The sequence below is a fragment of the Gopherus evgoodei genome, chromosome 1 (assembly GCF_007399415.2).
Source record: "Gopherus evgoodei ecotype Sinaloan lineage chromosome 1, rGopEvg1_v1.p, whole genome shotgun sequence".
NCBI classification, from domain to species: domain Eukaryota; kingdom Metazoa; phylum Chordata; order Testudines; family Testudinidae; genus Gopherus; species Gopherus evgoodei.
In genome coordinates, this window is record NC_044322.1 from 240213940 (window position 1) to 240274887 (window position 60948).

Below are 60948 nucleotides of genomic sequence, written 5' to 3' on the forward strand. Positions count from 1 at the left end.
TTCCGTCCACCATGGTATGAAACTTTACCACGCCATTCCTGGAGCACGTAATCGGGTATCATTGCGTGACAAAGCCTAGCTGCGTATGGTCCCAGGGATTGCTGGCATTCAAGAAGCATAATTTCTTTCTCTCTGTCTGTAATCCTCAGGAGTATGATGTCGTTCATGGTCACCTGGTAAAAATTAATGTATTTTATTAAGGGGACAGAGATGACCATTCCTACGGTGATGCTTTCGTGCGGCTTAAAAGAAATCCTTTCCTCGCAGGTAGCCATGCGGGGGGAAGGGAAAAAGCTGCCCATTCCTATGGGGAGGTGTCTTTAATGGCGCTGAGCTTTTTAGCATTTGGCCAGCAGGAATTTTCCCTGCTAATTGCTAATAGCCACGCGGGGGCGGGAGGGTGCGGGGGGAAGGGAGAGGGTGATCTGCCATTTTAGATGTAGGCCTTACCATGACCGCCTGCAAGCTGAATTGTAATCCCCGGACCTGTGTCTGTGTTGATCTGTTACACCACAGCCGCAGGCACTAAATACTAAAAGAATCCAAAGGCGACCTTGCAGTGAAGTGACATGTGCTACGTACGGTGAATAGTGTAGTTCACTGTGAAAGAGTATAACCATTGTTCTGTGAAATGTATCTCTTATGATCCTTCTATCACTCTTTTCCCCCACTCATGCAGCTGCAAGTTTTTCAAGCCTCCCTACTCCAGCCCGAAGGCTAGCTCAGATAAGGAGGAGGAAGAAGAGGACACGGGATGAAATGTTCACAGAAATCATGGCAGTAACCCGCAATGAAAGAGCTCATCTGGAGGAGTGGAAGGACGTGGTAGCAAACTACAGGAAAGATGCCAGTGAACATGAGGACAGGAGGGACGCTCGAGATGAGATGTGGCGGCAGGAAGATCAGAGGGGTAGGTAGCAAGATCAGCGGTGGCGGGATGCAATGCTGCAGCTGCTGAGCGGTCAAACTGACATCCTCCAAAGTGTGGTGGAAGAGCTGCAGGGTCACAGAGTGCCACTCCAGCCCATGTTTAATCTCCCTCAATACTCACCATGTTCTGTATCTTCCACACCCAGACGTGTAAGAACGTGCGGGGGAAGGCTTTCTGCACCCGCCCACTCCACCCCTGTGGACAGTCCAACCAAAAGGCTGTCATTACATTGAAATGTTCTTAATGGCCTTTTTCTTCCCTCCTATCCTCCTCCCAAACCACTCCTGGGGTACCTTGTTATTTCTCTTACTCTTCTTGTAATTACATGCTTTTCAAAGCAAGTGGGAGGGTGGGTTGGTTACAGGGAAAGACTTTTATTTCCATAAGCAAGCTGTAATGGGGGGGGGAGTAGGTTGCTTACAGCAGGAGTCAAAACAGGGGGGAGGTTCATAAAGGGGAAACAAACACAGCAGTCACATGGTACCCTGGCCCATGATGAAACTCATTTTCAAGGCTTCTCTGATGCTCACTGCTTCCTCGTGTGCTCTTCTAATCACCCTGGTGTCTGGCTGCGCGTAATCAGCGGCCAGGTGATTTGCCTCAGCCTCCCACCCCACCATAAAGGCCTCCCCTTTACTCTCACAGAGATTGTGGGGCACACAGCAAGCAGCAATAACAAAGGGGACAGTGGTTTGGCTGAGGTCTGAGCGAGTAAGTAAAGTTCTCCAGCGCCCTTTTAGATGGCCAAATGCACATTCTACCACCATTCTGCACTTGCTCAGCCTGTAGTTAAACAGCTCCTGACCACTGTCCAGCCTGCCTGCGTATGGCTTCATGAACCATAGCATCAAGGGGTAGGCTGGGTCCCCCAGGATAACTACAGGCATTTCAACATCCCCAACTGTTATTTTCTGGTCTGGGAAGTAAGTCCCTTGCTGCAGCTGTTTAAACAGAGTAGTGTTCCTGAAGACGCGAGCATCATGAACCCTTCCTGGCCATCCCACGTGGATGTTGGTGAAACGTCCCTTGTGATCCACCAGTGCTTGCAGCACCATTGAAAAGTAGCCCTTGCGGTTTATGTACTGGGTGCCCTGGTGCTCCGGTGCCAAGATAGGGGTATGGGTTCCATCTATGGCCCTCACACAGTTAGGGAATCCCATTGCAGCAAAGCCATCCACTATGACCTGCACGTTTCCCAGAGTCACAACCTTTCAGAGCAGCACCTTAATGATTGCTTTGGCTACTTGCAACACAGCAGCCCCCACAGTAGATTTTCCCACTCCAAATTGATTCCCGACTGACCGGTAGCTGTCTGGCATTGCAAGCTTCCAGAGGGCTATTGCCACTCGCTTCTCCACTGTGAGGGCTGCTCTCATCCTGGTATTATGGCGTTTCAGGACAGAGGAAAGCAAGTCACAAAGTTCAAAGAAAGTGCGCTTACGCATGCGAAAGTTCCGCAGCCACTGTGAATCGTCCCACACCTGCAAAACTATGCGGTCCCACCAGTCTGTGCTTGTTTCCCCCGGCCCAAAATCGGCGAGCAATGGGTAGAACCTCCCCCATTACCAGCGGAGCTCCAAAGCGTGGGGGCCCGTGGTTAGGGAGAAATCAGTCTCCAGGTCCTCATCACTCTTGTCGCTGCACTGCCGTAGCTGCCTCCTCCTCTCCTGCATTTGTAGTTCATGGTTCACCATAGACAGCATGAGAATGCGTGAGCTGTTTACAATGTCCACGATCACGCTACTGATCAGAGCAGGGTCCATGCTTGCTGTGCTATGGCGTTTGCTCTCAGTTCACCCAGTAAAAAAGGCACGAAATAGCTGTCTGCTGCTTTCAGGAAGGGAGGGGGTGAGGCTGTACCCAGAACCACCCACGACAGTGATTTTTGCCCCATCAGGCACTGGAGTAGTAACCCATAATTCCAAGGGTCAGGGAAGACTGCAGGAACTATGGGATAGGTACTCACAGTGCAACGCTCCGGAAATCAATGGTAGCTTGGGACCATGGACGCACACCACTGAAGTAATGTGCCCTAGTGTGGACGTGTAAAATCAATTTTATAAAACCTGTTTTATAAAATCGATTTTAATAATTTCGATTTTATTCTGTAGTGTGGACGTGGCCTGACTTTCAAATTTTAGTTCCTTGTCACTTTACAAGAAAACCTGCCTCCTTAACATTTAAAGGAAGTTCAGGGAAAGCCATGACCCCACTAATTAGACATCTTTTCTATAAATATAAAATATTAAGCATGCTCATTCTTGAATGTATGTTTTTGCTAATATTGCTTTAATCATTAAGCCATCTACATTTTCAGTCATCTTTATTCATAAAATAAATTTACTGTACAATACACATTCCCAGCCATATGTTCACTTCAAACATCTGCACTACAAAAATAGTGGGTATGTGATGGAAAGAAGTCACTCCACACAATGTGAAATGTATTTAAAACCCTAAAATTGAGTTTGTCTTAGGGATGGATAGGGAGAAATATCAACACATGTAGGTGAAGACTAGGAATAAAATTAAAATCATGTTTTGTATTTACAAAGATAAGCACTAATCAAGCATTGTTTCATTATAGAGCAACCTTAAGGAATTGCCATAGACTAACAGCTTCCTCTTTTATACAAGCTAGGAAATTACATTTTTAAAAACATAAAATATGTTCAAGATAAAATTTAAGATGGCTTTTGACACCAGTCAGTAATGGATAAAGGGGAACTCTTTTTTACAGCTCTCAAATGGAAATAAAATCTTTTGAATGCTGAAACGAGGCATTCTATAACATGCAGTTTAAGTTCCTAAACCAAAAGATAGGATGCTGATTGTGTAGTCACTGTCAAGAAACAGAGCTAGTGATCTTTTCACTAATTTTTATAAAAACTCATTTTGTAAAAAGCAAGATTCCTTGAAAAGTTTGGAGAATTTGATCCACAGTTAGGAGTTCTCATCATTACAATGCCTTTTATCACTTCCATAGGAGCAGTTCAGTCATTTCAATGACTAACTGGCATATTTACAATCTTCACCAAGCAAGTCCATACAAATTAAGTCAAATATTAAAAATTTTTAATCACTTCACTTCAAGGGAGGGGAAGTTACTATGTGAATTAGTAGCATCACTATACCAATGGTTCAATCATTAACTTTATAAACCCAAGTTTTTCCACAGGCTAATAATTCACTCTTAGACATTTATATCGTGATACATTTTAGCCTACAAGGGGTCAAGAGTTTTGGGTTTTTTTAATTTGAAAAAAAGATTAGTTTACATTTTCACTATTTAATCTGATTTATCAAATGAAGCTTGAGTAGCAGATTAATAGGATTCAAACAACTTTTGCTATGTGAAAGTTTGAGCTGCCAAAATATTCAGATTTGGCTAGTGCTTGTGTATATAACAATTTTTGGTGAAGGCTTTTACTATACGTATTTCAAGGTTCACTTTCAAATTATGAAATTTTTTACATGCCAGAAAAAATATGCAAAGGAAGCCACACACCAACTGAGAGTTTTTACCTCCTTTTCTTATTCAGGGAAGCAATTTGTCAAATTTATACTCAAAGGACAAAAGCCATGCAAAAGTTATTTCCTCAGCTTTTCACTTCACACCTACGTACTGCAACACATGTAGCCCCTCTAATCTGATTCCAACAGTTTAACTGGGAAGTGCCCACTTTTCATTTCTGCATTTGCCTCAGGACTTAAAGAACTGGACCTATTTTGCTCAGTGAACCATGTTAAAAGCACAACTCAGTCTATAAAGGGAGTTGAAGCAAACTAAAAACATTTTTATATCTCATGAAAGTGAGGGATTAATAGCACTATTAGAGCCTGCTACAGTCCCAGCTTCCTCAAATGGTTCTTTCGATATACCTTATTTTAGCTACTTCAGTTTGGGTGTTTCCCAACTGCAGCTTCCCAAGTTGTGATGAACAAAAATCTAGTTACAGACCAACCTAGTCTTCTACAATTTTGAAACAAAAGTCTGAACCTTTCCCTCTCTCTAAAGGTGATTGGCTACACAAAGAACTGAGCAAGATGCGAGCAGCTCTTTTAATGTTACTGAAACAATTTAAAAATAGATTCAGTATCTGCAAAATACTTTAACAGAAGTATTTAGAACTGCTCATATGTATGAGCAGAACATACTGTAGATACCTACAGAAAGTACCTTATAATATTAAATATTGTTTACAAGTTGGTTTACTGCTGAGTGCTGATAAAAGATTAACAGCATTAGGAATAACAAGACTTGTCATTTTAAATAGCTATTTCCTAATTGCCATACCAAATGCAAGTGATGATCATATTTTGAAGCGGGATTCTTCAGGTTTGTGTTTCCACTGACTTCAACCAGGAATTGGATTAGGCCCTTAGTATTACCAATTCCTATTGTGAAAGGTAGTTTTGACTATAAAATTTGTTAAAAGAAAAACAGCAATATGGATAGTACTTAGGGTCTACTTGTTACTTTAACTACTCTTGGCCAAGGAGACTGATTTCAAGTGTCATGTTATTTAGGCAGGTGTCCTTTTTATGATCAGTAGCTTATACACATTTTCTATATGTGACTGTTTAGCTTGTCATTTGTTTTGAATGGATTAATACAAAATCTCCAAATTCCACAACTGTATGGAGAAGCAATTTCCTACAAGTGTTAGGTCTATGGCAATCAACTAATCTGGTGCTAAAAACCTTGATATACTGTACACTGTATAAAGCATTAACCTGAAGTCTGATTTAAGATACAGGAGCTTTCTGGTGCCCTATTCAGTAACAAATGCTTGACAAGTGAACCCTGATACCCTAAGCTGTTAAATGTGCAACAAAATTTGCAGACTTCACGGAATCTTCAGCTCTTCCTCAGGCTCAGATCACTGCTTGTTACTAATGCTGATAGAGATGTACTCTCCGATGCATCTTCTTTCTTGAGATTCAGGAATGATTCTCTGGTGATCTGAAGGATTTCCCTCAGGCCTTTGTTTTCTTGCTAAAACATGCCAAAATAAAAAAGACATTTAAAATAATTCCAGGTGGAAATCAGGACAAAGAAAATGAAAATAAGATTATTTGGGATGGAAGAGAAGAAAGTAGTCTTACATTAACCTGTGATTTGAGAGTGAGGGAGTATTTAGGAGTTCTATTTTTTGTTTTACTGAACAGGTATCTTCAGTATCAAGAAAAGCGTTCAAAGGAAGAAGATAAGCATTGTTTAAAAAATAAGTTAAATTTAAGCTAAGTTTTCCCCCCCCTCATCCTCAATGGGAAAACCCTTATTTAAAACATTTCTCTGTGGCAAAGCATTGTGCAAGCAAACCAGAAAGCTGCACTGCCTACCCCAAACATTCAAAAAGTGACCCCAAAAATATTTTTTATGACAAAGACATGCATGTGGGTTGGAGACTATTTGCCCTCTGGTTTCTGAACCTTCAGGATACACTCCTGTCACATTTTGAAAGATTCTGTCTACAACCATGAGGGCTAAAAATTTAATTGTTCAAAAATGAAAGCTGAAACTCTCAATCATTTCTCTAGCAGCTGGAACTTTACATAAAACATCCTAGTGCAGGACTCATGAAAAAAATTGCAAGAGTTGGAAACAGAGCAAAACTGACTAGTCTTATTGTCCAAATAGAGTATAATGCAAACAGGAGCATAAAAATAAATTAGATCAAGCTAATTCAATAATATATTACATTTTGTTAATTTTGTCATGAGATGAGATTGTTTTAGGTGGCACTAATATGATGGGAACAACAGGATCAGAAAATTTACATAGAACAGAAGTGGAGACTGAAAACCAAGAATGCAAAGCATCCTTTGCCATGTGGGGTTAAAATGGCAGTAGGTGTAGAGAAGATTACGCTTTCTTCTTCAAAATTACTGGCTTTGCAGACTTCATGATTAGAGGTGATGAATGTTGAAAATAGTTATTTGAATGGTTCATACAGATCCTTAATTAAGCTGAACAGCATAGCATTCTGTAAAGGGCACAAAGAAGGACTACTGGTAAGGTTCTCTCTAGTCTGGACACAGATGCAATATTCTCTGCAACAAAGGAGACAGCTTCAAAGTCAAGGTAGACAACTGGAGCCAAGGAAAATATTTGGACAAGCGTCTCTCAGAATCTAGTGAGTGCCCAGAACTGATGTGAGAGGAACCCAGGCCTTTATGCTCTAGATCCTGTAGGGTGCGTTAAGCTTCTGGAGCCTGAGTGGAGTTGAGCCACTGCCTCAATCTCAGGGCACCTCTCTTCTAACTGGCACTCCTTCTGAGTGTGAACCCACTATCCAGCCACCTACGCCTTTTTGGCTCAGCACTGACTCCCCTGCACTTAAACCCACCCCTTTCTCAGAATGCCACCCAAAAGGTGTGATGCCTTCAGTTTACAGTGCAGTAGTTGTAATGCATACACACTTAGACTGTACAAAGTGTAAACTTTAACATGGAGTGGGCAATAATTTTCACAGGAGGGCCACTCCACTAATTTTGGTAAGCCATCACAGGCCGCACATTTCTACTATATTTATGGAGGGAGCGTGGGTGCAGGAGGCGGTTCTGACCTGGGACAGGGGGATGGAGTGCAGGAGAGGGTGCGAGGTGCAGGCTCTGGCCGGGAGGCGCTTACCCCAGGTGGCTCCTGGCCAGTGGTGCAGTTGGACTCAGGCAGGCTGCCCACATGCCATGGCCCCATGCCGCTCCGGGCTGCTGCTGGCACATTTCTGTGCGCTGCCCGTGCTCGCAAGCACCAGCCCTGCAGCTCCCATTGGCTGGTTTCCAGCCAATGAGAGCTGTGAGGTCAGTGATGGGGGGAGGGCAGCACACGGAGATACGCCAGCAGCAGCCAGCCACTTTCGGGAGCGGTATGGGGCCACAGCAGGCATGCAGCCTGCCTGAGCTCCCCACTGCACCGCGGGACTTTTAGCGGCCCAGACTCAGATCATGAGGGGCAGAGGAGGCCAGACAGAAATGTTCGTCATGGCAGGCTGGAAAGAAATGTTAGACGGGCTGGATCTGGCCCACAGGCTGTATTTTGCCCACCCCTGGTCTAACACCTTTATGCTCTTTCATACTTAATCCTGTAAAGCACAGGAGAAAACAGACCATGGAAAACAACAAAACATCTTAACCACAATCTCTTTCACTAGCTCACCTTTCTGTTGGAAATGGTTGAAGAATAATCTGGATTCTGCAAGGTAGGCAGGGTATCCCCTGCCTCATGCATGGTGTCACAAGGGAAGTGAGCTCTCCCTCATAGACTGCAGAAAACAGCCCTCACGCAGAGACCAGCCTGTGCTCTTTTAAAACCTTCACCATCTGTCAGGTGACACTCATGCCAGCTTCCCCGTATGAGAACCAAGTCACTTCCCACCTGCTAAAGCTGTTCTTCAGGGCAGGGACCAGTCTCTAGAGTGACTAGATTCCAGTGATTGGATACTTGAGACAATTACCCTCTATTGTTGTTTTGCCACCAGCCTTTGGCATTTGCAACCCTACATGGAGGCAGACAGACCACAAAGAAAGCAAAAGGCTGCAATTTCAAAATGGAGAGTTTGCAGCCTGACACAAATATAGGCTTCATAATCGTACACAATTCATAAACTGAACAGGCATATTCCCAATTTATCATGCCAGGATAGCAACAAAGAATTTTCACAGTGGTCAAGTAGCGCAACTAGAAGAATAAATAGAGAAAAGAAAGGGGGGGGGGAAAGGGGGCCAGGAAAAGGAAATGTTGTATTCAAGGCTAATTCCAGTGATATAAAAGCTGAGCATGGTCCCAATGCACTCAATTAAGCCTAGGCATAATATGTAGATAGTATGTAGCCCAGTTCTCATATAAACACTTATTTCAGCAACTCTGCACTTCAATTACTTGCTTCTGTCACCATAACTAAAAGCAGATAGAGAGAGGAGATGGGCCAAGCAAAATAAATATGTTTAATGCCAAAAACGAGGTGTAGATTAAAAAAAAAAAGATATATAATAGGTGGTCAAATAAAGAGAGAGCTTTAAGTTTGAGCAAACCCTTGGAATGTTGAGCAAGAGAGCATTTCAAAGGTACAAAGTTCCTCTGCTTTAAAAGTACATGTTAGATTGTAATTTTATTTCAAAATGTGATAACACTTGCCTCAGTGCATTTAGCAGCGGAGGTGGGAAGAGAAACCTTGTTGCTGTCATAGCTTCTTTGATGTAATACTTACTTCAAGCTGAAAAATACGCTCCTGCTCTTTGCAACCCTGCTGCTCATCAATTTCAATGGCTCTTCTCATTACTGCTGCCATTTCTGTAATTTGGTCCACATGCACTTGTAGCTCCTAAATCATCAGTGAAATAAAAAGCTTTACCAATAGATTTTCTTTCCTGCATTAATAAAAGTGAGCATTAACTGCATTTTAAACTACTGTGCCACCTATCAGAAGTTTGAATTCTACAATAATTTAGATCTAGCAGTAAAAAAAAAAAGCCCCACAATGTTCCAACATTAACTAATATTACTGAGACGTAAATTTATCCAGTAAACTTAAAAGAAGAAAGTCATCTTAGCAAAAGGCTTCTTCAGTCTCATGCCTGTGGAAGTTTGGATCAAGCTTGTTACAGTATCACCGAAACTGACCACATAATCCCTACAGAGGTAATAATAATTTCTGTGCTCTTGTTCATCCCTAACAGTCCTTGCAGTACATCTACTACTTCCATCTCTGTTTGTGGGATGGTCCAGATAACTTCTAGTTTTTGTGAGGTGTCCTTCATCTATGTTTGCACTTTAATCAATCTTTGTTATCTTGCCTGCCACTAAAGGACAAATCTGTTCTTTGGTCAAAATTTTCTATTTTACACCTCACCTGGAAGATTAGTCCCCCATTGTCATCTCCCCCCACCATGCTGAGGAATTGATTCTACACCCAACCAGAGGAAAGCATGTCACCCATATCGCCTACACCATTTTCTGCACCTATTGATTTTGATGTATTCCATTTAAACTCTGCTTTGCTTAGTATATCTGATGACATCAAAATAGTATGGCTACACTAAAATAATTCAAGAGCATCTGAAAGCCAAATATTAAACAAACAACAAAGCTCAAATGATTCCCCAAAACAAAGGAATTCCTTGTATATCCCAGGAGGGTTTATATTAAAATAAAGTTGAAATCAAAAGCGTAACTATTAAAAAAGTTGAAATAACGTTTAGGCTTTAATAAGTAAGTTACAAAGTTAATTCCATCTTTAGCTTGCCCCATTGTGCCTATGTATTGCAGAGGCTTGAAAAAGCCCATGATCTTGCTAAATATGCCTGATCTTCAGGACATCTGCTACAAGAGATATGGAATTTTCTTTTTTGTTTTGGATCACAATAATAATATTCTTCTATTATTTACTATTTTCCAAAAGGTAAAAGTAAAACTAAATAAGATCTGGGGGAAAAAAAAACACCCAATTTTAAAATGTACATTCTGATTTGCTGCCACCTGCATTCTCTCCAGACCATAATTAAGTGCTTCATGGACATGTTGAGATGCACTGACAAGGAGGAGTCCTTCAGGGTTGTTACAAGGACACATTTCAATCACTAGTTTAGAGTCATTACAATATTAACATGGATGTAAACTTTAATTTTAAAGTACTACAAAAAAAGTTAAAAGGTGTGCAGTAACCAGTGTTCGAGTTGCAATAGCTCTGTTGTTTGAAGCATTTGGTTGTTTTAAAAGTTACCATATGGCACAGCAAGGATCAAGTGCCTGCAAAGTAATTTTTTTTTTTAAATAGTCAAACCAGTTTTTAGGAAGTTTAAGATTAAACTGTTCATAGCAGGAAACAGAGCATACTTCTACACCATATTTAGACCAGTTTTCACTACTTAACACCATACAGATTTTTTTTTGGTATATATGATATTTGAAAATATTTATTCCAGTTTCTGTTTGAAAAAAAATTCAATTGCAGAAAGCAATGTGGAAAACTTCAGTAGACAAGTGCCAACAGTTGCTACTTGGTAGAACAGTGTTCACTGGTAAAGCAAGATTAATTCCTTGGACACAAAATTTGGAGTAATTATATTCTTAATGCCCATAAGAGATGGATGCTCTTAGACTGCACTTCAAGGTTATCCACCATTACTGATTATACAGACTTAGTAAGAAGTACAAATGGTGAAATTCCAGGCATCTAGACACACTGAAGTCTCCCAAACAGACATACTAAATGGGACTGAATTGGACCAAAAAGATCAAGAGGGCCCTGAAATGTCTCTGCTAAAATAATACTTTCCACAAACAAAATACTCTTGGGATAAATCAGAGGGAGATGTATAGTTTCCTTGCTTAGGATTTAAACTGTTACTGAAACAAATGCAATTTCTTTTAATGCTTCATCTTCATACATTTCTAGACACAAAAACTCACTTTATAGTATCTACATTTTTTTAGCTCCTAATGTTTGAAATTCTCTCTTCCACAGAGGGAGTTTTTCCGATTTTTAACCCAAAAGGTTAACTGGAAACTCCAAGTAGACGTGAACTGAGGGAATATCCCACTGTTTTATTCTCAGCATTTATCTGAAGTTACTTCTGGTACCTAGCAACATTTATTATTCTATTACTTGTATGTAAAAATCTATTTCAACAGCTCTTCTAATGAAATAGTTTTCTGTAACAATTGCAGTACTTGCCATTAATTAAGAGTTTATTGTGCCATCTTACAAAAAGGTACAATTTAAATACATGTATTAATTACTTTAAAAAGATGAATTGAACATTGTCATCTTCTGGGAAAGCCTCAGTGAAGAACCAAAATAACATGTGTCAGCCTTAACTAGGAGCTGAATAGCCTCATATATACATATATATCCTACTGATGGCAGGTTAGAAAAACATTGGCTTTTAATAACCCTTTACTCTTCTAGCTTTCCAGGATAATCATGCAGCTCACCCAATATGGACAACTTCCAGATCCACTCAGACATCCTACAATGCACTGGTTACTCCATAGCATCTCTGATTAGTGCTGAAACAGGAAGCCTGCCTGAAGGGGTGGGAGAAGAGAAGAAATGTAAGCCTGGTTATTCAATATTCAGAAGGTTCTCCCAAGAATTTTTTCAAAACTAGTTTAATACCTTCAGAAAAGCGGTTGAATATTGAATAAAACAAGGCTTACCTTATTGACCCAGCACTGATCACAGAAGCCATTAAAAGTCACAAGTGCATGCTGGAACACTGAGCTGATCTAAATTATTACTGGAGACTATGATAGCCAAGAGTCCAATATGGCACAGCTGCCTCTCCCTCCCCATCCCCCAAGTCTACAAGAGGAAAAAGAGAATTATGGAAATGTAGTAATGAAATGCTATTTGATAAATGCCTAAACACACATCACAAGCATCTAGTAAGATTGATCTGTTAGTCTGAACAGGCTTCCTGTCCATGTTTAAGTAGGCTATGCTATAAAACTTGGGAATTGCTAATGCACTTTTTAAATACAAAATGACATTTGCTCAATTATCTTATTATATTGACACATGACTACAAATTAGAATTTATTTTTTTTTAAACGTATTACCTTGGAATGTTGCTCTTTTAACTTTGTTATTATACCGGGATCATCCTTTTTACTGGCCATGAGCAGCCTAAACATCTGCTCTCTGTATTTGCTCATTATGAGTTCCAAAGCAGACTGATGTTCTTCGAGAGATGTACGTAGTTCTACAACAACAATTAAAAATTGCTTCAAGACATGCATGCAAAAATACTTCATAGGAGAAAACTAATACAAGCTCTTAGACACCACCAAACAAAGTCTGCATAGCGCTTGTGCTGAGAAGATCTCCCACAGCCAGAACCTATCGAGTCCCTTTATGCTGCTCCAGCCCTTTTAACTGGAGTCAAGTGGCCAGAGAAAAGAGTTAGGATCTTACTCCTAGTGCTCCACTTAAAACACCCAGTGCAGAGTCCATCAGGAAGCTACTTAGGTTACTGTTTTGATCTTTAACTCTGCAGAGTTTGTCTGACTTTAAACGTGAGAAAAATGTTGTTTTGTTTTGAGATACAATATTTTGTGATTCTTCAGTATATAGCACCAGCAGTTAATTTTCACAAAGCTAAGCTTTTCTGCACCAAAGGCTCAAAGCAATTAATCATTACAAAATTAATAAAGGGAGTGGAATTGTACTTAGTAAACAGGGCTGATCTTTGAGTTTCTAGTGCCCTACAAACAGGTAGATAACTTCCTACATGAGACAAGAGAATGGTGAATATGAATCTGTAAGTGCCCCCTTGCTTAGAGTACCCCAAAACCATCAAGTCAGAAGACATTTCATTAGACTATTTTTTTTAAAATAAGTAGTAGAAGCCTCCCCTGTACATAAATAAGTTATTTTCTTAACAGTAAGACATCACACACACACACACACACACACACACACACACACACACACACACACACACACACACACACACAGATATATTCTGTATAACACCAGTGAATAATAGTCAAGTCACAGGATAAATAAGAGCTATAAGACCTATAGAAAATTGCCAGCAAAACTACATTTTAAAAATCTCAAAGGAGATTTTTTTTTTTGTTCACCATTGTAATAAAGAAGCCAAATCTCCAAATGTCTACACAACCAGTGTATGAGACTGTTTATAATAGAACAGCAGTTCTCAAACTGTGGGTCGGAACCCCAAAGTGGGTCCCGACCCCATTTTAATGGGGTCACCAGGGCTGGCTTAGACTTGCTGGGACCCGGGACTGAAGCCAAAGCCAGAGGGCTTTAGCCAGGGTGGTGGGGCTCCGGTTACAGGCCCCCTGCCCAGGGTTGAATCCCTCGGGCTTCAGCTTTGGTCCTCTTGCCTGAAGCAGTGGGGCTCGGGCTTCGGTCCACCTCCTCGGGTCATGTAGTAATTTTTGTTGTCGGAAGGGGGTCGTGGTGCAATGAAGTTTGAGAACCCCTGTACTAGAAGAATTTAAGATTAGAAGAGAAATTTCTTAGGATATGATCCTACATCCATTGAAGTCAATGACAAAACTCTCACTGATTTCAGTGGAGCAGGATCAGATCCTTAAAGAAGAAAATATTAAACTTCACCTTTATTTTCCTGTTGCAGTTCTCTGATCTGCCTGTTTTCCTGCTGGATACCCATTACTAATGTAGATCGAGGCCGATGTCTTGCAACTTCATTAAGTTCTTGAATTTCTTCTTGGTACTAGTAGAATTAAACAGATTTAAAAACAAAAATTTCTTGTGTAAATGAAGGCAAGCTGGTGTATTAGTCCTGACTGACTAGTTTCAAAGTTGGAATCTGACCAATATTAAATAGCCCTTGTGATACACTGCTTATTATTAATTAACAAACATTTAAAGACCATTAACAAAAGCTAATTTTTAATAATCTTATGTCTGAAGGTTCTGCTGAGATGCAACATTTACTTCACAACTTTAAAAAGATAATACATTTATTAGTTTTTCTACTTTACTGAAATTGTTAATATGACAGGATGAGTCTCTCAAACGTAGATACCACAGAGCCTTTATCACCACCGACCCACCCACAGAATCTAGTAATATCCATTGGTTAAGATAACAGCAGAGAGGAAATGATTACCCACTCAAAATAAGCTGAACAGGATACTTTGTCACAGAAGAAAATCTAAAGATGAGATGAGAATACTTATGCAAGATAAAACAAGGAGATTGTTCTTCTGCAAGTCTCTATACAAAAATGTATTAGCTGAGATGTGTAAAATTAAGCAAAAATATTAAGCTACATTTAACTACTTCACAGAAGAGCAGCACATGGACATTGAAAGTGCCAAAATAAATCGTAAAACCCAATCCTACAGACACAGGACCATGCTTAACTTTAAGCATGTATATGTTTGCAGGTGGGGTCATAGTAACCGACAAGTAATTTGTTTGTAGAATCATAATTACTAGAAACAAGAGACCTATTCGATCACAGATTTCATCTCAGTCCCCATGAGATCACCAAAGGAGGTCCTGGATATTAAACAGATAATGCACTATACTATAGGAGTTGACAATATTTAACCAGTTTTAAAACAGCCATGTTTCAAGTGTTTTCAAAATGTCTTTTTAAGTGAGTAAGCAAAATGGGAAAACAAACCTGCTTCATTGCTTCCACCTGCTTGTTGAGAGCTGTAGTCTGTTCAATAAGAGTTTCTGCTGCGTTGTCATGTTCTCTAAGTCGCTCTACTAGTGCTTTAGCATCAGCTAGGGCTTTCTCAATTGTGCAACTCATTTCTAAAAAAATAAATTTAATTATTTCCAAGACAAGGACAATTTATCATGCAGCTGTATCACCACCAAGTCATACCTCAAACACAATCAAATGTGTTTTCTTTAACTCAGAAGCAGTCAGATACAGTCTTTCCCTCATCCCTAAATAAGGAATAACATCCTCACATTGCAGGAACTATTTTCTCCTGGGGAACAAGGAAACTCTGCATCCCTCATGGAACCCTGAGGCCCCCCCATTTCCTTCACCCACCTTTAATCCCCCAAATTCACCACAGCCAAGAGCTGAAATGAAACTTTTGCAATTACAAAAATTATGTTACATTTAACTGAAATTCAAGACACCTAATTCAGGGTTTGTCAAACAGAGGTTGCCGCTTGTGTAGGGAAAGTCCCCGGCGGGCCAGGCCGGTTCATTTACCTGCCCCATCCGCAGGTCTGGCCAATCACGGCTCCCAGTGGCCGTGGATTGCTGGTCCAAGCCCATGGGAGCTGCTGGAAGCAGCACGGGCCGAGGGATGTACTGGCCGCCACTTCCAGCAGCCCCCCATTGACCCAGAGCAGCGATCTGCAGCCACTGGGAGCCGCAATCAGCCAGACCTGCAGATGGGGCAGGTAAACGAACCGGCCCGGCCCACCAGGGGCTTTCCCTACACAAGCCGCGACCCCTGTTTGAGAAAACCTGACCTAATTAAAGGCCATCAAAAATACAGGGATAGCACTTTTCCCCTTTATTTACACTTCAACCAGATTACTGCAGCTAATTTCCTGGCAATCTTAATAATGGAACACTATGTTCAAAGGATATCCAGAGAGTTCTGTTTCTGAGACTTAAATTTATCCCATAAAATTCAGTAATACAAGGCAGAGATGGAACCATAGGTTGTTTGCTATTCTGAAAGCAGAATAGCTGGAATTTAATATGGAACGAGAAGGAAAACTAGAGCAAAGAAAAGAGGGGCAGATGTGTTCAGAGCTGGCACCTTCATTTTGGATTATTGTTCTGTCTCGTTCCTCCAGAAGGTATTACAGCAGTCAATATGAGACATGAAGACTGACTTCTTGCAAAGAAGGATAAGCAGGAAGGATAGAATTCTGGAGGACTTGAAGAGACAATGGTGTGACTTGCAATAGCCTTTTTGGGAAGTGTATATGAAAAGAAGAAAATAAAAAATTATTTCTAAATTTGGTTACTGAAGATCTTGTGGTGTTGAAGCTTAAAAGTTGTGTCATTCTCCCCCTCATATATTTTAAAGGTCCCAGTGATGTATTTGAGAGGGGAGAAATCTAGAACTGATGCTGAAAGGCTAGGAATAAAGGTACATTTTTACCAATCTTGAGTGTAGAGGTGACCACTAACCAGGCAAGAGGAAATCACCCAGGGAAAAATTTGGAGGCCCAGAATAGATGATATTTATCTATGTCTAAAAGTGGCTCCAGCTACCACTGCATACTTTCTTCACATCAAAATATGGACTTTTTAACTGAACTAAGTAACACATCAGTTTAGGACACAAAATGAACATATGGAAATCAATTAAAACTTTGTGATCCATCATTATTGCCATCGTGACCAGTCCCTCACTATGGCTAAGGTAGCAAAACTGCATATATTCAAATCTGAAAAACATTGGCGTTATGAGATTTTATACCTTTAGTCTTGGTACTCAGATTATATTTGGTTTCTTATTTGGAGATTTTGATGTAAAGTCTCTTCAGTCATTTTTCAGTTCAGAGTATGGAGGAAAACCCACACACTTTTTCCATTAAAAAAACCTGCTCATGCTTTTAAGCAGTAAAAAAAGCTACAGTAAAAAGACAGCAAGAGTTTAAAACTTGGCATAATACACCTCAACCTCGACATAACGCTGTCCTTGGGAGGCAAAAAGTTTTACCACGTTACAGGTGAAACCGTGTTATACTGAACTTGCTTTGATCCACCAGAGTGCGCAGCCCCACCCCCTCTGAGCACTGCTTTACCGCGTTATATCCAAATTCGTGTTATATCGGGCAGCGTTATATCGAGGTAGTGGTGTAGTAGCCCTCAATGAAGAGTAGGGCTTTTAGTTGCCTTGGGGAAAATTATAAACTATTAAAATAATAACTTCTGAGCATGCTTACTGAACACTTGCCTAGGAGGATATTTTCAAAAGCACAAGAGCTCATTTAGGTACAAAACTTCCCTGAAAAAGTCAATTAGAGTTGGGAGCTTAACTCCCTTAAGCCCCTTTGAAAAATCACAGCCAAGATTTTAAGCAGATCCTAATGAAGCCCCTATTTCACTACTGATTATTCTGACAGACTAGTCCAGGATGTGCTGGTTAAGATGGAGAATGATTCAATGAATCAAACATTTACACATGAAGCAAAATCATCCCCGTTCCTACCTTACTAGGATGGGGGGGGGGGGGGAATAATTTTATGATTGCTCAACAGCGTTCCTGCATTTTAAGAATATGCTGCAAATCTAATTCTGCAAAGATTTTGATATCTATTTAAATTATACAGAAGTTCTAATTTTATTAATCTCACCAGAGACTCCCTCTCTGCCCTGAATACAACATGTAATATACAAACATGTTTACTTTTGTATTTATGTAAAGGTAGCCAAGTGACTTTTCAGGGATCCCATTGGTAGAGAATGGAAAAAAACTTGTTTATTCAGCAAGTAAGCTTCCTTTAAAAACTGGCAGATGCAGGCTGGCTGTTAAATGTGTAAATGGCTGTTAACACTACAAACATTTAGAGGAAAACGTTAAGTCTTTCCTGTTTAACAGGTGCATCTTTAACAGTTAATCTTGTGGGTTATGCTTTTCCGTTTGTGGTACCTAGCCAAGTTCTTTAGAATTGTGTGCGTTGCCAGATAAAATCAGATTGATTTGTTTTGTCTTAATCGGGCCAATATTAGATGTTTTACGAATATTAATGGACAGTTGGCTCATATGGTTTTTTTCCCCACTCCCAATCTGTGTTCTTGTTCTTTCCAGGCGAGAACACTTATAACAACAAACACAAAAAGTTTGGCCACACAGGCTGGCAAAACTGTGATAGAAGCAAGAACCATATTTAGATAAATTAAATGAAAGAACAATTTTTAAACTTCCAGCCCTCTATGAATGGAGCCTCACACCTTACAGGGGAAACATTTTTGTGGTCTATATTGGAGCTAATATATCATGAACTTTGATTCAACTACACCATTACTGGAATTTTCGGTGCTGATGCACCTTTCTAGGCAATTTTGCCCTTCCTACATTGCAGTAAAAAGCTCCTTTGTAGCAGAACCAGCAAGGTTCTGAACTACAGTGAATGACTCAAGAAAGCCTGTGAAATGTTTATGCAGGATGTATTGTTTCATAGCTCTGGGGGACTTCTTGTGCACAGCTGACATTTAGAGGCAAGTCCAGGAGAAATACAGCAACATATGTCCCACCAAAAATAGTGCGATCCCAGGTGCTGCAGAAGGTACTCCCAGTTCTGATGTTAGTGTCTTTGAGTGGGAGATTATTATTTACCAATAGCTGAAAGCCTGTGCTGTCACATGGGAGCAATTTGTAATGCAATGTGTGTAAAACAGCTGAAACTGCCTAAGAAAGTAAAAATTGGACAGTAACAGACTGAACCTGGTTGAGATTCCAAACATAGTGAACTTACAACCATACTTGTAGCTGCTTCCATCACATCACACTGTACATTCGTTTTAGTTTTCAGAGTGACACACAGACTGACATTCTTGGAACCATAAGCCAGGAACCCACTAGGCTGGGCACTGTACAATCATTAAAAATAAAAAAAATTAAAAAAAAGATAATCCCTACAGCACAGAGTTTATGAGACTTTCTGCTCAGCAGTTTAGGCTGTGCTTTAGAAAAAACATTTTCAACTTGAGCAGAGATGTGACCAGTCTATCTACAGAGTTGGGAATACATCACTGAATCTATATATTTGGAAGGTTTCCTTTGCAACCATTAGGGGCAATAAATTTAACACTTACAATCTCAGATTCTATAACAACTGCAGCCTCCCTCCTCCCCCAAGCAAATGCCTGGCTTGAGATGTCCACTTGCCATTTAGATGCCTTTTCACTGATTTCAGAAATGTCAGGGTTAGCACAGAACAAGATCAACAGCTCTGACAGCACAGCAATACACCCACCTACATGCTCCCTTCTTGCCACTTCCAGTCGCTAACTAATTACTTTGAATCTTATCAAACTCAGTTGCCATAACAACATACTAACCCCCCCCAACCTTCCTGTATCTTTCTACCTTTCTCCATCTCTGCTAAAACCCTCTCTGCTCGGTTTTTTTCTCTTAATTTCTCTCTCTTTTGATGACGAACTTTCAAACACGGAACAGTTTTACCATACAGAGCTTGGGCAAAGGCACGTCGGGGCGAGCACTGTACGCAGCCCCTCGTAAAACCCAGAGCGAGCAGCATCCCCCTTCGTACATTTATCAGGCAAATCCCTCCGCGTCGGACAGCAAAATATTTAAGCGATGCCGCTGTGCGAGCACCCCTGTTTGGGACCGTAACCCTAGGAGAACCGAGGGGAGGGGGGGGCTCGGCGAGGGGGGGCTGCCCCAGCATGACGTCGGCAGGCTCCAGTTGCCACACAGGCGCGTGCCCGATAGGACTGTTCTGGTGCCGCAGCGTCAGGCGCTGGGCGGGACAGGAAGGCGGGCGGCAGCGCCCGATAATGTTACCTCACGACAGCGGAACGTATCGCGATACTAAAGGCGCGCGCAGGTGGACGAGGCCCTCCCTGGCTAACGTTCACTGGGCACGGCCACAGGCGCCCGAACGTCACAAACGCCGCCTCCCCCGGCTGAGCACAGCGCCCCCAGCTCCGCTCCCCGTAGCCCTCCCCGACTCACTCATAGCCGCCGGCTCTGGCAGCGCTAGGCGCCGGGAGCGGCCTTCAAAGAGCGGCGAGTGCGGGGGGAGGCGCCAGGCCGAGGAGAGACCCCATGAAGGGGGAGCGAGACGCTCCACAACCACAGCTACCCGCCGGGAAGAAGAGGCAGGAGGGAACAGAGACTAGATATCGCGAGACTTCCAGCCCGTTCCACCTGCTCGGCTTGTGGTAAAGTGCCGCAATCAAATATCGCGAGAGTGTCAGTTTTACTTGCGAGCCCCTGGGGAAGTCCCGCGAGAGGCTTTACGGACGGTGGGTGAGTCTCGCGATATGACTGTGGTTACGGTAGCCAGGCACGGGCATGGGGAGTGAATGACCCGCGGGGGGAGGAATCGCTGTGGCCAGGCCCGGGCAGCGGCGACGGGTCCCCGGGCTACTGGCTTAAGTGGCAGCTTCAGGGTATCGGAGCCTGAGGGTGGAGCGGAGCGGAGAGCCCGGCTGCCACCCGCGGGTGCCAGGGCCGCAGGGCGGCCCAGCGTTAGGGGCGGGCTGTGAGGCAGCGGCGGTAGGAGGGGGATGGCAGGCAGCAGGCCGCCGCGCCGCCCTCTTGTCCCGGGGTAAAGCCCAAGTGCGCCTGCGCGCCCCCTGTGTGGCAGAGGATCAGGCAAAAGTAAGAGACCCCCCACCCTCTGTGTGTCTCCCTGAGGAACTGGGACTCCTGGGTTCTGGTCCTTGCTGTGCCATTGGCTCTTCCAGCTCCCTCCACTAATACTGGCCCCAAGTCTTCTTCGCACGGCGCTGGTAGAGGTTAAGGTCTGTCTGTGCTCGTAGTAAACTGTTATTAACATCTGGACAGCTGCGCCTCTTGCTGAGATCATCGACAGAGCTTGCTAGTGTGAATAAGCCTTTAGAGACTGAAAGAAGAAAACCTCACGTGAAGGTGGAGCACGCCCAGGCCGAAAAACGTGCTTGTTTATTTCCAGAGGGAAACAAAGCCAGTGTGTGTGTGTGGTTTGCTTGGTTCCTTTATTATTATTAGGAGTAGTATTTTTTTAAACTGCTTTGTCATTCAAACTTTGTTTGCAGTGGTGTTATAGTCGTGTTGGTCCCAGGATACAAGAGAGACGGTGGCTGTGATAATATATTTTATGGGACTGATTTCTGTTGGTGAGCAAGACCAGCTTCAAACATCAGGTCTGGCAAGAAGAGCTCTAGGTAAGCTCAAAAGCTTGTCACTTTCATCAACAGAAGTTTGTCTGACAAATAGGGTGACCAGACAGCAAGTGTGAAAAATCAGGACAGCAGGTGGGGGGTAATAGGAGTCTATATAAGAAAAAGACCCAAAAATTGGAACTGTCCCTATAAAATCGGGACATCTAGTCAGCCTACTGGCAAAAGATATTACTTCAACCACCTACCATTCTAAAGTTTTTACATAAACATATTTGAATAATTTTAATTCTAAAAACATTCTAACATCAAACTGTCAATGAAAACATTTCTTGTTTTTAAAAGGGATACAATCAGAACATCAATGTTCCTAATGTAACAGGAAACCTCTAAAATTTAGAAGGCTTGAGGGGAATAGGATTGGAAGGACTATTTGGAGTGTGACATGGATAGTGTGTGGGACCAGCTATTGTAAATTGGATAGGGATTTGCTAACTGTTAGTGAGGCTTGGTTTGCTGGAATACAAAAATTTCTGTAAGGTGGGGAATGCATCTGATAACTTTGTTCTATATAACATTGACTTAAAAATATGAACTAGCCATAAGTGCTGAATTCACTAAGTGGTTGCTTGTTTTTCATTGTAAGCATACTGTATTTGAATTCTGCAGGTCAATGCTGCGCATAATGAATAGTGATTATTAAACTGCCATGAAACATCACAGTATGAGTTTTTCTGACTTAGTGTACCTAGAGTTGAAGAAGATTGTAAGAAATAAGTGATTCAGTGGACTGAAGTTATGAAAACATTGTCAGTAGTTAAAACAATGTTTACATTTTATTTTAAGTAGAAAGATTTGTGCTCATTCTAAAAAATGTAGAAAGTGAGTTTCTTTTTGATCTTCAAGCTCAAATATGCTATTGAACAACAACAACAAAATTATAGTGGAAAAACAGAACATTGACAGCATGGATGTTTCTGAAAAATGCCATCTTCAACACTGAGCATTTCACCAAGTCTTTAACATTGGCTTAATTCTGAAGACAAAACTTGAATTCAAGAGTCTGTGAAACCTTTCCATTACTTAACTGGCATGACTTACTCCTAAATACAGAGATCATAGGTTGAGCCCAGAATATGAAGAAGCATGGTTGGTAGAACATAATCTTGAGTTCCTTCTCTTCAGGCACTTAGAAGTTGAACATCTTGATTTCTATCTTAAATCTGTTCGTGACGGAGATTGTGTCACATCCACATGGTGTGAGAACTGTGGTAGTAAAATCACAGGGCACTGTATAGTTGAATTCAGTTTTTAAAAGACCTCCTGTCTGGTCAGCATCGATCAAGAATACTTTTAACTCATTTGGAATGGTTCATAATAGGAGGTTCTGAAAAAAACATATCTGTATGTAAGGACAGATACAAAAGCTTGGAAGTCTTAGATAGTTCATAGTCTGGGGACTAAATTCTTTGGTTTACTTACAGAATAGAAACCTTAGACAATTGTGTTCCTTTTAATTTTTGAAATTTGTTTGGAAGCACAGCTACAATACTGTTTGCATCCACATTCAACCTGGTTACAAATGGTGTCTTAGCTGTATTTAGAAACTGTCCAAAAATCCTGATGCTGACGATGGGGAGACTACAGTAGAGTTTCTGCTAGCAATGTTTTGTTTAAATAGTTCTCCATGTTGAACAGAGAAATAACATTTTGATTCATGACAATTTTGAAAGAACACAGGTAACTTAATCTCTAATTTCAAATAATAAGTTTAAAATAGTTTCAGGTAATAGATTTGTGCCCCCAAGTTTCTATGCCAATTTTTAACTTTGCAGTCGCATTTTCCTTTTCTTTAAAATGCTTTTCTTTCCTGTTGCTGTGTGAAAGATCCATACAGACAAAAGGGAAATCTCTGTCTGCAGAGGTGGAAGAGAAACTGACAGTCTGCACAATGTTGTCAAATGCACAAACTAACAAACTGTAAAAGAAAAGTTTCTTTGCTCTTAAAAACGGCTTGTCTTAAGTACCACCACCCAAGATTACTATAAGTGGTTAGAAAAACAAAAACAAAACGCAAAAAACCATACAGATGAGTGGCTTTTTAAAAGTTGACATAGCTAGCACAAGTTAGCATAATTTCTGGTGTGAAAATAATATACTGAGAAAGCTACATTTGGTTGACTGAATTTGCTTTGCTATGTGTGCTGAGCACTGCGCCTACAAATATGAACTACTTTAGAGAGACAAGGTGGGTAAGATCATATCTTTTATTTGACCAGCTTCTGTTGGTGAAAGAGAGAAGCTTTCAAGGTAGACAGAGCTCTTCTTCAGGTCACTGCAATGAACTACTTTGGCTGCTGAAAAATTGCTTATTGCTCAGTAATTAATTATTTTCAGAAATAATATTCTGAGGTATATTTTTAAATATACATGCAAAAAAACTGACCGTTTTACTAATTTCATTTTTAAACCTTATGTGAGGATGACCTGCAAAAAAAGTAAGTATTACTAGTGGTTAGTTCAGAAGGATTTTCTTTTTAAATACCAACCATATGTAAGGCAAACAAACAATGAAAATATGTATTTATGGTGGAAATATTTGCGCACCTTTAACTAAAATCTTACCAAGAGCAGCTCCCTAATAAAGTTACTATTTGGAGCACAAGTTTAAATAAAATAACACTAAACATCTTCAGAGGCTCAAAGTTCATATAGTGGTCTTTTCTTGTTGCTTTGTAAGTTTTTGTCTCATTTCAGGATTTATTCATTTCAGGAGGAAAATGAAAATTTTCTCTGAGTCCCATAAAACTGTTTTTGTTGTGGATCACTGCCCGTATATGGCAGAATCATGTAGACAACATGTTGAGTTTGACATGTTAGTAAAGAATCGGACTCAAGGAATCATCCCCCTGGCACCCATATCAAAATCACTGTGGACCTGCTCGGTGGAGTCATCTATGGAATACTGTAGAATAATGTATGATATTTTTCCTTTCAAAAAACTGGTAAGTGCTTCTAAAAGTACTGCTTATTGTAGAGATTCTCATTTTAATGGGTGCTCTTTTAAAATTATTTTTGGATGCTGTCAGAAAAGCAGGTGTCTTAGATTAAAAACACTGGAAATTTTAAAAATTGAATTTTTCACCATTTAAGCTGTTGCATTACCCTTTTCACTCAGTTGAACAACGAAAATAGTTTCATTTTAGTTTATGAGCATTTTCGCTTTCTGGTTATCTGCTCTCTCATTGCTTTGGTTGCAAACCCTGTGGGTGAGCTTTTAAATCCGTACCAACTATAATAATATTAATAATTATTATCTGACATACATTTAAACATTAAATCATTTCTTTTGATCTCAGGTTTTATGTAATCTAGATTTTGATGCTACACAGACTTGGGTATAACTTTTGTAAAATTTGATGGGAAAAAAATAAAAAAACATAAAATATTTGATATTACTAGGAAAATGTCATCTTAAAGGAGAAACTCACTTTCCTCTTTTATTTAATCATTTACATAATTAGTCACAGATGTCTCCAAGTAAATATGGAGTGGTACTTCATGGGATAACGGTGAAAGCAAGGCAGAGAAATAGAATAATTGCCCTCATTGACATATCTGACTCTTGCTGAAATGACAGTAAAATGTACTGCCCTCTCAGTCTATTGCTTGTATGCAGGATTTAGTATGGGAGACGGTTTCTGTGGCTTCATGCTTTAGCGCTGCTTTCTGTATTGCTGGTCTTCCACTTTTGGGGGTAGAGGAAAATGCAGTCTTGCTGAGGGATTGATAATATGTTATAATCCATTTATCTTGCTGTAAGAAGTTAGTCTTCATTCAGAGTCTTTGTATTATTTAAAAAGTACATAAAACATAGAATTGGAGCAGGCCTTTTTGTTCTCAAATTCATTTATTTTGTTTTGGAGTTAATCTGATATGTTTTGGACAAAACTAAGGAGTATATAGTGGATCACTTAGTCTGTTTGTTTTTCTTTTGGCATGCATTTGAGACCTTTCCATCCCTTTAAGACCAAACAAGTCACTTCTGTGATTTATGGTTCCTTTTCTTCATTAACTTGGAAATCTGAAATCCTAATGGCACTCCTTGGTGCGTGCTTGACATCACATCCAGCTGCCATAATCCACTGTGCCCAGCATGACTCTTGTTTGCATCTAAGACTAAGACGGGTTTTTTTAGGTGCCTACACTTTGGTACATAAATGAAAGAGAATCACTGTGTTTAATGAGAAAAGGAACTGTGAATTGCAATCAGAGATAACTTACTTGAAAACATTATAAATAGAAAGATGAACTCTTTTTAACATGACACAGGCAATGTGTATTTGTAAGAAAAATAAGTTTAATGTAAGTTATTAGAGAAATTAAAAGTGAAATTTCACAGAGCACAATTTTTTATCGTTTTTGTTTTGTAGAGTAAGCCCTATGCCTTTTAAGTAACACTTCGCAATTATAAGATTTAGTATGCCAGATTTGTCATTGGGCCCATTTGTGACCCTTTTAACTGTTATTGTAATAAGGTTGTTCCATTCCTTTCTGTCATAAATATGTTAAATTCTTTTGTAGCTCTCTGCAGTGCCAGTTTAATGGAGTGGCAGTTCAGCTATTAAGAGTAAATTGTAATTTCTCTAAGGCCCCAATTCAGCAAAGCGTTTAAGCATGTACTCAAATCCCATGATGGAGATTACATGAAGTCAATGGGAATTAAATACATGCTTAAATGCTTTATGAGCCTTCACATACTCATAGATTAGATAACTTTTATCTTCATCTCTCACTAGGGTATTTACCTCAATGATCTCCTTTGATAGCAAATTCTACTCACTGATTAAGTGCCATGTTTAATTAAATAACAGAAAAAATATATCTGTGCTCAGTGATAACTATTGGTAATGAAAATATAACTGAGATACTATGGGAGTTGTTCCATTTTTTTTTCTCCTGTTAGCCTTGCAGTGGTAACAGCAGTGTTAACAGTCAAAATCTGCTCCGTGTTAATACTCTACTAACAGACAAGAGATGAAGTCAGTGTTAATAATGACTTTCTAAAAAGATAATTAAGTGTACATGAACATTTTTTTCTGTGTCATCACTGCACTTCTAAATGCTTGATCTTTGCTTAAAATAAAAAGGAGATATGTTAGTCTGGATTTAGCACAATTGTTATAACTTGTGGTCACAGGTTAGTTTGATTGTAAAAATAACATGAGGTTTGAGTGACCTATAAAGATAATACTCTGGCCTTTTATAGGTGGAGCCCTGCAAATCCGTGGATATGTGCTTTATATTCGTGGACCATTTTTGGTGGCTCGTGGCTTGGATGCAGGGCTCTAGGAATCTCCCCACAGCAGTCAGGGTGATGCTGTAACAGATGGGATGGGGGCAAGGCAGATGTTCAGGCCCCAATGGCAGATGTGGGGTAGAGGAGGTGGAAATGGAGCTCTGACTGCAACACACACTTTTCCAAATGGAGCGGCTGTCATCCAGCCCTCAGGTTCCCACACAGCTCTTTGAATCCTGCAGCAGCGGCCTGCGATATGTGGCAATAGCCCGCTGAATATTCTGGCGTCTGTAGTGCCCGGCTTGCTTAGACTTGCTTAAACTACAACTCCCAGAAGGGAGCACAACCATGTGCTCCTGCACAGTGAGCCAAGTGCCATTTTGAAAGAGGTGTTGTACTTTAAACTAGTGGGTAGCAACAATGGGTGCTGTGAGGAGAGTAGTTGTTGCCTCTGTCTGTCCTGGCCAGGTCTGCATTTGTTAGAGCTGACATGGCTGCGCAGGGATGTCCGAGCCCTCTACTGGGAGGACGGCACCACACACGAGGGCCCAGGATTGTAGCCTCTCTGTCAGGAGTTGGGGAAGGAGGTGCAGCAAGGGCAGAGTGGGAGGCAGGGCAGGAGATCTCTGGGGAGAAGTGGGTGGCGATTGGGGACTTGGCACAGGCCTGTGTCACTGGTACATGGTGACCCTTGGAGCTGCTAGTAGAGCCCCGCTAAGCCTCGGATTTCCACTTCATATCCGCAGATGCAGATATGCGCAGACCATTTTTGCAGATTGAGTGTAGATAAAAATTTTGTATCCATGCAAGTCTCAATTTGTGGGCATGTGACAATTATTGTATAAGAAGAAAGAATACATTACTATGACGTTAAAATTTGCTTTGTAACCTTTTTAGGTGAATTTCATTGTAAGTGATTCTGGGGCTCATATCTTAAATTCCTGGACCCAAGAAGACCAAAACTTGCAGGAGGTATGATTAGGACATGATATCTCTATTTATTTTGTGGGGTTAGTTTAAACTAATTATAGTGAAATAATGTGCTTTCTTAATATATTCAGTAGGCAGCATTTTATCATGGTATGACATACCAATGTTTTAGTTTTTTGTCTTGTATATTTTGTCTGAGAATAATAATTGGAAAGTGTTAAATTGATTCATTTGTTTGAAGGAGAATTCTGGATTTAGCAAGATTGTATGTGTCTCACAGAATAAGGTTGCGTGTGTGTGTGTGCAGTTCACCTAACTTTTCATCTTAAGATAATGGTTTAAATAGAGACAACAACTTTTAGCTTTCTTGTGTCAATTTTAATTTTATTTGTGTATTCTTTCAAATCTAGATGAAACTAGCTCCTCTTTTAGACTCACTTGAATTTTTATTTGGTGTTTCTTTTATTATTCATCCTTTAAAATCACACTCATGTAACTAACAAAGGTAAATAGGCAAGAGCTGTAAAATTCTCTTTATTGCAAAAAGTTCCAAAATAATCTTTTAAAGAGATTCACTAAAACACAGTGGGAATACAGAGGGGAAAAAAGGTAGTAATTTAAAGACAAAATTAAAAGGTACTCCATCACAGGTTTGACTTCTCTGTAGTACCCTCTACAGGGCCAGGGATGGTACTGTAAGCACTCTCTGCATTAGTCTATGGCCTGGTCCACACTACACAGTTAAATCGATTTAAACAGCGTTAAATCGATTTAACTCTGTACCCGTCCACACTACAAGGCACTTTAAATCGATTTTAAGGGCTCTTAAAATCGATTTCTGTACTCCTCCCCAACGAGAGGAGTAACCCTAAAATCGATATTACTATATCGATTTAGGGTTAGTGTGGACGGAAATTGAAGTTATTGGTCTCATTCCTTTAATGTAGCTACCCAGAGTGCACCGCTCCGGAAATCAATGGTAGCCTAGGACCATGGACGCACACCACCGAATTAATGTGCCCTAGTGTGGACGCATAAAATCGATTTTATAATATCGGTTTTATAAAACCAGTTTTAGTAATTTCGATTTTATGCTGTAGTGTAGACGTAGCCTATAACAGTGGTTCTCAACCAGAGGTACATATACCCTTGGGGGTACTTAGAAGTCTTCCAGAGGTATCAACTCATCCAGATATTTGCCTAATTTTACAACAGGGTACATAAAAAGTACTAGGGAAGTGAGTACAAACTAAAATGTCATACAGACAATGACTTGTTTATATGGCTTTATATACTGTACATTGAAATGAAAGTACAATATTTATATTCCAATTGATTTATTTTATCGTTCTATGGTAAAAATGACAATGTAAGCAAATTTTCAGTAATAGTTGCTGTGACACTTTTTTGTATTTTTATGTCTGATTTTGTAAGCAAGTAGTTTTTAAGTGAGGTGAAACTCGAGGTACATAAGACAAATCAGATTCCTGCAAGGGGTACAGTACTCTGGAAAGGTTGAGAACCACTGGTCTATAAGTTGTAGTCACCTCCTTGGAGTAGGGAGGTCTGTGCCATAAGCTCAGGGTCAGTCTCAAAAGAGTTGACAAATTCAAAATTTGTCTATTTTTATTTGTCTGGCCAAGGCAAGCACTTACTTGCAGCACTTGAAAGCAAGGCCCTTACCTGGCCCTGGGGTTCTGAGAGAGCACCAAGTAACTCCTCTTTCCCAGTCTCACCAAGCAGAAGCAGGCAAGCTGCCTTAAACTGGCCTGCTGTCTCCCGATTAGTCAGTGTCTCCCGCTGGTCCTTTTAAGCATCTGGAGGAGTAAGTCTTGTAGGTAGGCCAGTCTGAGAAGGGAGTTGTTGACATCTCCAGCTTTGGGGCAGAGAATGCCTAGTAGACACTATCACATACTCCGTTTGCATTTTGACTGGAGCTGGTTAGAGATTTTCTGATGGAACAGTTTTTCATTGGAAAATAATTTGATAGATCTAGAGAAACATGTTGATTCTGTCAAAATTTGGTTGTAAACATGCAAACCAGGCTGGTTTCCTGCAAGCTTATCCCCTGCCTCCTCTGGGAGGCTGGGGTTCAAAGGACTTCCTGACTTCAAATCCGCCTGTCTAGTGGGCTGCCCTGGAACCAGGGCTTCTAGGTTGCCTGCTGGGCAGGCTACTTCAGAGTGGAGGTCCCAGAGCTTCCAGGGAGCCTGGGACCTAGGGGATCATATTTCATTTTGGAATCGCCAAAATGTTCCCCTTGAGATGAACATTTTGGTTTCCAAAGCAAAATAAAACAAACTCCCAGTTCCATGAAAAATTGAGTTTTTCAATTTTTTGTCCCAGTTTGGGCCAAAAAATTTCCTGTTTCCTGGCCTGCTCTAATTTTAATGTCTGAATTAAACTATCAAAGGTCTAATTTTACCATCAGAAATAGCAAATGATCATAGTCTTGGTAAGAAAGAACTATCAGGAATATCCTTGTCAAGACCTGCATAAAAATCTTAATTCAGATGATCTCTTTTTGGTCGTAATTATATTAGTGGAATAATAAAAATTATGTTTTCAGCCCAAAAGAAGTAGCTTTCAGAAAACTAGAAGTGTGTAATAAAGGAAGATAATGGAAATGGTTTTGCAACTTTAGGAACAAAACAGCCATACTGGGTCTGACCAGTGATCCGTCTAGTTCTGACAGTGGCCGGTGTCTGATGCTTCAGAGGGAATGAACAGAACAGGGCAATTTCAAGTGATCCATCCATGGTTGTCCAGTCCCAGCTTCTGGCAGTTGGAGGCTTAGGGATACTCAGAACATGGGGTTGTGTCTTGGCTAATAGCTAGGGCCTTAACAAATTCATTGTCCATTTTTATAAATTTCATGCTTGTAACATTTTAAAATCTTGAATTTCACAGTGTTGTAACAAAGCATGAATGTGTATTTAAAGACAGCAAAATATAAACATGTAAAGCCCTTAAGTAAGCATTTCTCAACATGGGGATCCCAACCCATGAGGGAAGCGCAAGGCTATCATAGAGGGGATCACAGTACTGCCACTTTTACTTCTGCACTGTTTTTAGAGTTGTGTGGCTGGAAAGTGGTGGCTGCTGGCTGGGGGCCCAGCTCCACAGGAATGCAGAAGTCAGAGTGACAGTGCACCATATCGTGCCACCCTTACTTCTGCGCTGCTGCTGGAGGCGGTCAGTTTAGGGCTAAATATTCAGCCCAGCAAGTTGATTATGGTTCAAAATCCATTGAATATTGCTCTATTTTTTTTTTCCCCCTGACAATGTTAATTTGTATGTAGAATAAATTGTGATTAATGATTTCTAGTAACAGTAACTGTAATAGCGAAGATCATAACTTCACAACAAAACCTTTTTTTCTTTTTAACCAGTTAATGGCAGCTCTAGCAGCTGTTGGACCACCTAATCCTCGTGCGGACCCAGAATGCTGCAGCATTCTGCATGGTTTGGTTGCAGCAGTAGAAACGCTCTGCAAAATCACAGAATACCAGCATGAGGCCCGAACCATACTAATGGAAAATGCAGAACGTGTTGGAAACAGAGGAAGAATAATCTGCATTACAAATGCCAAAAGGTGTTTACAGGATTATACAATTTTTTATTTATTTATATATATATATTGGAAAGTAATGGTTTTATAAGTAGGCTGGATCCTTTGTCTTCTGATTCTTATTTTTTTTTCTTTATGTAGTTCAGTATTTTTATTTTGACATATCCCTTTAATAGTTAGATTTTGGCTACCAGTATTTTACAGACAAGTTCTCTCCTAATGTATTCCACCAGGAAAGGTCAGCTGAGGCACTCTAGATAACAGCTGCTTGTTTTACATAAGTGAGCGTTAATGGTAGAGAGTTTCCAGGAGAGAGCTGGTTAAAGAGTTTTGGTGGGCTAAGAAGTATAGTAGCGTAATGCTGTTGGGATTAATGGTTTATGAAGGGTTAATAATTTTGATACAGAATTAAAGCTTGTCTCCACATGGAGCTATTCAGGCATCAGAGTGTATTAAGCTAAATTGGAAGAAGGTACTCTTATTCATGAATAAGGGAACGGGGAAGGGTGTCTGTACATTACTGAATAGCTAGTGTGCTTGAAATTCACAACATATTTTAATCCAAATTAATTTTCAAATGAGGACAAGTCCTTTGACCTATCCTGTGCTGCCTTGCTCACAGGCAGAGCAGATGCATAAAAAGTTGCAGATTGGGGTTTAGTGTACAAGATTTGAAATTTTGTTCAGTTGTACAAGCATCTAGGAAAAAATATAAGGTTGTGTATATTTAATTAAAAATTATACTTGGACTTTTTTAAATGTTGCAAAACAAAACGTATTTATACTTTTGTTGAAGAATTTTTAAACTGACATTTGCTCTTATTTGTGCTGCATCTACATGCCAAAGCAGTAAGAGCAATATGTTAGTGAAACAAATATAGCCACATAAGTTTTTCAAAATCCTCTTGACCTGTAAAAGTAATAAGCCATTTATTAAAGTATTTGGGTTAATTTTTTCTCTTTTTCTAAGGTAATTTTTTCCCCCTTCTTTTAGTGACAGCCATGTTCGAATGCTTGAAGACTGTGTCCAGGAAACTATTCATGAGCATAACAAGCTTGCAGCTAATTCAGATCAGTGAGTATTCAATCTGCAAGCACAGTTTTTCTTATCTCACATATGCCAACTTTGATGTGCCTTTTATGAAATATTGATCTGTATCAGTGGTGGGTAACTGGCCCACAGGCCGCATGCAGCCCATTAGGGTAATCTGATTACGAGCCGTGAGACACATTGCTGACGTTAACTGTCCGCAGGCACGGCCCCCCACAGCTCCCAGTGGCCATGATTCTCTGTTCTCAGCCAATGGGACCTGTGGGAAGCGGCAGCCAGCATGTCCCTGTGGCCCATTGCTTCCCACACTCCCATTAGCCGGGAAAAGAGAACCACGGCCACTGGGAGATGGGGGGTCATCGCGTCCCGTAATCCAATTACCCTGATGGGCCGCAGGTTGCCTACCACTGATCTATATGATGCTGTTTATTGAGAACATTCAGATGGCCCCTCAAGATAAACTTAACAGAGAGGGGAAACTAGATGAGGAAGATGCTAAAACACAACCCTGTAGTTTGAGGTCTTGAGTTATAGCCATTATGTTTTCCTGTACCATAGCCCTGCACAAGACTGCACTTCTTTGGATTGATATCTCTTAAAGCAGTGAGGTATAAAAGAGAAGAGTGAAGAAGATAATTTAGCCCAGCTGTGGAAAACATCTCTGTAACTAATCATTTATCTGAAGAATATCTGATACTGCTGTTGATTAATGCTTTGAGCAATGCATATTGGTGGCAGCACTGAATTAGTTTTACATGCTGGTTACTTTTAGCCTGCAAAAGCTTCTTTGCTTGGAAATTGCTTTTAGTTTTCAAATAGTTGTTTGTTTGTTTGTTTGTTTTGGCCTGGTATCTCTATTGAAACTTGAGAAACAAAATTACTAGGGGGAAGGAATGTTATGTTAACATAACATATGTTAAATCCCTTTTCCCCATCTTCTGTCTATCTTGTCTATTTAGATTATGAGCTCTTGAGGGCAGGAACTGTTTATTACATTGTACATGAGGCCTTATCCTGGTTGGCTGTAGACATTTTCACAATACAAATAAACGTTGTTAATATAATCCACCCCATTACATCTAACTTTCATTTCACCATTTGCATTTTTACATTTTCATAAATGTTAAAATGGTACTATGGGTCCCAGGAAATAAGGTTTTTATTTAAATGCTATGTAAAGGTGAAAAGATTTTGTGACTAAAACATGTCACAATGGAGGATTGGGTTCTTTTTCCATCAGCCAATGTTTTCTTGTGAAAACTTCAGGCAAGTTGGATAATATCTGTGTGTGGAATTCCAGGAATTGGGAGGTGAGGGTGCTCAGCATCATTCAGGCTATTAATTTCCATTTTTTCTTCTGTACCTAATGGGAATTAATTGATATTTTCAGAACTTTTTTAGGAGCAGATCCTCAGCTGGTATCGATTTTGTTATAGGTTTATTGACTTCTGTGGAGCTATGACAACTTACTTTAGCTGGGGATCTATCTAACCCATTGATACTTAAATGGAAGGTGCTACAGAAGTACAGTGTTGTTTCACACCTCAAAACTCTCAGCTGGAAATCTTACCATATTTTCAATTATAAATTCATAGAATCGTAGGACTGGAACAGGGTCTTCGGAGGTCATCTAGTCCAATCCTCTGCACTCATGGCATCCCTGACAAGCGTTTGTCTAGTCTGCTCTTAAAAATCTCCACTGACGGAGATTTGTATGCTTATAAAATGGAATAAACAAACACCAAGCCCTGACAAAACTTACTCAAAAGCAGAATTTGTCTTTGGTGCTTCTGACTAGTGCAGTGTTCAGGAAATCAAGTTAGTCTTGCATGGAAAAGAGTTGACATGAATTATGTGGCATATAGCTCCATTGCTGACCTACTAAATAGAACATTTGATTTCTAAGCCTCATGCAGATCCAGAAGTGTGAATTGGTCTTAATCCACACGTATCCAGTTGGTGAAGATAGCCTTGTTTCAGATCGCCTTAAAAAAGAGGTAAGGAGCTTAAATTGTTTTAAAAAAAAAAGGGTACTACTGCACTGAATGTCACAAACCAACTTAGGGCAGATCTACACTTAAAACCCTGCATTGTCACAGAGGAATCGCTGTAGTGCTTAATTGAAGACACTCCTACACCAACAGGAGAGAGCTCTCTTGTCGCTTCCTGAGAGGCAATAGCTATGTTGACGGGAGAGCTTTTTCCGTCAACATTGTGCTGTCTTCGCAAGGGTTAAGGTTGGTATAACTGTTGCTCAGGGATGTGGATTTTTCACACCTCTGAGCAACATAGTTATACCTACATAGGTCTGTCGTGTAGTCCTGGCCTTAGGTAGACAAATACATGCGGAAAATTTATCAGTAATGTTTTTTGAGTATCCAATCTCTGGGAAACTATCAGTAAAGGAAGAGGCATCTGTGACAGTTTCTGAAGAAGCTGACATCATAGAAATGTTGTTGACATTTTCAGTGTCTGTTTCTGATAACTATTTTCCCCTCATTTTGCAATTGGCATGCAGTTATGGTATCTCTTGTCAGCCTGCTTGAGTTTTTTTGCTACCTATTGACTTTGCAGTAAAGCTATTCATCTTATAGTTTTTGCAGATTGAGCTGTTTAGTGACCTCTTGAAAGGAAAACAGTTAGTTTTAATTTGTGGGAAGGAGATTATAGTACAATGAAAAAACAAGGCCTACATGAGAGATTTACTTCACTGGGACTTCCTGTATCCATGGAAGAACACTTTGCTGGCCACCAGGAACCTCTTCTTCCCCATACAAATTTCTGTTGCTGCTGAGCTTGATAGCCTACCAGAGCATGAATATTGTTAAATGTTACATATATATTATTCTAACCAACCTGTCAGTACTTTGACTAAGGCCTTGGCTACACTGGCTCTTTACAGCGCTGCAAGCTTCTCATTCAGGGGTGTGAAAAAAACACCCCCCTGAGCACTGCAAGATACAGCGCTGTAAAGTGCCAGTGTAAACAGTGCCACAGCGCTAGGAGCACGGCTCCCAGTGCTGCAAGCTAATCCCCATGGGGAGGTGGAGTACATGCAGTGCTGGGAGAGCTCTCTCCCAGCGCTGGCGCTGCGACCACACTCACACTTCAAAGCGCTGCCGCGGCAGCAGTCCCGCAGCAGCGCTTTGACGTTTTGAGTGTAGCCAAGCCCTAACTGTATTTCACAATATGTTATTTTAAACTTGGCAGATTGACTTGTTTGTGTCTTTCTATTTAAATGTCAGTGGAAAGAATATCTGCTTCCAAAGGGGTGATTTTGCACGTTTGCTTGTGGTGTCTCAGGAGTAGATAAAATCCTATAGTATTTATCCACATACCAATAAAATAAATGTCCTAAAAGAAGAAATTGTATTTTATAAATAATATCGACATGTTGAGTTAAAATCATTCTGTACACTGATATTTTCATTGCTTATTTACAAGTGCATGTTATTGGGCAATCTGTGTATTTATAGTGATTGTAAGTCAAAAACCATGCATGTACCAAGTGGTATGTGCCACTGTGCTCTGCTGTTCTTCAGTCCTGCTCTGTTTTAATTATCATAAGGTGTTGGCTGTAACAGATGTAAAGGAATGAAAATATATTTATTTTAAAGAAAGCTTTCTAGTTTGACTGTGTCCCTTTAAAATGACCAGATGAAAGTGAAACTAATGAGTTAATTGAAAATGTGAAAAAAATCTGCAAATTTATTTTTTAAACTGTCATTCTGAATATTAAATAAATCCAACTCTATATCTCATTCTAGGAGTAAAAATAAATATTATACTTTTCCTGCCACAGAACCTCCAAATGCTTTATAAACTTCACAGAGCCCTTGTATAGAATATTAAATATTTATGCAATGGGCATGAGAAGCAGAGAGTACTCTTACTCCTTCACAATATTCTGAGGTTCCCCTCTATAACACAGTCCTCTGCCCAAGGAAATTTAGACAGGACTTCCTTGCAGCTCATTATATCAGCTCATGACATTTAGCTCTTTATCTCTTCAGAATGTTATATAAGTGTATATGAAACATACACATGAAGTAGATGGATAAAAGACTACTGTCCCCACTTTACAGATTGGGAAAGGGAGACAGACTTATGTCACGCCCTATGACAGATCAGTGGCAGAGCTGAGATTAGGATCTAGGAGTTCTTGGATTCTAATCTCAATGTACTAAGGTGGCCTCTTGTTGGCAGGAAGGGTCACAGTTTAACAACTCTCTGGTGTTCAGCGTGTTTGACGAAGTTATGACGACTAACAGACCCAAAGTGATCTGTATAACATCACTGCACCTAGGATGACTTTTTTCTTCTAAGGAACCATATGTCACAATTTCTGTTGAACATGGTGATGCAAGTCACCAAGCTTAAAATTTTGATGATTGAAAACACTGATGCTGTACATTCTATGTCTTTTTAAAGCTTTCTCCAGTCTTAACCAGTGAAGTACATAGTGTCCGTGCTGGACGGCATCTGGCTACAAAACTGAACGTTTTAGTACAGCAGCACTTCGATCTGGCTTCAACCACAATAACCAATATCCCTATGAAGGTAAGATTGTATCTATAGCTTTATGATAAGTAGCTGAATCACTTATTTTAAATTGTTTTGAAATTTTAATATTTATTTTAATTGAATTTTTACATTGTTTTTCTCTCCATATCATATTTTCTGTTTTTTATTAGCCCACATTCAATGTCTGTGACCAGGTTAGTACATTTTAAGAAGGAAAAAAAGGAAGGATCACAGAACAAAATGCTGTATTGCTATGTCAACAATTCGATTCAGCAATACAAGTGTTATTTCAGTCCACTTCATATTATTTTATATAAATATAATCTTGTTTATTCAAATTACTTTGTCTGTGATTCTTTTGTCTCTTACAATTGTGTTCATTAGATATTCTTGACCTTTGTGCATTTTAGTGGTTTAGTGAGTCTTTTTTCCTCTGTGTCATTTTCATGCCCACCCAACCATAAAGGTGTTTGTAACTAATACTTTCTGACCAAAGGATAAGGGTTTTTCAACTGATGTTGAGCTGCTTAACCAAGAGGGGGAGGGGAAAATTACGTTTGCCTCTAGTAATGGAAGATATTAAACGACTCCCTCCTCCCCTCACCCCAGAAGCTACATACATCCCTACTTCTCATTTATTTTTCTTTTTAATTAATCTTCATTGCCACTGGGAGTACAGTCAATGTAATTAAAAATTCTAATTGGCTTTTAGTAAGTAGGAACACCCCAGCTTCAATTACATTTTACTGTCAGACCAAGAGCACCAATATTGAAAGAAGGGGAAGTTTATTAGCAAAACTAAAGAATGCACAAAAGGAAAAATGTTATTACCCAGTGCTGATTTCTTTAAAATGAATAAATGATAGTAGTGTATGGATTGTGTGTGTTAAATAAAGTAAACTGATACTTCAGTTTGTTTTGACAACTTTCAGCTTTAACATGGATCATAGTGTAAATGTGATATATTTTTTTCTTTTAGTTTCACAAATACCTTGTTTGTAACTTACTGCCCTGTGTGCTGCTGGTATGCCTCTTCCTCCTACCTTTGTCTTTTTTAGGAATAGAGTATGTTGGGTCCCCTGTGTACTATTTACTCAAAATAAATTCCCCAAGATTACTGTTCTGTTTTTGCTAATTTGCTATATATGGTGTTTGCTAATGCAGCTGTTTAAAGATGCTGTGTCCTTCTTTTAACAAACATCCAGTCTTTAACTTCATGCCTGCAGTTAGAACTATTGAATAGCTTCTAGTTCTTAACCACAGGAACATGATAAACTGCTACTGTAAGTGGTTTCATTCGTTAGTTCAGGTTAAAAAGAAATTCTCAGAAGATTTAAAAAAAAAAGGGGACTCTGCCAACAGACTCTAGTAGTTAGAATTACTGAGTGCAGGTTAAGAAATTACAAGTTTCCCAATCTGTTTCTTGTAGCTCTGGGTGTAAGATGCTACTATGTATCTTTCTTATATTACATCTTTAAGCTTTATATAGAGAAGAAGGGGAAAAAACTAGAATTTATGTCAGTGTCCTTTTATCTGTGTGTTAGGCATTGTGCACATTTATCGCATTTATATAAATAGGAATATCATAGATTTAAAGAAAAAGCTGGTTATTGCATCTTTAAATAGATCAGAAAGCAAACAGTTTCTTCAACGTTGCAACCCCTTTTGTCTGATTCACTTGGAATTTTATTTTCTACTGAAAGGTAAAATGTAGAATATCATTCACCATTTATAAAAACAACAAACAATCTTTTTTTTAAAAAAAAAACCAGATTCTTTTTGAATTTTCTTTTTATTTAAAGGAAGAACAACATGCTAACACATCTGCCAATTATGATGTGGAGCTTCTTCATCACAAAGATGCACATGTAGACTTTCTCAAAAGTGGTAAGTAGGGAAAAATGTAAAAAAAGTGGTGGAGTATTCTAAGAATTAAAAATGTCTAGTAGAACACTTATAAAAACTATTTTAAGATCATTCAAAAGCTCAGGATCTGGGCTTTAAATTGGTGCAAACTTTAAGCTTCTTCAGCAAGGACAAGATTTAACTAATTATAGCAGATTTAATTGAAACTTTAATTTTCTTTACAACAATTTGAGATGTAATGTAAAAGGAATTGGTCTTGGAATATTCAATTTAACTGATTATTTTTAAAAAGAGGAGACATAATGAAGGAAAGAATAACACATAAACATCAAACTAGATTAGACATGCATTCAGAATGTGTGTTTGATGGAACCAGATGCATTTCAATTTGTCACTTGGATGTAAGAATGCCGGTTCATGAGTTAAGAGACCAGATGCTTAAACTAAATTCCAGGAGTTTTTGAGCAAGATGATCGTGTAACATTCTTTGATGTTATAAGGAGTATTCTCTATCCAGGTAGCTGCATGTCAGTGTCTAAATAAATATGGCAACCAATTACTTCACTGACAGACACACAGACTTGTTTCCAAAAATTTGAGACAATCAAATGTGCATATGAAAGTTATCATCCTTTTTGATGTGCATCTGGGTATGCTAGATTAAATTTCCTGTAGAATACTGACAACTGACAAGTGCAGTATATTAGGCTGAACAGTAATTCTTTCCTCTTAAAATTGACAGAGATTATTTGAGAATTGAACCTTATTCTCCCACAGCTTTTTCTCTTCCAGTATGATCTTTAGCTTTTGGTTTCATCTCTTACTATCCTCTGATAAAGTTCAACCCAACTCGAGTGCAATTTAGAAATACATTTAGTTTGAACAGCTTTGCCATGTAGAATAATTGTGGTCTAGAAACAGGCTTTGGCTGTCAGAGCTCTAATTTAGTGTACAAATACTGAAAGGCCAAAATTGGCTTTAACTAAAAGATTTTACTCACTTTGAGCAGATACAAACTTCCACCTTTAAAATATTGAAAGATATGAAGCAGATATCCCACCCTTTTCATTTAGAACCATCTGACCTGGGGGTAAGTGGGTGGCGGGTTTTAATGAGGTGTGTTGGTGTTTTAGAAACAGATTGAATTACCTTGGGTTACTATGAGGGAGAAATTACCTAATTGTCTTTTACAATTATTCTGTCAAAGATTTTGATGTGTAATCAAAAATGTTATTGAGTTTTGTCTTTAATTGAAGCAGCGAGGGAAGAGAGAGATGATGGGATGTACGATAATTAAGGTTAAGATTCTATCACAGGTATCTAGTAAAAGTCAGGGACAACTTGTGGGCAATAAACAAAAATTCATGGACGCATGCAACTTGTCCCTTACTTTTACTAAAAACCCTGGGGCGGGGGGATGGACAAATAAAGCACTGCCAGGGCTTGCAGCTGCTCCAGCCTGCTGCTGCTGCAGCCTCAGGGGGGCTGATCCAACCCCCAGCCGCTGCTTGGACAGCCCTAGGGCCGGCTGCTGCTCAGGCCCAGAAGTCCTAGAAAGTCACAGAATCCATGACATCCGTGACAGAATTGTATCTTTAACAATAATGCATTTATACTGATCTGGACATATATTTTCTTGTCTTCTGAACTTAAATGAATAATAAAATTGCTTCTGCATCCTCTTTTCTCCCCCCACCCCCTTTCTTTTCATCCGCAGTCCGTTCAGTAAAATGTGGAGTTTTTCTTGTTTCTCTGTGTAAATCTATATATATGGAGGCCTACACCCTTTGGCCCCCTCCCCTCCCGGGTACTAAGAAAGGTGGGAGTGCAGGGTTTTCTAATGGCGTACTGTCTTTGAAACTTCCTTGGGACTCCATCTTTTATATCATCCTGTGGCTGGGAGATGTCAGGTGTCTGAAAAATTTGAAATTCCCTCAGTAAGCCTTTGGCTCCTGGAAGGATCATTCTCATCTGAAAGCGTTTTTGCAAAGATGAACAAGGTACTTCCCTACACTGCTCTCTTCCCAACCAGCAGGACAGTGAAACTGATCCAGGGTTCTGAATTTATTTAGTGATAGTGCTTGTAAGGGGGCAGGACTTACCACCGCGGTGCTTCCTGCTGGCCATCCTGGGAATTAGCTCTTGACTCTTCCATGGTCTGCCTTCACCTTAGTGGGGTAACACCTGCTGTCCCTACTGTCTCCACTCTTTGGACGCGCGTCGCTCCCTGGACCGCAGCATCCTCTTCTGCGCATGGTCCTCCAGCTGTGCCTCCACACCAGTATCTTCCCCCCTTCAAGAGGACTGGCAGTCCTTAGTCCCACCACTTGCCTCAGCAGCCAACTGCAGTCCAAGGTCCAGCCCCTCGCCTCAGGAGCAAACTGCAGTCTGGATATCGGCCACCTCCTCACTGGTAAGTGGGGTACAAGTGGAGGGAACCCAGGCAGGCCTGCTCATCTGGGTCCCAAACCAGGGACCCAATAGCCAGCAGCAATCTACTGCCCTCCTGCAATTTGCTGCCTATTTTCCCTGGGCCGCTTCCCCTGTAGCCCTAGCCCGCTCTCAGCCCTTATTGCAAGGCCCCAGCCTGGCAGCAGTCATCCAGCAGCTCACCCTCACACTCTGCTGCTCCTGCCCAGCACTGCTCTATCTATGGTGTTTCTTCAGCCAGTCCTCCTCCCTTGCCTTCCAGGGAGAGACTCCCCTCTGCTTGGCTGAACAGCCCTTTATATACAACTCTCGCTGGCACTGATTGGCTGCTCCAGCCAGCCTTCCCCCATCCATGAGCTCAATAAGCCCTTTCCTGATGTGTGGGTTCTGCGCAGCCTCCCTGGTGCTGCTTTTAATGCCTTCTTCTCCCTGTGTGGGGCAACTGCCCCACCACACTACTAGTACTGTTAAGTTTTCAGTCTGCTGCAGTTTGAGAAAGCTGTGAGAGGTATCACAGATGGAGTCTGTCTGTAGAAAAGCAGGACAACAGTGTTTATTTCCTGGCCAGATTTAAAATGTTCTCTTTGCAGCTATAAACAGAAGCCTAGACTCTGTAGAAGTCAATTGACACTCACCTGGGAAAGTTTACTTGGACAAGTTTATGAAGCAAAATGAATTTTTCAAGCTCGTCTACGGGAATATATTGGACAGGAAAGAGCAGACTAGGCCGCATTTCCAATTTTAAAAACATTAACTCTGACCAGGAAAGTGGTAATTTGAACAAGACTTTTTTTTTTCTTAAGGCATTGTGGCTGCTGCACATTTGAGATTAAATAGATCTGACTGACGTTCTTTAGAAGATCTCTATTTGAGTATCTAAAAGTATTGCCATTATCTTATCCTTAACAACAACCTGCAGGGTTGACTTGAGTGTAATTTTTTTTTTTTTGTGGGTAAAGACTACTTGTAGAAGTAAAGGATAGATCATGCAAGACCCATTAGTACTTTTCTGTGATTTCATAATCGGAATGGACTGTGTTTATCACTTATTCTGACCTCCTGCATAACCCAATATATACCCATTGACTCTTGCATCTAGTTCAGCCATGAGTTATTGGTCTGGAGCAGGGGTAGGCAAGCTATGGCATGTGTGCCAAAGGCGGCATGTGAGATGATTTTCAGTGGCACTCACACTGCCCAGGTCCTGGCCACCAGTCCGGAAGGGGTCTGCATTTTAATTTAATTTTAAATGAAGCTTCTTAAACATTTTAAAAACCTTATTTACTTTACATACAACAATAGTTTAGTTATATATTATAGACTTATAGAAAGAGACCTTCAAAAAATGTTAAAATGTATTACTGGCACGCGAAACCTTAAATTAGAGTGCATAAATTAAGATCTGGCACACCGCTTCTGAAAGGTTGCCGACCCCTGCTCTAGAGTGTAATATTTTGAAGTATATTTTGTAAGTGGCAACACCAGTGATTTGAAAGTTCATGTAAGTCTTACCTTTCCTTAGTGTGTGCAGATTATTGGAAGTTCAGATTTGCAAAGCACTAATTAGCAAGAATCTACCGCATTGTCTTGGAAGTATTATGGTATGTCTATGTATTTTATTGCCTTCCTGTAATTCACTGCTTCCTGTCAGACCAGCTGTAAATAAGATGGTTGTGAGGAAGTGTTTTAGCAATGTATCTTAATACACGTGGCCAGAACTACATGATGAGAGGTGTTCACATTGGACAAGAAAGGATAAAGAGATTGAGAACAATACCTACTGTTTTTTTGCAAAAGGGAAGAAAGCAATACAACTTGTCAAATGTGTTCTTGAGATATATTTTCAGGTACGATTTTTGGGATGTGCTGTTTAAAATAAAATTTTAATTATAACTGCTCAGTTCAAAACAAAGGAGGTGCAGAATTTTTGCACGGAAGGCCATTATCCATCCTTTGAATGTCTTGGACATTTTAAAAATAAACTTCTTGTCCTGTTACAGCTATAAAAGTATTGTAAATATATTTTTGCTTTAAATAATAAAATGAGACTTAGAGGAACACCTTTTCAGGAGCCTCAATGTAGCCGTTATGTTGAACGTGCCTACTTGAACACCTATGTATTTTGCATGCATGGTTTCTTACACCCAAGTTTGTCTGTACTGCAAAGTTTACAATTGTAAATGTTACTTCTGAAAAATTCTGGGTTAGGGGATGTTTTGAAACTTGTTTTGAATATTTACTTTTTAAAAAATCATCATGTTCTCTTTCCAAAATCAGGTTCAGATTCCAGATAAGACATTTTGTGTGTTAAACCCTCTCATTCAAATAATAGGAGGGTTTGTGCAGTGCCATCATATATTTATATAAGGTTATAATTGCTTGATTTTTGAATTCTATAATGTAATGAACCAAAGACTACTGACTAATTTATTATGGTACATTTTCTCTAACTTGATGTTGCAGGTGATAATCATATAGGTGGCAATAGCAAGGAGGGTACATTTAAAGAAACTGTAACATTAAAATGGTGCACGCCACGAACAAACAGTGTTGGTAGGTACTGTGTTTTTCTGTAAATGTTTGTGAAACACCTTCTGTCCTGCGCTAGGTTCCCCCCCCCCCAACGGCATCCAAACATCAGAAATATTATTCCCTGGTGATTGCACTACTGTTCCTCTCCTTTTTGTTTCCTATACCCAGTGTCTCTTGCCATAGCTCTACTTTACAGCCAACAGGCCTCCAAACAGGCTGCAACATCTACTGCTGTGATTTGGCCACTGTATGCGTATAGTTAGTATCTTGTCAGACTGAATGCTCCTGCTGCTGGCTAATCACTGACTTATTTATGTAGGAGAGAGGGGAAACCAGGATTTTTCTCTCTCTTCCAAGCAAACTGCTTGTTCGCTAATTAAAAGTGTTCCGTAATTTCCTAGTCAGATAGTGTATTTTCCCCTCTATTAGTTTTCTGTGGTTTGCATCAGCAGTTTGTAAATTATTATAATTCTCTAGTAACATTGCTCTGCAGCTTTTTTCTTCCCTCCCTCTCTCAAAGAAATTTCACAAACAAATCTTTTCAACTAATTTATAGACTTTAAGGTCAGAAGGGACCATTATGATCATCTGGTCTGACCTCCTGCACAATGCAGGCCACAGAATCTCACCCATCCACTTCAATAACAACCCCCTAACCTATGTCTGAGTTACTGAAGTCCTCAAATTGTGGTTTGAAGACCTCAAGCTGCAGAGAATCCTCCAGCAAGTGACCCGTGCCCCATGCTGCAGAGGAAGGCAAAAAACCTCCAGGGCCTCTGCCAATCTGCCCGGGAGGAAAATTCCTTCCCGACCCCAAATATGGTGATCAGTTAAACCCCAAGCATGTGAGCAAGACTCACCAGCCAGCACCCAGGAAAGAATTTAGGCATTTTGTAAGAGAGTAGCTTCACGCCCTCTGTGTAGTGTGTTCTTTTCTATCTTTGGAACTAAGCTAAAAACCTTTTTGCATTTTATTTTTCAGAATTGCATTATTGCACTGGAGCATACAGAATCTCACCTGTTGATGTAAATAGCCGACCTTCCTCCTGTCTTACAAACTTTCTTCTCAATGGTAAACTGTTTTCTTGATTAAACATATTTTAAAAATTAATGTTGAAAATCCATTTTTAAAAGTGTGTCAGTATATCCGCATTGTACAAAATGTTAAAAAGTTAGATATTCACATTATTACCAATGTCATATTAACCCCTAATCTGTGTAAAGGACAGTAATACAGAAGCAAGATAGTCCAACAAGCATCTAGACTGATAACTATATTTGAATGCAAATGGAATAAAAATTACAATTTGACTCTAAATCTAGAAGAGGGGAGAAGAGATGGGAAAGAGAGGAATCCTGATGTTTTTTTTTTTCTGAATCTCAACATAGGTTCTGTGTTTAGTAATATACATTTATTTTAATATTACATCTGTTCTTGAATTACAGTATAGCTGATAATAATATGTTTGATCACAATGCTTAATAGTGTTGAGTATTCTTTCCAAATAGAAATGTGATAACTAAGGGTTCTTCCATCAGAAAACTGGAAAATAGGTTTTCTTGCTCTTATAAGTTAAGTGGAAATTGTTCTATATTGCCAAGCATTTGCAAGTTTCTCTGAAACATGCAGCAGAGATTCATAACAGAATAGGAACTTCTCAATGTGTTTCTCTTTCCCTCACTGTCTCTCATTCACGAGATTAAAAATACCTTCCCTGCTATTCAACTCTGTAAACTTGCTAACTTTCATTTTAAGTGTAATCCAGTTTTGAGCTAAGGTAGCAATGATATATTCTGTCACATATACAGAAGATAGGCAGCTGTCAGCAATCAGGGCAGAATCAAGTATTGGTGACTACTATCTTTACCACCCACAGTTGAATCAATTATGTAATCATATGACCACCTACATTTATTTTCATATACTAGGAGGGCATTTTGCCTGCTTGAAACTGACATACTAATTAGCATTGAGGTCAACCAAGGATTTGGTTAGTCAGTTTATCATTCAACTGTTACCATAACCTTCACCCTCAAAAGAATATATTTAGTAGAGTTTCTCATGCATATGCTTAATTTCAAGAAAATAAGCCATTTTTTACTTTTGTGAACATGAAAGTGTCCCTTGAAACAAAGAAATTTGATACCCTAGTGCTCAAATAATATACCAGATAGGTTTTTTAAACTGTATATTTACCATGTCCTTAGTCTTCAGTGAGAACAAGTTATGTGTTTGGGTCACTGTTTGGTTGACAAAGGTATATTGTAAACTATTGAAAATAATGATCCAAATACAGTATAAGACTTTCATTACTTTTTACAAACATTTATCTCCATAAGAGCTGTATTTTCTGAATGATCAAAAGGTAACAAATAAAGTACATAGTTTGGGCCCTTTCTATATAATGCAAGAGTGCTGTGTTCCATAATAGCCTATCTGAAGACAGGAATTAAAGTTCTATAGGAAACAATTGTAGATCTTCTAATTTGAGTTTAGTAAGAGACCTATATTAGATTAACACTGCTGGGGGTTGAGTGGCTGGGTGGTTAAATATAAACCTGTAGAATACCTTTAGATGTAAATTGCTGTACTCAGTAGCTAATCAAACTGATCTCAATTTTAATAGGTCGTTCTGTTTTGTTGGAACAACCACGCAAGTCTGGTTCTAAAGTAATTAGCCACATGCTTAGTAGCCATGGTGGAGAGATTTTCCTGCACGTATTGAGCAGTTCTCGATCAATTCTAGAAGATCCCCCTTCAATTAGCGAAGGATGTGGTGGGAGAGTCACAGACTACAGGATTACAGTAAGATACTACTATTTTATATTTTTAGTTTTGCTCAACAATTCATTAGAATTCAGGGGTGAGGAGTGAAGTGGGTTGAAACGGACATTCTGTACCGTAAGAAATTGTAGGTCACTTATTTAAAAAAAGAGAGCACACCTAGATCAACTATTTCTTCATTCTATTATTGATAGTCAGCATTTATTAACACACACACATGACCACTTCATAGAAACTTTCTGTCGCTATCCCATATCTGTGCTTGCATGCTGTAGGCAATATGAACTTTCTGAAATACTCTCATTGATGACTCTTTTTAAACACTGTTTATCCCAACAAAGGTTTGAAGTGGACTGGATCCATATAGCCCTGCACCCAGCCCTCTATAAGAAGGATAATTGTCATAATGAGGGTCTTTGAGAATAGCTGGATTGAACAGATAAAAAAGAGCTGGAGCGTATAGACTCAGGTGTGGAGAGGGCACTCTAAAGAAACTCATTTTACTCTTTTTAACTTGATATCTTCTGCATTCAGTGCACATTAGCAAAAAGTGGACTGTAAACAAACAGAATAAAACTTTAACATATGTAATTCGTTATTACCAATCCAAAGCAGAGCATTTGTTCCCATGTCCTACAGTTTTTTGAAGTTAAGGTTTCATGAAGTTAAGATTTGACAAACCTCTTCCTTAAATGCTTTCTATATGAATTCAAAGTAGAATTGCTAATAAGAATATTGAACACAGACCTATAGTTTTTAGGGCTATATTCCTTTTCCTTTCTGCATTATTCATAATGGAGGTAATGATGTTTTGACCCATTCAATGAAAGTTACTTTATTAGAGAAGTTCCTAATTTTATCTTGTTTGGTTATCATTAGGATTTTGGTGAATTTATGAGGGAAAACAGATTAACTCCTTTTCTAGACCCCAGATATAAGATCGATGGAAGTCTTGAGATTCCTTTGGAACGAGCAAAAGATCAATTAGAGAAACATACTCGTTACTGGCCTATGATTATTTCGCAAACCACCATCTTCAACATGCAAGCTGTAAGTGATCATGGATTTGTAACTTTTCTGTTCTGTTCTGTTCTGTAGTAAGTTTTTAAAACTGTACTTAGAGAAGAGTTAATATTAGTAAAAACTGCATAGCTGATAGCACAGTATAGAAAAATCAACAAAAACAAAATCAGTTAGAATAAGGTTTTGGCTTTCACTTTTGATTAAGTACTTTGTGTATATTTTACAACTATAACTCTGTATCCAAATGTCTCCCATTGCATAGAATTGAGTTGGATGCAAAGCTGTTGGGTTAAGGGGGAGACTTCATATAGTAATGCATGCTGGGGACACTTCAAAATATAGATTAAAGGATTTTTGTATTTTAATGTCAAGCTCAAATATACTTCTAAATCCCCACCCACCAACTAAATGCAGATTTTGTTCTGTTTTGTTTTGTCTTGAAGGTAGTGCCATTAGCCAGTGTTATTGTGAAAGAAGCTCTGACAGATGAGGATGTGCTGAATTGTCAGAAAACAATATACAACTTGGTAGATATGGAGAGGAAAAATGATCCACTGCCAATTTCAACAGTTGGTACCAGGGGAAAGGGTCCAAAAAGGTTTAACATTTATTAATTTTATTGTACTTTTGCAAAAAATATATCACATCTGCATACATTCCAGATGAACTTTGTATTTTAAGTTGGACAATCAAAGGTAATTTAGAGTCCACTAAACTACTTACATGTGCAAAATGTTGTATATTGTTTGGCTGCATAATTTAGAGCTGTAATCCTATTCCCCTGGTTTCATGTTAAAGAAAAAACTCAGTTGTAACTGGAAACAGATTCAATCACGTCTTACAAAGAATAATATTTTTATTATATTTAAGACACTTTTTAAAGGGAAAAATATCACACAGAAAACACCATCTTGAGCCTCATGTAGGATGGAACAGAGGAAATGCAGGTCACCACTGGACTCATGCAAACCAGACACTTCCAAAGTATATTTAAAGTATTTTTAATATTTGATTATCTTAAAAGTAGTCATACCATTGTTGAAACATTTTATTATAAGAGATGAAACTTCCCTTACAACAGATTTGGAAGTCTATGATATCCCATCCATTGGAATAATGATCTGCATTTATTGTACCTCAGTCTAATCCTAGGCAAGATGGTTTCCTGAGTATGAAAAAAAAGTCAACTACAAAAGATACTTGAACTATTCAATTCTGTAGTGTTATGTTGCAATGATTCTCTAATATTTTGTCTTTAATGTCTGTCTAAGAGAAAAACATTAAAATTCATTTGAATCTGGCAATGAACAGATGGATTTCTACCTGCCCCAGCGTTGAAAAAGAGAGTTTCTTCTTGCCTCTTGAGTTGGTTGGCTCAAGTGACTTTAATAGGTTTTGGCAACGTCTCTACAATAGCTTTGACCCAGGGAAATTGATGATTATGACTCAAGGGGAGATTAGGGTATTAGATTTTAATTACAAATTCAGGTTTGTTGGAAGCAACTGAGCATGTCCACATACTGTGCAGCTCTGATGCTTCCAAGAATGAAACAATACAAAGTGACAAGAATTCCAGTAAAAGGGAGTTGGAGAAAACCTACTTTACTGAGACTTCTTTTAAAAACTTATGCTCAATCCACAAGACAGTAAGTGTTTTGAACCTTGATTATTTAATACATAAATGGCTCTTACAAGCTGGAGGGGGAGAGGGAGGGAGAGTGTGTGTGTGTAAATATGTGAAGGTTTTATTTTGTGCCTGTGGATAGAGACGAACAATACCGGATTATGTGGAATGAATTGGAGACCCTTGTTAGAGCGCATATAAGTAACTCGGATAAACACCAGCGAGTCTTGGAGTGTCTCCTGGCTTGCAGGAGCAAACCTCCTGAAGAAGAGGAGCGCAAGAAACGAGGGAGGAAGAGAGAAGAAAAAGAAGACAAGTCAGAGAAATCAGGAAAAGATTATGAACTGGAAAAACCCTGGCAGGAATCAGAGAGGTGAATTTTCTGAATTGATATATGCTTTCACGTACAAGTATGTAATACGGCATGTGCAGCACAGTCTAGCACTTGAATTTTTAAAGGGTTAAGTGATTGATGTAACTAACATGATTTTAGCTTGTTTATAAAAGGCACACATGTAAGTGTAAGTATAAATATCGAAACCCCAGTTATCTGATGTTAAGTTTCCCAAATATGACATTTAGTTTCATGCTTATATTAAGGGTACACTTATAAGTAGTTTAGAAGGGAGATACGAAGATGCATGTTTTGTAATGTTTAATCAATTGTTATAATGGCCAAAATAACAGTAAGTTGCTTGACTTTGACTTCACTATCTATAGCACTTTCTACTGTTTAGATATATATCTGTCCGTAACATACTACATCTGTTAATAACTTTGTATAAACAAACCCTAAAATGAAGTGAGACTGAAAACTATAGACAAATGAATTTCATTTATCCTGAACTCTGGCTGATAAACATTTAGATGCTCCAGGTTTCTCTGTGCTGAGTTTTGTGTAGATGAGCATCAAGATTTATTGATTATGGACCTGCTTTCTATGCCTTAAGAAACAAAAAGTTGTCCTGTTAGCTGATATGACACATGATCATGAAGGATCAGTTAATCTGTCTAGTCATGAATTTCTTGTATATCTCTTTTTTTCCCTCCTCTTTCAAACGTCTCTTCTAAAGAAGTCATAAAGTTGAGACTCAGAAAAAATGGTTAATCAGCTCTAAGCTCAACTTGTGTGCGCTGTTCTATGTGCGTGCACGGCCACTAGGGAAGATGGATGTTTTGTCCTGCAGTGTTGCGAGCATGCTGACGATACTTAGGGTATGGCTACACTTGCAGCTGTACTGCACTGTGAGTTAAACCTGTCTTCGTACAGCTGAGTAGGGAAAGCGCTGCAGTCTGTTCACACTGACAGCTGCCAGTGCACTGTCGTGGCCACATTTACGGCACTTGCAGCACCAGTGAGAGCAGTGCATTATGGGCAGCTATCCCACAGTGCACCTCTTCCCATTCTGGCGCTGTGGTTTGGGGACGGGTGCGGGGCATTCTGGGTCCTGTCCCAAGGCCCCGGGATGCTTCGCATTCCAGCAATCCCTGTGTTTCCGTCCACATTTGGCGCCATCTTTCAACGGTTTCTGTGCAGCGCGATCTGTGTTCCGTTTCGGTCTGCTGGAAATGGAGCCCGAAATGCTGACAAGTATGCTGACGAGTCTCGCCAGCACGTCACGTTTGGCAGTTGAGCTATTCCTTAAGATCCAAAGTGACAGTGAGGAGTCTGATGATATTGAGTCACGTAACGCGTACAACACAAAATTGCTTGTGGCATTCACGGACATGCTCAGCACCGTGGAATGCCATTTTTGGGCTCAGGAGACAAGCACTGAGTGGTGGGCTCAGGAGACAATCACATCGTCATGCAAGTCTGGGATGACGAGCCGTGGCTGCAGAACTTTCAGATGAGAAAAGCCCCTTTCATGGGACTGTGTGAGGGGCTCGCCCCCACACTGTGGCGCAAGGACACGAGATTGAGAGCTACCCTGCCAGTGGAGAAGTGGGTGGCTATTGCAGTCTAGAAGCTGGCAACTCCAGAGAGCTACCGATCGGTCATGAACCAGTTTGAAGTGGGAAAGTCGACTGTTGGAATAGTGTTGATGCAAGTTTGCAGGGCCATTAATCGCATCCTGGTAAGAAGAACTGTGACTCTGGGGAACGTGCAGGACATCGTGGATGACTTTGCACAAATGGGTTTCCCTAACTGTGGAGGGGAGATAGATGGGACGCATATTCCTATTCTGGCACCACCCCACCTAGCATCCGAGTACGTTAATCGGTAGCGGTATTTCTCTATGGTTCTCCAGGAGCTTGTGGATCACCGTGAGTGTTTCATTGACATTAATGCAGGCTGGCCCGGAAAGGTGCATGATGCATGCATCTTTCAGAACACTGGCCTGTTCAGGAAGCTGCAGGCCAGGACTTTTTTCCCAGAGGGGAAGATCACAATAGGGAACGTCGAAATGCCCATTGTGATCCTTGGAGACCCCGCTTACCTGTTAATACCGGGGCTCATGAAACCCTACACAGGGAGCCTTGACAGCAACAAGGAACCGTTCAACTACAGGCTGAGCTGGTGCCGAATGACTGTGGACCGTGCTTTTGGCCGTTTAAAGGGTCGCTGCCGATCTCTGTATGAGAAGCTGGATTTGGGCGAAAACAGCATCCCCGGGGTTATCCACGTGCTGTACCCTCCATAATATTTGTGAAGAGAAGGGTGAAAGATTCAGTCAGGCATGGACCTTTGAGGTTCAACGCCTGGAGGCTGAATTTGCACAGCCAGAGAGCAGGGCTATTAGAGGGGTCCAGTGCAGCGCTGCAAGGGTTAGGGATGCCTTGATGGAGCAATTTGAGGCTGAAAACCAACAGTAATGTTTGGTGCTCTGCACGGGAGTGAAGTGCAGTGGTTACAATGTTAGTAGGAATCTATTTGCTAAGCTGATTTGCAGTGCTTGTTTCTTTCCTGGGCTAAGGTATCTTTTACTTTATTCAATAATAAAGAATGTTTTCAAAGCCGAAAAATCCATTTATTGAAAAGAAAATTCATTTATTGACAGACACATAACTGTTTGGGAATCAGAAAGGGCAAGGGGGTGGGGTGGGGAACGGTACAATCACAGGTTTGCGTATGTCCTGTTTGGAGTGCTGTGCAGTGAGTGCTGCACTTCAGGATGGCTATTCTGCATGGTGGTGGGGGTTGAGTGCAGAGGGTAAGGGTCATAGTTCTCAGGCCTGGTTGGTGAAGATGCTTTGCTTCCGGTGCGCTGCATTTTCCTTGCAGATCCCACTTTCACTCTCCCTCCATTCTTGCGCTTTTTGATACTCTGTAAGAGTTTGATGCATCACTTCGTGCAGAATGTCGTCTTTTGCTTTTTCGCGTTCTCTTTCAGAGTTTTTGCAGTCTCTCAGCTGGTGATAACACTGACAGCTGAGATCTCAAGGTTGCATCTGTAAAGGCAAAATGCAACATTTAACAGAGGCAGCATTGTTTATAGGACAGAGTAATGATTCCCCTGCACTTAAGGAAGGCACGCACAGTCTACACAATAGCATAATTTTCCCATTCCAAAGAGAGCGCACATAACCGACGGGAGCCCCAAAATGGTGAGTAAGGGGGACTGATTGTTTCAGGGCTGTACTGTCCTCTGGGTTTCTGTGTCTTGGAAAGAGCCAACAGCTGCAGGGGGCACCTACACTGAACACTGTCCCAACGTTTTCCACAGGAGTTTATCCTGGAAGATATCTTGCTGCTGAGGGTGACCTGGGAAGCAAGGGAGGGTCTTCTGCTGCAATGCAGCTTCCACCCTGGCCCATATGCAGCTTGCCTGTGTGCAGCAATGGTTCCCCCGCCCCTCATGGCACGGTGGCGCGGACATGTTAGCCTGACTGGGACAAGGACCACGGTGGCTCTCCCAATAAACCTGCGCAAGCGCATTGCCCATGTTCTGGATGAGACTTTCAAAGAGGTTACCGAGGCCGATTATCATGATGTGATAGACCACATCAGTGTGCTATTCTGCATCTAGGCATGCATGCAGCCTTAACTATCCTCTCCTGAAAAATTTCCTTCCTGAAAATAAAAGCCGCTTACCGGGAACCTGCTCTTCTGTTTGTCCTCCACCAAGTACCGGCTGCTGTGACTGGCTACCTTTCTCCTGGCTTGAGAAGAGCTGCTGGCTGCATGTCTCCAGGGATTCGGGGTGTCTCCCCCCACCCCAGCACCCTCACTCCCGCTTTCCTCCTCCTCCTCCCCCCACTCTGAAGTATCCGTGGTGGTGCTTAGAGTGGAGGTGGGGTCACCCCCCAGTATCGCGTCCAGCTCTTTGTAGAAATGGCAGGTCGTGGGGTCAGCGCCGGAGCGACGGTTTGCCTCATGCGCTTTGCAGTAGGCACTCTGCAGCTCCTTCACTTTAACTCTGCACTGCAGCACGTCCCGGTCATGGCTCCTTTCTGTCATGGCCCTTGATATCTGCCCATAGGTATCATAATTCCTACAGCTGGAGCGCAGCTGGGACTGGACAGCTTCCTCCCCCGAAACACTGATGAAGTCCAGCAACTCGCCATTGCTCCATGCTGGGTTCATTTGGCGTGTGGAGGCATGGTCCTGGAAAGATTCACTGATAGCACTCCATACCTGGCTGAGCAAACAGGAAGGGGATTTTTAAAATTCCTGGGGAATTTAAAGGGCTGGTCTGATGGTTGGTCACCTGAGGTCAGGGCAGTAGAGTTTGAACTGATGAGCAGAGTGGCTAGAACGGGCATTGTGGGATACTGCCGAATACTTCTGGAGGCCAATCAGAGCGCATCGGGCGGCCACACTGGCGCTGCAGCACAGCAGCAGCAGCGCAAAACTCTTTATTCCTCTCGGGGAGGTGGAGTACAAGCAGCGCTGTAACCGCAGAGATACAGCGCTGTATGTGCCTTGCCAGTGTGGACAGGGAGAGAGTTACAGCACTGTTGGTGGCTTTATTGCGCTGTAACTCTTAAGTGTAGCCAAGCCCTTAGACCTACCTGTGCGTGTGGTCAAGTCCAATACTATGATTTCCTTTCTCTCCTAATGTGAGACAAAGGTAGGGATGCAGATGGCAGCAAACTGGTTCAGGCTCAAACCCGGAGTCAGCAGTAGATTTGTGTTGTCCAGGTGGTTAGCAACAATTGCACTTCTAAATCTCTGGCACAACCAGTTATCACAATAATGAGTGCAGTATAAATATTGGTAACTAAATGAAATGAGATTGAGTTTCAGGTCATTCCCACTTCCTTTTGGATTGCATCCAAGAAAATACTTAGCCAGGGGCTTTTCTGGTTATTTTCATCGATCTCATGACTCTCAACAAAAAACAGTTGTTATATTAGGACAGATGTTATATGAATAAACTTGAAGAGCACTGTAAATGCAAAGTGTGTTGTTGATGCTCTCTGCTGTCTCACCTTTTTTTCTCCCTTCCCCACTTAAGATTAAAAGGTGTACTGGATCGCGAAAAAGAGGAACTGACAGAAGCTGAAGTTATAAAAGATTCTCCTGATTCTCCCGAACCACCCAACAAAAAGCCTCTTATTACGATAGATGAAATATCTCCAGTGGAAAAAACAAAAGGTAAGTCAAAATGATTGCAACAGATTTTGAAAAATAGTAAGTCAGGTAAAATTGGTGTGAATTGCAAGATCTCGTATACGGTTGTCACAGCCGTTCATATTTGCTTGAATAAGATAAAGGTGCATCTCTTGAATATCCTGTGTGCAGATTTAATCGTTCAGTGCTAATGAGAGTCATGACTAAGTCTTTTATACACAAAATGGGTGGTGAGAGGGGGTCAAGCAGAATCTTACTATGAGTTGAACAGTTTTGGTCCAGGTGGAGGAATGAAAAACGAGCTGTGAGGTTGAAGGTTCAGGGGACTGATACAAAGCCTCTATGTTCCTGATTTGAGTTCTATCTGATTGATTGCTGTTCATCAAGGGCCAGGCTGTGATAGTTTTATATGTGGTTAGTACCTTACATTGTATGTGGTCCTATTGATTTTGGTGGAATTACATTTGGAGTAGTAGCTTCTCAGTGGGCACAAAAATCTCAGTCTCATCCTAATCTAGGTAGTACATTTATTGGGTTCAAAATTCATTTCCTTGTATAGAGATGTAACTAATGTAGAATAAAAAGCCATGAGGGTAACAGAGAAGAGAGCGGAAGAGTTACTAGAAAATATAAAATGTATTTACTTGGTGAGGGTTCTTTTCTGTAAAGACACACTACCCCAAAATAAAGTGCTAAATAAGGCATAGAGGTGGAATACAATACACTGTACATCTGTATGGGAAAGAAGGCCACAAAAGCCAAGTTAAGAGAGAATGAACAAGCCTTAGCAGCGGACATAAAATTATTTTATCCTAGAGTGAGGTGTCAACTGCAGAAGAGTTGAGTCTTGGAGAGATTTGAGAAGTTAGTTTTAGTGAATTTTGAGAGATGTCTTCTGATTTTTGTGTGTGTATAATCTATTGATCAGTGGTTTTAACCCATGGACCTCCAGACCATACGTTGATGTCCAGGGGGTCCACAAAAGGTGACTATGAGAATAAAGTTTCAGATCCCAGAAAAGGCATCCTGTTTTTCTGATCAATCAAAAGTATTTGAATACCCCCACCTACAGGTCAAACCCAGAAGTATTGTCATTACCATAGATGCCCACACTTTAATGCCCTTTCTCATTTTGCATCAAATGCCATGCTGAGCATGTACAACATTTATAAAATATCAGTTTTCAGGCCAAGGCTTCTATGGTGGCGGTTTGCAAACCGCTGGTTGAATTTCCAAGCGGGTCCACATTTTCATTTGCAATTTTTAGGGGTCCACAAATGAAAAAAAAGGTTGAAAATCACTGTATTAGTTAATTGACATGCTATGTAAAATAGAATATTGTGGTGTGGTCTGAAGGTTCTAGAGAGAGCTGCATTATGCAGACCTGGAGCTAGAGTACTCCCTGGAGCAGTCTACAAAAGATAAAGAGTGAGATGGGGTAGTTCGCATACTGAGGTTCCCCTCAGCCAATATAACAAATGCTGATGGAAAGCTCAGCACGCTCTGTTGCTGCGCACTGTCCTTATCAGTTCTGGGTGGGGATTTTTTTGGGCCACCATTCTTGCTGGCTGAACAGCTGTATTTCAGAGCTGTCAGCAGTGGCTGGTGCTGAAAGGACAGTGACCACTTGACACTCTTGTCAATCAGCTAGAGAGACCAGGCTGGGATATCAAGGGGAGGAACTGCCTCCTTTGATGGCCCCACTACCATATATTGCAGTAGAGTACCCACTGCTTCAATTCTGCCTTTGGGACAAGGTTTGATTGATGCAGAGCAATTCCTTGTCTGCTACGGGTTGTGAACAGGATGGGGTTTGCCTCCTTCGGATCCATTTACTGCTCTGCATAGGCATAAAGCCTGGCCCAGCTTCATGTCCACAGAACAGTAGAATCCATTTTGGTCAAATATACTGAAACCATAAAATAAACCATATGGAACTAACATAATGTGGGAAAAGGTAACCTCAGAACCTTATACCATCTAAACCTCCCACCTGTTTGCAGCTGTCATGTTCATCTAACCTACAGTGTAAGTTTCTTGCGATAGGGACCATGTCTTACATTGGTCTTTAATGTTCTGTGCTGGTGCTGTATAATTTGTTCTGTAAATTTATATTGAATTAATATTTGAGAATTCATTAATCAAATCACCTTGATTCTATTTTCAAATCTAATCCTAGGGCCAATGTCCTTGCTGTCTTTGTGGAGCAATAGGATTAATACAGCCAATTCCAGAAAACACCAAGAATTTATTGGTCGTCTGAACTCTGTCAACAATAAAGCTGAGCTGTATCAACATCTTAAAGAGGAAAACGGGTTAGTATTGCTGAATACATAATATATTCTACATACAGGAGTAAATTAGTCATAGTATTAATCTGTTAAAAGGATTCCTTACCTCTTGCACTAATTTAAAATTAAAAAAACATTTTTTTACGGGAAAGAAATTTAATCATCTCAGTTTTCATCTATTTGCCCCTGCTTCATTGCAACCCTCCCCCTAACTGAGCAGCGCTGAATGCCAACCTGTTCTCTTGGATTGCTTCTTACACAATCCTCCTTATGCTTGTAGGGGGCCAAATAGGAAACGAGATTAAGACGCAAACTCCCCAAAACAGCATTTCCATAAAAGTAGCTAAATCAAACATGGCAAAGATAAAACCATTGCATCTTGTACTACAAATTAAAGGAATAATAACATCTCTTGCATCCCCATAAATCCAACAGCCATCAAGTAATTGTTAGAATGGGAGTGGCCAACAAATTAAGCAAAAGGGTAAAAACGGAAAAATGTTAAATACTATTAAGGATTTGACAGAAACTGTTTCAGCTCTAGAGATTCAGAGGAGCAGACCCTCCACAGTCACACGAGTCTGTTTTTTGTCTTGCCTTTGTTAACCACTGCTGGAGTCAATAATGTAATGTCAATCTTATCTGTGATTTTATATATGGAACTTATTGCTCATTTACCCTAGTTGTAAATGGAAAGTTCCTTGAAAGCAAACTTTCCTCTGGTTTAATGATTACGGCATAATGAGGTCTCTTAAAAAATAGGGTTAGGGTACCAGAAAAGTATAAAGAAATGTTTATATAAAACACAGATTTGCCTTTTATTTTTAATCATTTGAGTGCGTGACAAGTAAACGATATGCTCTAACTGACCAGTTATCTTGACCTATTTTTGTATTTCAGAATGGAAACAACAGAAAATGGAAAAGCCAGCCGGCAATGAATGTTGGTTTTTAAGAACTGTGCTTGGCCATATTTCATGAATATTTTATGCTGGATATGATACTGGTACCATTTCAGTCAGATTGTATAGATCTGTTGCTTTGATTGGTTTTACATTTTTCTGATTTTATCCTTTTTCTATTAAATGTAAAATTTGCATATTACATTCAGTGAATTGTGTGCAAATTGGATTTGTCTTGAAGTATCTTATATTTTAGGATGAAAGGATGTTTCTCCTGCTACACACACAAGCAAACCTGTGAAATGATACAATCTGATTTTTAGTTCTGTTTAATACTGAAAAGCACAATATTCAAGCATTTTAAAAAAATATATTTGAGCTTTTTTCTGTTGTATTGATGATAACATTTTTAGATCTGTATGAAACTCCTCAAGAGGCCATGCTCTAGGAGAAGAGAAATATAAAAATACCTATTAAGTACAGACTCTTAATCTGGAGTTCCTCATTGAGAGTGTGCAGTTCCAGATCAACAGTTGGGCAGTAGGGTGAGAAATGGTTTAAAACCTTCACTAGAGTATAAATGATTGGGGTAAGGGCTTGAACTTCTTAAACAAGATTAATTATTAATTTCATCAAGAGAATTATTCCATTTGAAAGCAAAGCTTTTCTAGTAGCTATTTATGCCAGAATTAATAAAACAAAAATCTTTGCCTTTAACTGGTAACTGTCTGCTACCTTCAACTTGCCATCCACAGGAATGTACAGAAAGAGGCTACTGGGTGTAAAATAAAACCGAGTTCAGAGAGCAGGGCCCAATATTATTCTGTCTGCGGTCATGCAGCAGAGTTACTCCAACCTTTGCTGAATTAACTTCCTTTTGCTTGATGGCAGCCGATAGAAACAACTGACTTGGGTATACTACAGTGCAAGATGTGGTTACCATGCTCTTACTTTAGGAAGAAGGGTAGCTGGCACATAGGCGTTTCTTCTAAATAAGTTAGTATGTCACATAGCCAAGTTTCATCAACTGAGAAAAATATGAAAGCCACAGATGATGATGGCTGGATCAGAACACAAATATCATGTGAGTACTCCTTACTTACATTCGTAACTGCTGACCATTTAGCGGGATAGAAATAAAATACAGAGCTTCAAGGTGATTACATAGCAAGTATAATGTAATGTAATTACGAAGTAAATACATGGTTTATTTCTTTCTTGATATATGATGATTACTTTTAGAGTCACCTGGTGTAATTATTTAAGTAATCCATAGTATCAGTTAATAAAGAGTACTTGCATGATATTTTGTCTGTCATATTTTACATTTACATGGCAATTGCTGAGGTTCTCAAAGCTTGATGTCACACTGCTGAAATCCAGTGACCTCTGGGATGGGAAGGCAACCATTTCACAGCACTTCATAACAGCTGAGGGAGGGAAAACTTTGACCAAAGATGCTGGAGCAAATCTGTGCATTTATAAAAAGGGCTTACAGATATTGAAAGTCCTCTCAGAGCAGACAGGATTGATTTTTTTTGTTTGTTTGTTTATAAGGACTCATCCGAAAGATCTCTGCAAAGACTCCCTACTCTTGAGTGTTAGAGTCTTTAATGGCCACAAATACTCAAGTCCTTTGTTTCCATCTCTTATCTGAAAGCCAGCATGTCCTGCAGCACATGGTCACCTACCACCATATTGAGGCATTGATTCAGTGCTGATGCAGAAAGAGAAGTGCCATCTAGAGCCTTGCAATCTGACAAGACCTGATTACAAGCATCCGGCTCAGATGTGAAGACAACCTGACTCTCTGACTTGGGTTTCTCTGATCATCTCCTGCTGCCCCTAGGGTTGGCAGCTCAGTGGCGGCTGCATGCCCTGCTCCCACTGACTGCTGCCACCTTGCTGCTCTCAGTGTTGTGCAGAGAGAGCATGCCAACAAGTTACAGCACCTCTCATTCCACAGTGCACACACAAAAGTGAGGCAGGAGCAGGGCACATGGGCCACCACGTTGCCAACCCCATAGGGAGGAGACAATTGGAGACAGATTGCAGCCACAAGATGTGGGGAGCAGGAAGCTTCCACCAGGCCAAATCTAAAGGATGAAGCCACAACGTTAACACAAGTTTGGGGGAAGTATTAGTCATGTCTGAAAGCAACTTGACATGAGTTTGGGTCAGCTGTGGGTTAGTTGGGTTCAAGATGGGCTTTAAAATTAGGCCAGCCTCATTTCTTGCAGCACCTAAAATTTTATGGCAGTTTCCCATCTTAAAATTTACTTGCCTGAAACCACTATCTGATGTGAACTTCCTCCTATCTATACTGAGGAAGATTTTAAGTCTGGAAGCTGAGCATTTAAATGTCAATATTCAGCATTATTTGCTGTTATTTGTAAAGAAACGTCAAGCAGAAGTGCTTATCCTTTGTATCTGGACATTCGCTACCTGTCCCATCCTAATGTTCCATTAATATTAGGCTGCACACTTAAAATATTTATATGACTATTTAATCACAGGAAGAGAAATCCTGCATGTTCTATTAAAAACAAACATACTTCATAAATAGCTACACATGATTCAATACAAATATTTTGCTCTTCTGAAGTACCTGCCATACAAGATCTCAAAGCACTTTACAAACAAATGGGCCCCAATTCTTCAAGGTACTTTAGCATGTGCCTAATGTTAAGGACATGAGCAATCCTATTGAATTAATTAAGGTATTGATAAACTTCAAAATAAGACATGCTTACATTTCCTGCTGAATTGCCATACTTTCATTTTAAGCTTCACAACAATCCTGTGAGGTACGTGAGCTTGTTACATGTATTATATTCTATATTAATTATCTTTGCTCTGCCCTATCATAACCTAATCCCAGATTTGGACCTTAGCGTCCAAAATATGGGGGTTAGCATGAAAACCTCCAAGCTTAGTTACCAGCTAACTGGTAAAGCTGCCCCCACCCAAAAAATTAGTGTTTTGGGGCACTCTGGTCCCCCACAAAAACCTTCCCTGGGGACCCCAAGACCCAAATCCCTTGAGTCGCACAACAAAGGGAAATAAACCTTTTCCCTTCCCCCCTCCAGGTGTTCCTGGAGAGATACACAGAAGCAAACTCCGTGAATCTAAACAGAGGGAGTCCACCCTCTCTATTTCCAGTCCTGGAAACACAAGCACTTCCCTCTTCACCCGGAGGGAATGCAAAGTCAGGCTAGTAAATCTAACACACAGATTTCCCCCTGACTTCTTCCTCCCACCAGTTCCCTGGTGAGCTGCAGACTCAATTCCCTGGAGTTCCCCACTAAAGAAAACTCCAACAGGTCTTAAAAGAAAGCTTTATATAAACAGAAAGAAAAATACATAAAAATGGTCTCTCT

General features: G+C 40.2%; 2 protein-coding genes across 14 annotated transcripts; one reads left to right on the plus strand and one right to left on the minus strand.

Moving 5' to 3' along the window:
- Nucleotides 1-3199: 3199 nt before the first annotated feature.
- On the minus strand, nucleotides 3200-20214 carry FGFR1OP2 (FGFR1 oncogene partner 2). Of its 4 annotated transcripts, none has more exons than XM_030540900.1 (6): nucleotides 20073-20214; nucleotides 15065-15201; nucleotides 14026-14143; nucleotides 12498-12640; nucleotides 9145-9258; nucleotides 3200-5930 (listed from the first exon to the last, which is right to left on the minus strand). In XM_030540900.1, exons 1-6 carry the CDS (start codon nucleotides 20074-20076, stop codon nucleotides 5793-5795), a joined length of 654 nt encoding a protein of 217 aa, XP_030396760.1. In that variant the 5' UTR covers nucleotides 20077-20214; the 3' UTR covers nucleotides 3200-5792. The 4 variants fall into 4 exon arrangements, with proteins under 4 accessions (XP_030396760.1, XP_030396777.1, XP_030396788.1 ...); XM_030540917.1 differs by lacking the exon at nucleotides 20073-20214 and adding an exon at nucleotides 19902-19991; XM_030540928.1 differs by lacking the exon at nucleotides 20073-20214 and adding an exon at nucleotides 19648-19731.
- A 67-nt stretch (nucleotides 20215-20281) lies between these two features.
- Nucleotides 20282-58872, plus strand: INTS13 (integrator complex subunit 13). 10 transcript variants are annotated; one of them, XM_030540855.1, is made up of 18 exons: nucleotides 20282-20369; nucleotides 21140-21268; nucleotides 23981-24228; nucleotides 27420-27494; nucleotides 30845-31047; nucleotides 32018-32098; nucleotides 33981-34071; nucleotides 36506-36634; nucleotides 38401-38485; nucleotides 43358-43447; nucleotides 44409-44498; nucleotides 46054-46232; nucleotides 47091-47261; nucleotides 47678-47832; nucleotides 49001-49231; nucleotides 54261-54400; nucleotides 56556-56691; nucleotides 57568-58872. In XM_030540855.1, the coding sequence occupies exons 2-18, from the start codon at nucleotides 21202-21204 to the stop codon at nucleotides 57605-57607; spliced, it is 2211 nt and encodes a 736-aa protein (XP_030396715.1). In that variant the 5' UTR covers nucleotides 20282-20369; nucleotides 21140-21201; the 3' UTR covers nucleotides 57608-58872. The 10 variants fall into 10 exon arrangements, with proteins under 10 accessions (XP_030396715.1, XP_030396725.1, XP_030396688.1 ...); XM_030540865.1 differs by having other exon boundaries at nucleotides 20294-20365; XM_030540828.1 differs by lacking the exon at nucleotides 20282-20369 and adding an exon at nucleotides 20383-21053.
- Nucleotides 58873-60948: the final 2076 nt, after the last annotated feature.

Excerpts from the sequence above, each read along its gene's own strand:
- FGFR1OP2 (XM_030540900.1), bottom strand. Across the intron at positions 12,641-14,025 it reads ACTGCAACAGGAAAATAAAG|AACTACGTACATCTCTCGAA; the intron begins GTGAAGTTTAAT and ends TTGTTGTTGTAG. Across the intron at positions 5,931-9,144 it reads AGCGTATTTTTCAGCTTGAA|CAAGAAAACAAAGGCCTGAG; the intron begins GTAAGTATTACA and ends GGCATGTTTTAG.
- INTS13 (XM_030540855.1), top strand. The coding sequence starts at position 21,202 with ATGGGACTGATTTCTGTTGGTGAGCAAGACCAGCTTCAAACATCAGGT. Across the intron at positions 34,072-36,505 it reads CAGATCGCCTTAAAAAAGAG|CTTTCTCCAGTCTTAACCAG; the intron begins GTAAGGAGCTTA and ends GTCTTTTTAAAG. Across the intron at positions 49,232-54,260 it reads CCCTGGCAGGAATCAGAGAG|ATTAAAAGGTGTACTGGATC; the intron begins GTGAATTTTCTG and ends TCCCCACTTAAG.